The sequence below is a fragment of the Hyperoodon ampullatus genome (assembly GCF_949752795.1).
Source record: "Hyperoodon ampullatus genome assembly, chromosome: 2".
Lineage (NCBI taxonomy): Eukaryota > Metazoa > Chordata > Mammalia > Artiodactyla > Ziphiidae > Hyperoodon > Hyperoodon ampullatus.
This window is the reverse complement of record NC_136915.1, coordinates 141,880,684-141,941,631: the sequence shown is the minus strand read 5'-3', so window position 1 is coordinate 141,941,631 and position 60,948 is coordinate 141,880,684. Positions and strand designations below refer to the sequence as shown.

General features: G+C 49.4%; 2 protein-coding genes across 3 annotated transcripts; one reads left to right on the top strand and one right to left on the bottom strand.

The window, feature by feature from the left end:
* Window positions 1-612: 612 nt before the first annotated feature.
* PACC1 (proton activated chloride channel 1) lies at window positions 613-32,451 on the bottom strand (the record flags this gene model as incomplete). 2 transcript variants are annotated; one of them, XM_079698063.1, is made up of 8 exons in its annotated part: window positions 613-774; window positions 2,439-2,546; window positions 5,059-5,203; window positions 6,410-6,552; window positions 11,411-11,562; window positions 12,980-13,189; window positions 28,234-28,330; window positions 32,416-32,451. In XM_079698063.1, the coding sequence occupies 8 exons, from the start codon at window positions 32,449-32,451 to the stop codon at window positions 613-615; spliced, it is 1,053 nt and encodes a 350-aa protein (XP_079554189.1). The 2 variants fall into 2 exon arrangements, with proteins under 2 accessions (XP_079554189.1, XP_079554190.1); XM_079698064.1 differs by lacking the exon at window positions 12,980-13,189.
* Window positions 32,452-37,950: 5,499 nt separating this feature from the next.
* Window positions 37,951-48,610, top strand: NENF (neudesin neurotrophic factor). The gene is made up of 4 exons (XM_079725707.1): window positions 37,951-38,278; window positions 45,968-46,028; window positions 47,009-47,112; window positions 48,064-48,610. Exons 1-4 carry the CDS (start codon window positions 38,102-38,104, stop codon window positions 48,238-48,240), a joined length of 519 nt encoding a protein of 172 aa, XP_079581833.1. The 5' UTR covers window positions 37,951-38,101; the 3' UTR covers window positions 48,241-48,610.
* Window positions 48,611-60,948: the final 12,338 nt, after the last annotated feature.

Below are 60,948 nucleotides of genomic sequence, written 5' to 3'. Positions count from 1 at the left end.
GAGATCTAATTACTAGTTTTTCTAGTAGCTTTAAAAAAAAGTCTCATTTAATATTTAACAAACAAGAGAGCGTGTCAGGGGCTGGCAGATGGCGCCAGAGACATGAGGGGTTTTGCATTTCTCACACACGGTACACCGGTTCCACAGCATGACCTCCACACCCGAAGAGTCACTGGTGGGGGAGAAGAAAATCACACTCTCCTGTCCATTTTAAAAAATCTCAAGAAAAAAACCTAAGGTCAGAGCCTTAATCATCCTGTTAGACCTTAACTATACACCAAACCGAGAAGGAAGGCAGCTTCCAAAAACCTTCAGGAAACTGGATTATATCTAATTCCATCTTCCACAAACCCTATTCATGTCGTATGTCAAAAAATGTTCATTAATAATTTAAATACTTAAATAACGGTTAAGGTCATCCATTGGATCTGTTCCATTGGGCTCTAGACAGTCTCTCTGAGGACCAGTTAGAAGCTGCAGTGTGACAGGCAGGCCCCCAGCAAGGCCCGTTTCTTCAAGTGAGGACAGGATTGCTGGCAGCTAGGTTTACCAAAGCAGAAGTGATGAGAACTTCCATGAACTCGGGCAGTCCTACGAACAACGCAGGCGACTTCAGCTTATGTGGTTCGTTGCCTGACCTCTTTTTTTAAGGTATCTCTTCCTAATTTTGATCATCCACTTCACACTGAGTTTGGCAAATTCTGCAGCTTTAAATAATGCCAAGAAGGCCCCACAGAGAAGAGCGATCGTGTTCCAAGGATTGGCGGTGATTATCTGCAAAACAGAAACAAACAAGTTTCTCTGTTGGCTTCCATTTTTGATTTTCAGTGTTATTGTAAAAGAGCCCCTCCAGTTGCTGAGGCAACAAGAAAAACAACTGGTTTCTAAAACTGCCATAACTCCATACTTTGTCCATAGCTCAGTTTGAGGAGAAAAATACTAATCCCTCCCTACAATAAAGTGATCCTGAAAGAAAAAAAAATTTTTTCAAAAAGCTCTGCACAAATAAGGTACTCAGTCCTGAGCTTTAAATTTCTGGCCTAACCCACAATGTGACTGACCTTGCTTTGAGACAAATCTCCCCCCAACTATATACCCCATCTGTACGGTCAGTTCCTGTTTGCTTCCCATCTCACAGTGACTCTCACCTCCCCTCCCATCCAGTCCAGCGACTGCCTGTCCTCCACTCACCTCATGGACTCCTGCCTGCAGATGGGCCCCTCCAATTTGCCCTGCCTGGGACGCTTTCCTCCCACCTCGAGTTACTACTAATCCTTCCAGGCCCCTCACAGCTTCCTCTGACCACTGAGCCAAAACCCTCTCGACTTGAGCAGAGAGATTTATCCCACAAACCCCTCTGGCAGGTCCTTACTGTCTGGAATTACTTCCTTTACAGCCCAGATTGTTTTCTCACTGACTGTGCAACTCCTTCAGGCCGAGGTCATGGCTTGTCTGTCTGAGTTCCCCGCTTGGTAAACACACAGCAGTTCTAAGACCCAGTTCAGCAGGGTGACCTCAGGCTCACATATGAAAGTTACACCACCACCACCACCATTTAGGACAGTTGTGAAGCTGAGGGACGACGCAAGTCAGTCGGCCTCGAGCTCAAGGCTTTACTTGGCCCATAATAGGACTCCATACTGAACACAGTAGGTTAAAAAATGTTGGATCACACGTTTTACGTGTGGAGCTGAAGGCGCTCGTTCTTCCACGTGGAGTCTTGATTCAGGGAGTCTGCACATGCCTACGTGTACACGGCCCAGCCAGGCCACGACTAGCGGTGGTGGGATCATGGGGCACATCCACATCACAGAGACCCTCCCTGTTTGAGCCTCAGGTTTGAAATGTCTTCCCCCAACCCACGAGCATATCAGGACATTTTGTGATGATCTAAACAACAATCAGTATCAGATCTGGGACTGGCTCTGGTAAATGGCATCTCACGAATGTTCTTTTGGCAAAGCCGTCCCATCACCCCTCCCCTTCTGAGATGGTGAGTCTGGGATCTGGCATTAACTGATGCTCTCTTAATTTCTGATTAGTACCTTTCTGCTCTGATTTACGACAAATAAAAAATGACTCTCATGCTACAGAGAACCAATAAAGAAGAATGGCTTCCCACAGCAGTAATCTAGATTATTAGCTTAATGCTTTCTACTTAGTTCATTCACTATCACTACTCAGTGGCTACGCTGGACTAAGCACCGCGCTGGACACCAGATAAACGGTGAACAAAGACGAAGCCCTCACATTCACAGCTACGACAGTCCAGGGTTAAAGATGAGGTCAATTAAACACAAATGATATAGAAAATGAATGTCACAAATACGAAAGACACAGAAATCTGCGCTATGACAGAAGATGAGGACGGCCTGCAAGGATGCACCAAAATGCCTCGGGGTGGGAAGTTCCCTCTAAAGATCGGAGATAACACTCACGTCTTGGACTTTCTGGATGAAAGGATCTTTCCATTCAAAGACCACAAAAAACAACTGAGCACTTTTTTCGGCCGCTGGCCTCTGGTCAATGTAGTTAACCACGCTGGTCTAGGTAGAGAGGAGAGAAAACAGTGTTACACCGCTTCTGCGTCCCTTCCTGGCCCGGGCCACGGGGGAGGAGAGGGCAGTTAGTGGAGCTGAGACCGTGGCTCTCCTCACACCATCTTTTGGAGGGAGAGAGCCAAAAACCTCCTCTACACGATATCCCGAGACTGGTCCCAGAGCCAAGGCTTTACGTTGCTTTCCATCATTCTTTGAGGAAACGGACAGGATCTGGGGTGCACAACAGGTGTTTTGGATTGTCACTGAAATCTGTCGCTAGGTATCTGTACTCCTGATTAAACCATTTTCAAAGTACTGTGTAAGACTCACAACTAAAAGCCATAAAAATCCCAAATGTCAATATACTTGACCTGAAGAGCTGAGTATTTCAACCCTTCCAGTCTGCAGGGACCGAGTACAGCCTCGCAGTTCTGCCCATCTGAGCACTCCCTGTAAACACACGGTGAGCAGGCGGGCTTGGTGAGGCCTGCTTACAGCTTCTACAGGGGCTGCGAGGTGAAATGGAGAGCAGACGGGTTCCAGAAGTCTGGCTGGGCCATCATCTGGTCTGAGCCTCTGCTTTGCTCTCATAAAATGGGGGGACAAAATGCCATTTTGGGGGACATTTTTTGTCTACTGAGTTGTAGAGAGGCTCTCATGAAACAACACACAGGAAAAGCATTTTAAACTTTAAAACATGATATAAAAACATTAAAATTTTTTAAAATTTTTGTTCAAAAGAGTTCACATCCCCCACCAAAGACTTCCAATGCAGATGATGCTGAGAGGCACACAAACATTCTACAGTGCACAGGCTCACGGGGGTCTGGTCCACTGGTTTCAGATCACAGCTGGAGCTACCAGGAGAGCCGGGGTAGCCTGGGGAGACCTAACTGTAAGGTGAACACACTGAGTCTCATTTCTCTGCTGATTTGGGGGCCGGATGAGAAAGAACTTGGAGTTCTTGGAGAAAAGTGTGGCATAAATGTCCAGGAGATGACAGTTATCTTACAAAGTACGAATAAGGACCTATTGCCAGGTGGTCGTTGCCTAAGGCAGGAAAAAAGCCCTGTCCCTCTGAAGAAAACTGGCTTCAAGCCGTTCCCAAAAGCCTCCAATCTGGAATCGTCCTAGGAGCGCAGCGTGGGGAGGGGCAGACCCGGACGAGAGCCCGGCTTCCATCCACCCTGTCGGTTGGAGTGGGTCCTTCTCCAAGCCAGCCCCTTCCTAAAGCTGCCCCTCGGAGTCCAGCCCAAATGGAAAACCTCTAAGGAGGAGGAGGGGATGTGAGACCAGAGCTGTCTCCTCGCTGCCTCTGCAGGCACCCAGCCACTGACACGTGGGATGGCCAGGCCCTGGGCAGGGATGCTGGCAGGATGGCAGCACCCCTGCAGAGGTGGAAGCCCCACAGGCAGGGGTGCGGCCTTGCTTTGGGTGGTGACTGCCTACCAGCCCTGCTGAGGCAACCAAATTGTCCCGTCCCTCCATCCCTCCACCCCCGGTGCCACGCCTTTTCCCAACGTCCTCTCCAGCTGCCCCCAGGATCACAGCCTATCTCCTGGCCCCAGGTCAGGGGGCTGAAAGCTTTTTGATCACGCTTCCCATTAGTAAAGAATTCTGAACACGTGCCAACATATTTATAACTTTCTTAGAAGTGACATAACATTACTATTGTCGTTCTAATGTTACATGCATTTTAAAACATTCAAAAATAGAGAAAGGATGAGGTTTTAAAAATTAATACAAAAAGAGGGGCTTCCCTGGTGACACAGTGGTTAAGAATCCGCCTGCCAATGCAGGAGCACGGGTTCGAGCCCTGGTCCGGGAAGATCCCACATGATGCGGAGCAACTAAGCCCGCGCGCCACAACTACTGAGCCTGTGCTCTAGAGCCCGCGAGCCACAACTACCGAAGCCCGCACGCCTAGAGCCCGTGCTCCACAACAAGAGAAGCCACCGCAATGAGAAGCTCGCACACCGCAACGAAGAGTAGCCCCCGCTCACAGCAACTAGAGAAAGCCTGCACCCAGCCACGAAGACCCAATGCAGCCAAAAATAACTAATTAAAAAAAATTAATACAAAAATAAAGCTAGTATCTTCCTCCTGCGTCCCAATGGATCACCATGCACCCCACACTCCAGAGGCTACCATATCCAGTCTCTGCCCTGCAGATAGTCTACTTCCTTATGCAGCGGCCAGCCGCTCAGAGCGCGGCCGGGCAGGGGAGCAGAGCAGAACTAAAAGCAGGCATCAGAAGGAGCCGCGTGAGGCGCCACTCTGTAGAACGCTCCGCCGTGTGCGCTGTGAGGGCTGCAGCGACAAAGGGAAAGGGCCTGGGGTGTGCCCTGCCTGCAGAAGAACACGCAGACTCCCGGGCACCGGCTCCTCTCTCATCCTGGCGAAGGCCTCCTCACCCCAAAGACCCTGTGCACCGGTCACCCCCTCTGCGAAGCTTCCCTCCACCCTGCACTCAAGGGTGGAGTCAGCAGCTATGCGAAGCGAGCCCAGCACCACCTACCTCCTGCCGGAACTCCACCGCCTCCCGCCCGTCCTCCTCCTCGGTCTTCACCAGGGACATCTTGACCCAGGTGCGGAAGCCCCCTGAGAACTTCCAGCCGGAATAGGCGCTCTCGCAGGCCTGCATGAAGCCTACCCTGTCTGGGCTTGGAGGGCAGAGAAGAAAGGTCCATGTTAATCAGGCGGGATTCGAACGTGGCCAGACTCAAACTCCAGCCCCTATGTCAAGCCGGTTTCTCTGCTGGTAGCACCAGGATGCTCCCACTGCCCACTCCCCCCTTCCTCAAAGGCCTGCTTTTTGGCTTCCAGACGGAGGGGGAGCTGTCAGCTGCCTCAAGGCCCGAGCACGGTCGCTGAGGCTCCCGGCAGGAGAAGCCCGCCCCCCCAGCACCTGCTCCCGGGGAACCCAGCACTGCATTCTGCAGACGCGCTCCCAGCGCCTCGGAAAACTCTGGGTTTCAGCAGCCCTGGGGAGCCCTCACTGGCCCTCAGCCTCCCTGAAGGGCCAGAGAAGGGAAGAGGCTTCCCCAGGGAGCTCTCAGCCAGGGAGGACACCACAGCACCCACTCAGGACGGTGCAGACGTGGCAGGCAAGTGGCAACCGCATGGCGGTATTGAGGACCCACACAAGAGGAGCAGAAAGGGGCTGGGCAGGCAGGGGACACGGCCAGCTTCAATCAGGGAAGGGAGAGGGAACTCTAGGTGGCAGAAGGTGCCGAGGAGGAGGCCCCGGGCTCCAAGATGGGCAGGATTGGGGCGCTGGGGTGTGAACGGCGGTGGCAGCTCATGGCCTCGTCAGCTGGGGGAGCGGCCTCCTCTCTGCCCTAGCTGCCGCCCGGCTTCCTTGAAATGGAGCCCCAGGGCCACGCAGGACCTGGAGGGACTGAGTCACCCTCGCTCAGACCCGTGCCGAAAGCGCTCCCATGGCCCATGACACGAGCACTCTGGGCCCCAGAGGTGGCACCACACACGAACAGGAAATTTCATCCTCCTGCTAGAAACACGTGGCAAACAGGCCCTGAGCCCTCTAGCAGGGCTAGACCCAGTTCCCGGACACCGTGGGGAGCCAGGCCCAGGGGAGGGGCTGCCCTCCAGGGGCTCACAAAACCCCGTCCTTGGCAGCCCCAGCCAGCAGCGGTGGGCCCCACCAACCTCCCTCCAGGACTCAACCAGCGCTGCGTTTCGGAACCCCCTACACCAGGCTCGCCTGACCGTGTGGAGAGGCCCTCCTCCAGGCTAGTGGCTCATCCACAGCCCTGCTTCCCTGCACCCTCTGCCCCAGCCCAGGGATGGGCACGGCCGGAATGAGAGAATGAGTGTCGAGCAAGCCCGCCCTGAGCTCTAAAGGCCACCTTTGCAGGAACTCCTGGAAAGAAGAGAAGAGGAGGTAATCGATGGCGCTGAAGTCCTCGCTGCTCTGGTTCAGGCGGAACTGGAGGAAGACCAGCTCCCGCTTCTTCACCTCCCGGGGCCCCTGCACAATCAGGGCGGATTTCTGCGGAGACAAAGGCCAGAGTCTCAGCTGGGAGAGCCGCGTGGGTGCTCCTGAACTCACCTCGGGCACACAGGGCTCCTCACCCCACCCCACGCCCAGGAACAGCGTCTGGACCAGGCCTGACAGCAACCTGTCCTCCCGCCACGAGCCTCACTGGCTGGCAGTGCTGGGGAAGCTCTTTATTTAGAAAGGGTACTAACTTCCATCTGGTATAGGTACAAGTGTTTTTTTCCAGTCTGTCACTTTCCCATTAACTCTGTTCTAATGCCATTTGTTACATGAAGCTCTAAAGGTGATGCAGTGAAATTTGTCAGTCTTCTTCACAGCTTCTAGATTTTGCTTGCTAAGGGAAACCAAAATTCTATCAATATTCTCCTGTATTTCTTCATAGCACTTTTTAAAAAACTTTACATTTAGATACACAATATGCCTGCCTTTCAGTTTTGTCTATGGTATGAAATAGGGATCTCACTCTCACTACCCAAACAGTGGGCAGACGCAGGTTTGACCCCTGAATGTTTACTCATTCTGGTATCTGACTGGGCAGGTCCCCTCCACATCACTCCCCACCCCATCCCCAAACCTGGCAGGGTTATTCTGTATACATGCTCTTTTTTTTTTAAAATAAATTTATTTTTATTTTTGGCTGCGTTGGGTCTTTGTTGCTGCGCACGGGCTTTCTCTAGTTGCAGCGAGCAGGGGCTACCCTTCATTGTGGTGCGCAGACTTCTCACTGCAGTGGCTTCTCTTGTTGCAGAGCATGGGCTCCAGGTGTGCAGGCTTCAGTAGTTGTGGCTCACAGGCTCTAGAGCGCAGACTCAGTAGTTGTGGTGCACAGGCTTAGTTGCTCCGCATCATGTGGGATCTTCCTGGACCAGGGCTCGAACCCGTGCTCCTGCATTGGCAGGCGGATTCTTGACCACTGCGCCACCAGGGAAGTCCCCACATGCTCTTCTAAATGTACTTTAAAACCAGCTTGTTAAGTTCCATGAAAAAATTCAACTGGGACTTTTAACTGTGATGATACTGGATTTACAGATTGGGGAGAAACATCTTTACATCTACTTTTATAAATACTATACTGAGATTTGAAAAGAGTATTCTGACAGGTACAGTGTTACAACATGCACTTACTCTAAGTTTATTAATTGTGCCAATTCAATTCTCACTTCTTATCCTTACTACTTTCTGTCTGTTTGAACTGTGAATTTGAGAGAGGTGTTAGTAACACTCTAAGGTGACAGTATTTTTTATTTCTAACAGGTTTTGCCTGAGGAATACAAAGGGTATGCTGTTTTGCAAATAAAAATTTATGGCTGTTAAGTCTTAGTGGGGAGAAGTGGAGTTTGAACCTCTTGTCTACATAAAGAGCCCTCTTTTAACTCTTTGCATCTGGAATTCCATTTTAACTGACAGTAAAACTGCCACTCCACTTCTCTGGTTATGGCTGCATTTTCCCAAGAGATCTCTGTCCATCTGTTTATTTTCAACCTTTCCATGACAGGTTAAGGGGCAGCAGAGAATGCTAACTGTCCCCAGTTTCCATTATCCACTTCCTCCTGCAGAACCAGTGCTGCTTCCCCAGTTGCAGATTTTAGCAGGATATAGTCGCCCGCTGGAGGTGCATTTCTGGCCTCAGATGTGGCCATGGGACGAAGTTCCTGGAATGAGCACAAAAGTGACTCACACAATCCCACGCCAGGCCCTTAGCGGGGAACTGCCCGCCCTCTGCTGCTCACCTTCCCGAGATCGGGCAGTGCACACGTGCTGGTGGGTCAGCACTGACCCCGAGGACCGAGATGGCGCCCAGGGATGGCAGAGTGACAGACAGAAGCCTTCACTGGCCATCCTGTGAGGCAGCACTGCCCGCACACACAGACGTCCCCCAAGAAAGAAACAGCCCTCTCTTATCTCAGCCACTGTGTTTGTCTGGAGTGTTTGCTTTTGTACAGGAGCTTAGCCTGTACTCTGACCAACATAAGTTGTTTTCCAGAACTGGAGTGCTGAGGGAACAACCACCTGAAGATAAGGCATCAACTTCACATTTGGACACCGGGAATATGGCAGGCAGTGAGGAAACAGACATGGGTCCTACAGGCTGGAATGGCGGTGACCCTAATTGCACCAGAGCAAGGCATTTGGTAAAAACTAACGAGATTTAATTGAGGGTACAAGAGGTAGAGACTAGAAAATAAATGAGAATCTGAAGATTGATGAAGCAGGACCAGATGAGCCCCTTGGCTGGGATGCTTTCACGTGGACGCAACAGGATGTAAACAGCCAGAAGCTCACGTTTCTGCAGACATCTCACTGCAAATAAAGGGGCTGCGGGCAGCAGAAGGATAAGGACTGTTCAGCCCCCCAACCTATAGAGCCCAAAGCCGCGGGGCCCAGGGAGGGCCTGTTTTCTAGTGTCCACTCCAGAGGATGGGCCCAGCGGATCACAGCCAAGGCAGGCTCTCTCAGTGGACAAGGCCAGGGCAATCCAGGACACAGGAGTCTCTGCCAAGGTGCAGGCGCTGCCACCCGCCTCTGCCTTCCTCCCCGGGGGCCAAGGCAGGACACCTCACAGGTCCCACCCAAGGGGCTCCATCAGGCTTCGGGGGCGGCTATGCTTCCCGCTCTTCCCTTTCCCTCAGGAGCTCCACTGAGCCCCTCTGCTCCTCCTCCGTGGCTCTGCACTGTGTAGAGAGGGACCCGGTACCCAGGGAGTGGGTAAGCTCTCTCTAGTTTACAGCTGTGGATGGCAAGGAGCCCCAGTGGTGAAGACTGCCCATCACCCAGGGCTGGAGACAGGTAACTGCAGTCAAATTAAGTTTTCATGGAAATGACTCCCCTTTTTGCCCTTACTTCATGGGTTTCTATTATACTTAGTTAAACTATGTAACTATTATAAGAGATACGACTGGCATGAACAGGTTTGGGACACAGGGACTCCTAGTTAGCGTACTACTCAATGGGGAGCCGAGAGGAAAGACGGCTGGAGAGCCTATACCTGCAGTGCCATCTAAGCGCGCACGGGCATCCAGTCGGTACACAGGGAACGGAGAGAGCGGGGAATCCAGACAGACAGCGTTTGTATTACCTAGCTCTTCATTAAAATTTTTTAAATTTCTTTTCCTTTTAATTTAAATCAGCTTCCATTTCCCTGGAGTCCTGTTTTTTCCTCTCCATCCTTTTATGTGGTTGGTTTCGTGTAAAAGTCTAGTGGCCCTTAATTCTCCATTCTTCTTTCTGAGTGAAGGGTTAGGCTTACTAGTACAGGTCTGGGCTGTGGGTTTCTTCCTAACAGGCCCTCTCCCAGGCTCGCCCTTGCCTGGGGCTGACGGTAAGGACGCTCAGAGGCAGCGAGCAGAGAAGGCCAGCAGGCCAGGCACTATGCGTACTTCTCTTCTGGGAAGAGATTCCTTTCTGATGGCTCTCTCCTTCCATTGTGGATGTCCAATCTCAAGTTCTGCTCTGTTTCTCTCTGCTGGCCCAGTGCCCAAGCAGGGAACCTCCCCTTAGCTTAGGTAGAGAATGGGCCCAGAGCCTTTTCCCCAGAGCAAACACTGTCCCCAGCAGCTCTGCGTGCCCCGGGAGGGCTAAAAGCCTGGCAGGCGGTCCTGTAATTATTATCCTGACCTGCCCTACAGCAGCCCTGCTCTTTAATGTGCTGACACAGAGCCAGCAGTTGGAAGGAAAGTTTTCACCTCTACAGCAGTCCTCTCCGGCATCTGTTTTAGGGCATGGGTTTTCTCTGATTTTGCTCCATCAATCTGACCCAGTGTGCTATTTATATTTTACACCAGTTCCTCAAAATTTCTGGTCCTCAGATGATACCCGTCCTTGGGTATTATCGATATTTTATCTTATTCTATTTTTTGCAGGAGTGGGAATCATTTCAGCAGCATTTTAGGAGGAGGTCTAGAACAAATATTAACGAAAAAGTCTTAGTGGGATTCTTTCATCTCAAGGCCCACCTGTAGCTCCTTATCACCCAAAGGAGCAGGTCCTTCTCCACAGCAGACACACATGCTTTCCTCATCTGGCCGGTACTTCTGTCCACAACTTCACCGCCCACTGCCCTTCTGGGGGCACCTGGCCCTCCAGAAACACCCACCTGTGGAATTTTGCTCAGAGGCACAAACAAACATGCTGTTTCCTCCCTTTATGCCTTGGTGCAGAGTTCCTCTGCCTAGAAAACCTTTCCTTCCTCTCTTTGAGCTGGAAAACTTACTTAGCCCTGTTCAATCCTTTTGGAAACAAGGATATGGGATGAAAAGGAGAAGATGTAAATATATACGAAATTCCTTCCCTGCCTCCAGAACCCTGTGCAGACGCTGTTCCCCGCCGCCGTCCACTCCCCGGCTGAGCGGAGCCGTGGGTGACGGCAGGGCGGGGGTCCTTGTTCCCGGACCAGCGCTCCTTCTTACACTGGCATAGTCACTCCAAAATATGGATGCCTAGGCCCCGCCCCCAGGAACAGTGATTCAGGTGGGCCCACATGGAACCCAGAATCTTTGCTTTCAGAAGGGATCCTGGCAATTCTGTCGGGCAGTCAGCTATGGGACCCACTTGGCTGTGTCACACCGGCCCCACCCTGCAGCCCGCCACCTTTCCATCCAGGACAGGATCTTATCACTTTGTCGGGAATCCCGGAGGGTCACTCAGAGGAGGCCGAAGGCCCCACTGCCCTCCCTGAAAGCAGGTGAGCCAGCCGCGGCCAGACTCCACTTACGAGTGTTTGCCAGGGGCCGAGGGCCCACACCACGGTGGGGAGTGGGGAGGCCACCTGGCAGAAAGAAGACTACGGTTCTCGGGGTGTGAGGCCAATGGAGCATGCTGCCCAGACCCAGCTTGGGGAGACGAGAGTTACCAGGGTCTGATTGGAGAAGGGATCTGTGTAGTTGATCCTCTGGGTGGTGCAGTTCATGTCTCCTGGCTGGCCGGGGCTCTTCAGAGGTGGAATGACCTCGTAATGGTGCTTACAGCTGAGCAGCTGGGCCTGACCGGGGTACAGGGCAATGCCTGGGGGACAAACAGGGAAAACTGAACGGTCACAGTCCCTCACCACACCCCTAAAATCATGTCACATATATTTTTTCACACCCGCCAACCACCTAAGTTCAGGACTCCCTGGGTGACTGCAGATGAGGGAGAAGAAAAGTGTCACAGAGGATGGGGAACTACACACCCTGCCCTCAGAAAGCCCTGCCCTAATGGAGGAGACAACTGCCCCCTCAGTAAGCCCCTCCCGGCCAGGGATGCAGCCTCCCCAGTGCCTGCACCAAAACCCGCCCCGCTTCAGAACCCTCCACACCCTCCAAGGAGGCCTCTGAGACAAAGCCGGGCACTGCCAGGCCCCCCGCACCGCCGCCCACCCGCAGACTCACTGGGCAGCCCTCGGCTACGGGACTCCCCAGGTCTCATTCCGTCTCGCATCTCCTGCCCAGACTGGGAGCTCCAAGTGTGCAAGTCGCAGCCCCAAACCCCTCCCCCTCCCCCAGCCAAGGCACCTCGTTCAAAGCTCTAAGGACAGCAGCTGTTCTAACCTCAATGGCAGAAACACTGAGAGCAGCATGTGGCCCCAGACATAGGCAGAGTCAGACCAAGAGACCAGATAGAGAGAGTAAAACCCACAGATACAGAGACAAAAGCAGACGGAGTAGAGGAACAATCACAAAACAGGCAAAGACAGGCAAGAGCACTGGGACCAGCACACCTGTCAAGAAGCCCCAGGCAGAGGGGACCTGAGACTCGGGCTCTGCCCTGTGAACAGACCATCCGAGGGTCGCTCGGGGGCATCCTGGGGACAGAGCCTGAGCTCACAGAGCTCACACCTCCCGGTCCACTCCACGCTGCCAGAGCCCAGTGCCAGCCCCACCGCCCCGGAGCAGACAGCCCGCTCTACGGCAGAGACAGCCCCTCGCAGGGACAGGAGAGGTACGGATGATGTGGCCTGGGAGCCCCTCTCCAGGCAGGGCCCCGCCCACCTCTGGATGGCCTCGCCTCCCTGCCACCTGTAACTCCCACTTCTCCGCATCACTGGCCTCTGGCTCCAGCCAGGCTAGACTCATCCTCTCCATAGAAGCCCTCTGCCTCCCTATGCTCACTTTTGCTCCTGTGGACCCCCCTCCCAGAGAAACTCTCTTCCATTTACCAAAGCCCAGCTCATATCCTGCCACTGAGCATAAGCATTCCTTGCCCACCCCAGTCCTGCAGCGACCACTCCAGGCTCGGTCCACCTCCCTCCTCGGCATGTGACACTCTGCTGGGCACCAACAGCAGCTCTTGGGCTGCATAACCCACACCTAGACTGTGCTCGGACTCCTCTGCCCTGCCCGTGGTGCCCAGCAAGACGCCAGGAGTGCAATGGCAGCTCAGGGAGTATTTGCAAGTCAATGCCCCAGACCTGGGCCTGATGTCTGCCTGGGGCAGGCTCTACCTGGGGCGTCGTAGCGATCCACCTCCTTGTAAGACACCGACATGACAGGGTGCTTGAGTTTCTCACGAAAGTCCGTGATGGTCTGGTAGACCAGGAAGACGGCCACGGCCATGAGCAGCAGGTAGATGAAGATGAGCAGCACCGAGAAGACGTTCTTCAGGCAGGCCTTGCTAAAGCGGATGCTGCTGCAGGCGGACTCGCTGTCCAGGGCTGAAGGACAATGACACACACGTGATCCAGAGGAGGTGGGCAACCTCCAGGCCCACGACCTGCTTTACCAAGGAGGCAAGGTCGCCCACACATCCAACCTCCCCACCTCAGCCCTCACATCCGAATCACAACACACGGCCCCTGTCGACACCACACACCTGCTCTGCCAGGAGGGGGACCCTGAGCTGAAGGAGGTGCCCCTCTAGAGGGACAGACAGTTACAACTCAGCAAGGGAGCCGGCCCCAGCCTACCTCTCTGGCCCCATCCCCTGACCACTCCACTCCCACAGGACCAGCTGTAATAAACAACTGTTCCCAGTGTGCCTTCCTCAGCCCTGGAGCCCCTCACACCCCAAGCCTGGCCTGAGGCACTGCTACTGCTGACTCCTAACTCATCCTTCAGGGTTCAGTTTAGAAAGGCATTTCCTCAAGGAAGCCTTCCCTGACCCCATAACTTGATTTGGGCACCCCTTCCTCAGTGCTCCCAGGGCACCCTATGTCCACTGTCATCACTCTGCAATGTTACTGTCTACATGTCTTTTTATCCCCCTAGGCTGTGAGCTCCATGAGGGCAGAGACAGGGCCAGTCTTGTCCATACTGAACCCCTAGACCTTCACGCTGTGCCTGGAATAGAGCAGGCATTCTGCAATTAGATGGTAAATGACTGAACGTGTCCCGATGCCAGGCCCTCCCCAAAAGTCCTATGTTGAAGCTCTAACCCCCAATGTGACAATATTTGGAGACAGGGCAGTTAAGGAGATAATTGGGTTAAACAAGGTCATAAGGATGGGCCCTAATCCAATAGGACTAGTATCCTTATAAGAAGAGGGAGAGCCCAATGGCATTTTTCACAGAACTAGAACAAAAAATTTTTTAATTTGTGCAGAAACACGAAACACCCTGAAAGCCACAACAACCTTAAGAAAGAAGAATGGAGCTGGAGGAATCATGCTCCCTGACTTCAGACTATACTACAAAGCTACAGTAATCAAAACAGTATGGTGGGGGGGGCACAAAAACAGAAATACAGATCAATGGAACAGGATAGAAAGCTCAGAAATAAACCCACACACTCATGGTCACCTAATCTATGACAAAGGTGGTAAGAATACACAATGGAGAAAAGACAGTCTCTTCAATAAGTGGTGCTGGGGCTTCCCTGGTGGCGCAGTGGTTGAGAGTCCGCCTGCCGATGCAGGGAACACGGGTTCGTGCCCCGGTCTGGGAAGATCCCACATGCCGCGGAGCGGCTGGGCCCGTGAGCCATGGCCGCTGGGCCTGCGCGTCCGGAGCCTGTGCTCCGCAACGGGAGAGGCCACAACAGTGAGAGGCCCGCGTAACGCCAAAAAAATAAATAAATAAAAATAAGTGGTGCTGTGAAAACTGGACAGCTACACGTAAAAGAATGAAATTAGAACATTCTCTAACACCATACACAAAAATAAACTCAAAATGGATTAAAGACCCAAATGTAAGACTGGATACTATAAAACTCCTAGAGGAAAACATAGGCAGAACACTCCTGGACATAAATTACAGCAATATTTTTTCTGATCCAACTCCTAGAGTAATGGAAATTTTAAAAAAAAGGGGGGGGACCCAATTAAACTGAAAAGCTTTTGCACAACAAAGGAAACTATAAACAAAATGAAAAGACAACCTATGGTCTGGGAGAAACTATTTGCAAACTATGTGACTGACAAGGGATTAATTTCCAAAATATACAAACAGCCCATACAGCTTAATATCCAAAAAACAAACAACCCAATAAAAAATGGGCAGAAGATCTAAAGAGACATTTCTCCAAAGAAGACATACAGATGGCCAAAAGGCACATGAAAAGATGCTCAATACCGCTAATTATTAGAGAAATGCAAATCAAAACTCCAGTGAGGTTACCACTTCACACCAGTCAGAATGGCCATCATTAAAAAGTCTACAAATAACAAATGCTGCAGAGGGTGTAGAGAAAAGGGATCCCTCCTACACTATTGGTAGGAAGGTAAATTGGTGCAGCCACTATGGAGAACAGTATGGAGGTTCCTTAAAAAACTAAAAATAGAATTACCATATCATCCTGCAATTCCACTCCTGGGCATATATCTGGAGAAAACTCTAATTCGAAAAGATATATGCATCCCAATGTTCACAGCAGCACTATTTACAATAGCCAAGACATGGAAGTAACCTAAGTGTCCAATCAACAGATGAATGGATAAAGAAGATGTGGAATATATATATATATATATATATATATATATATATATATATATATATATACACACACACACACATACATACATATATATATACAATGGAATACTACTCAGCCATAAAGAAGAATGAAATAATGCCATCTGCAGCAACATGAATGAATCTAGAGTTTATCATATTAAATGAAGTAAATCAGAGAAAGACAAATATCATGGGATATCACTTATATGTGGAATCTAAAAAAATGATACAAATGAACTTATTTACAAAACAGAAATACAGACACAAACACAGAAAACAAACTTAGGTTACCAAAGGGGATACTGGAGGGGGTGTGGGATGAGATCAACTAGAATTTTGTGATTAACATATACACACTACTATATATAAAATAGGTAAACAACAAGGACCTACTGTGTAGCACAGGGAACTATACTCAATATCTTGTAATAATGGAAAAGAATCTGAAAAAGAGTAAATAAAAAAACATATATATATAAAACTGAATCACTCTGCTGTACACTCAAAACTAACACAACATTGTCAATTAACTATGTTCCAGCCCCCCAAAAAAAGAAGAAGAAGAGGGAGAGACACCAACAATGCATATACACAGAGAAAAAGTCACATGAGGGGGTGACAGTGGACAGAGTTCAAGGCTGGCAGAGCAGTCAGAGAAAGTTAGGGGGAAACCTGAAAGGGAGGGAGCCACATAGGGTAGTCAACTCCCAAATCTGCAAATGAAATATGCTCAACTTCTTGACTGGAGACACCAGGAGGGCCAGCAAAAAAGCAGCAGCTGGAAACCAAAAGATCTGAGTGGAGATTTCAGCTGCTGCTAATGCAGGGAACATAGATTAGAACTTGAGTCTTGTCATTTTAGCTACCTGCTAAGACAAAAATTCTTCAGAGAATCATAAGAGAATCCAGAACCTCTATAACACGTCATTAATAACGTCTAGTGTTCAATTAAAAAATCACCAGACATGTACAGAAACAAGAAAATGTGACCCATACTCAAGGAAAAAAGCAGTATAGTAGAAACCAATGCCACGATGACCCCAAATGTTGCAATTAGCAGACAGGAATTTTACAGCACTTTAAGGATTTAAAAGAAAATGTAAGGATAAGGAATGAACAGAGGGGAAATAGAGAATCTGAAACTGTAGAAAAGAACCAATGGGAATTCTAGAGCTGAAAAGAAAAATAAATAAAATGAAAAACTCACAGCATAGTCTTTAACAGCAAAAGATGACAAGAAAAAAAAGCCAGTGTAGTTGAAGTTAAATGAACAGAAATTATCCAATCTAAAAAAAAAAAAAAAAAGATTGAAGAAAAAAACTAACAGAGCCTAGACAACTGTGGGACAATATCTAGCAGTCTAACAACACGTAACTGGAGAGAAAATGGATCACAAAAAATATTTGAAAAAATAATGGCCCAAACTTCCCAAAACTGGAGAAAAAACATCAATTTATAGATCCAAGAAGCTCAATACATGCCAAGCAGGATAAATAAGAAAAACAACCCTATGCAAATCATAGTCAAACAGCCAATGCAAAGGTAAGAGAAAAATCTTGAAAGCAGCCAGGAAAAAAAAAGGTATATTACATACAGGAAATTATATCTAATGATAGGTTAACTTTTGATCAGAAATAATGAAGGTCAAAAGACAATGGAACATCTTTAAAGTACTAAAAGAAAAAAATTCTGTCAACTGAGAATTTTAAAATTCCAGCAAAACTAACCTTCAAAAATGAAGGGGATAAGGTTACTTTCAAACACAAAAGCTGAGAGAATTCATCACCAAGAGACTTGCACTACAATGCACGCTAAAGAAAGTTCTGAAATGACGCTAGATGGTAACACTCAGATGTATAGGAAGGAATAAAGATCCCTGGAAATGTTAAATAGGTAGGTAAATATAAAAAGCTGTTACATATTTTTAAAATTTTAGGCTATCTAAAGCAAAAATTATACAACAATATTGTAAGGTTTTGTAACTTTTGGGAAAGAAGGAACAGAGAAACACCATATAAGACAAATAGAAAACAGCAAAATGGTAGAACCAAATGCAACCATATCAATAATTACTGTAAATGTAAATGGACTAAACACTCCAATTAAAAGGCAGAGACTGTCAGCCTGGATTAAAAACTAGATCCAGCCAAATGATGTCTATAAGAGATGGACTTTAAATACAAAGACACAAGAGTATTTGCTCATAATTATTTCATTTTCTTTTATTTAAAAGCACAAAAGCAAGAGGAGCACAGAAGTTTTAAATGTCCTAGGTTGACAGAGAGAAGGAAATCATTCATTCTTTACTTCTACAAACACACATCAAGCATCAACTCTACACGCAACACTTTGTGCTAGGTGCTTCAGGGAGATACCAAGAAAGAAGGATTGATGGTTTGTGCTACCAGTGCTACAGGATTCAGAAGGATGTGAAGATGTAAAATGTGAGATTTCCTTTTCTTGGAGGGATGAATGGGGAGTGCAGGGCTAAGGGCAGAGATCAGCAAAGGCTTTGTGGAGGAGGTTGCATTAGCCCTGTCCCTAAAGCACCAGGAGGATTTTGAGGAAGAAATAATTTGGTGTTCATTATTCATTTGTTTTGTGAACTGAAAGACCAGATATCTAGGCCAGTGGTAGAGTAAGAGCTTGGTCTCCAGCCCCAGCTCTGCTACTAAATATAACTACTCTGTGACCCAGGACAGTTACTTAATGCTCCTAAGGCTAACTTTCTTCATGTGAAAAGGAAATAATCATTTCAAATGAGAGATTGTTGTAAAATGCACTATAGAGTGCCTGCTCAATGAATTACTGTTATTGGAGACAGAACGTACCCACTACCCCTCAAAAAATGAAGCCCTCAATGATGAAGATAACAAAGATGAAGAGCATAGAATGACAACCTCATAATAATTAACTAGAAAAAATATATGCTGAAGATAAAATGGAGGTGGGGCAGAATACAGTGTCTTTCATATAGTAGTCATGTAATGTTTCCATGTCTGTTAAATGAATGAATAACCCAAATAACAGATGAACTAAGTCTTACAATGCTTACTAGCTACCCTAATTGGTCAGAGAATACCAGTGTATTTCAGGTACATAAAACTATAAACCAACTGGTGTGCCTTATTATTTCTGGTAAAATAGTTTAGAAAATTCTTACTTTACAGGAATGCCAATTCCCAGAAATGTCTGTGTGGTTCCTTCAGGCTGTGAAGAACAGGTTAATGCTGACGATGGCTGTTTACTCTAAGAGGAACCAGGAAGCCCCAAGGAAATCCCTTGGGTAGCTGAGAGTGAAGCCAAGGTACAAAGCAGCTCTAGTTCTCCAAAAGGAATTAAAGCAATTCACTTTTTCAACTTCCTTTGTCTCTGATTCTACTTTGGCTGCTTATTGTTTAGTAGGTCCCTAGTGGGACTGTGTCAATTTCTGCACCCTCACAGCTCTGCCACCTGCCTTCCCGCTGTGTTCCTCTCATGACCCTGCTCCACTTTTCTCTTCAGGTCCCTCTCTCTGAGTTTTGCATGCAGAGCCCCTCCTGGAGAGTATCCTGTATAGGGTACCCCATTAGGCACATCACAAGACACTGCCCTTCTCCACACCCAGCCTGTAGATGGCTTCCCTTAGCTCTGGTGCTGATTCCTGATCAGTCACATGTAGCTTGGCTACAGGGCCACAGGACCCAAAGTACGGTGGTTTGTGCACAGGGACCTACCCATAGCTGTTTTGCTTGGAAGGCACTCCCAGCCCCCATGGTCCATGTGAGACCACAGGTTCACTTCAAAACATGGCAGGTAAAAGCATATTCACTGTCATGAGCTGCTCATAACTGCAGTGGCAACGGGTTTCAGGTTGCTACATTCTAAGGGGGCTTGAAAAGATCACAAGATAAAAGTGAAGGAACTTCAAATGACTGAATTGCTGTGTAACATCTGAATAGAATTTTTAAGAGTTGGTAGGGACCTGAAAGGCTATCTGGTCCAACCCCATTCCTTGTGCAGTGATCCTGGTCTCACAGTCAACAACTGGCACAGAATGAGGGTCCTAGAGTCCTGACTCCTAGCGCATGCTCTTCTGCCACATGACAGTAAACATCAGTCCTTAAGATTCAGTTACTACTGATGATAAAAGAAGATCTGATTGAAAAAACATAACTTCAAAACAAGCAGAACATTTTTAAGGTAAACTGCATATTACGTCTAGGCTGTACAACATGATGAAGATGAACAATGACAGGCATCTGTGGGCAGGTGTCTCCTCTATCACAGCCAGAACAACATGATTTGAAATGTTCTGCCTTCATGATGCCTTTGGTTAGGGAAAGAGGTGACTTTCTCCCTACTTATTCTCGAAACTTCAAAAAAAAAAAACTAATTTAAGGCAAAAAGGCAAAAACTTTAAGGCAAAAAACTAATTTAACAAAAAGGTCACATGACAACTGCACAACCTGCATTTGTTTGGCAGGGGTACCTGGACAAATTACTCTCGTGGGAACACGGGCCCAGAGTCTCTTCTGTTTCATTCACAGAAGCCAGGTTTAGCCTCTTCACAGGCCCTTCACTGATCCACAAATTGGCATGTAACGTAAATAAAACACTGTAGAATTGTTTATCATCCACATGTGCTATACGTGACACTCCAATTCTAAAAGTAGACACCGTTTCATTTTACCATTCTTTTAGAAAGGTGCTGGATATTTGAGAAAATGTCCCACGCACTCTGCAGTCAGAAAAACCAAACTCTGGCTTTTTTTGTGGCAAGCAGGATTAATTAAAATTTTAAAGTATACATCCTTTATATATATTTAAAGTTTGTGGCAAGCAGGATTAATTAAAATTTAAAAGTATACATCCTTTATATACATGCAAAGTCACAGTAGTAGAAGAGAAAAATAATGCACAAGATTTTCTTGGGAAAGGTAATTTATGAGTTTTGTAAAACCCATGACAGAATTGCTTCAAAAACCCAAACTTGCCCCAGGATGTAAGTCAGGCCATTAAGAGGATATGTAAAACATTGTGGGACCTTTATTTACAGGGAAGGAAACTGGCTGACTACCGCAACTGTGAAAAACTCTACCTTGCAGAGAGCACTGGGCTAAGATGCATTCAGATTGTGAAAAAGAAACGACTTCTTTATCTTTTTTTCTTTTTAGTGATGTGGTGGGTTTAATTTTGTTTTGGTTTTCCTGTGAGATATAATTTACATACCATAAAATTTACCTTTTTAAAGTGAATATATTTTGTAGTTTTTAAAATATTCACAAGGTGTATAACCATAACCACTATCTAATTACAGAACGTTGTCATTACCCAAAAAGAAACTCCACACCCATTAGCAGTCACTCCACCTTCCTCCTAGTCCCTGGTAACCAATCATCTATTGGGTTGGCCAAAAGTTTCATTCCGTTTTTTCCATAAGATGGCTCTGGTAGCACTTAGCTGTCCTTAACTTCGTTCAAAACAATTCTGTTAGATTGTATGTGAGAGCTGTCATAACAGCGTGCATTTAAAAAAAGATTTATCAAAATTTGTAAATTTCTGTGTAGCCATTTTAATATTGAAGATAGAAGAAAAAGAGCAACATTTTCAGCATATTATGCTTTATTATTTCAAGAAAGGTAAAAACACAACTGAAATGCAAAAAATGATTTGTGCAGTGTATGGAGAAGGTGCTGTGACTGATTGAACATGTCAAAAGTGCTTTGCAAAGTTTTGTGTTGGAGATTTCTTGCTGGAGGATGCTCCACAGTTGGGTAGACCAGTTGAAGTTGATAGCAATCAAATTGAGGCATTAGTTGAGAACAATCAATGTTATACCATGCTGAAGATAGCTGCTGACACACTCAAAACATCCAAATCAAGTGTTGAAAATCATTTACACCAGCTTGGTTATGTTAATCGCTTTGATGTTTGGGTTCCACATAAGTTGAGCCAAAAAAACCTTCTTGACCATATTTCCACACGCAATTCTCTAACATAATGAAAATGTTCTGCTTTTTTTTTTTAAGATTTATTACTTATTTATTTTTGGCTGCATCAGGTCTTAGTTGCAGCATGCGGGCTCTTCGTTGCAGTGCACGGGCTTCTCTCTAGTTGTGGCGTGCGGGTTTTCTCTTCTCTAGTTGTAGCATATAAGCTCCAGGGCACAAGGCCTCTGTAGTTGTGGCGCACGGGTTCCAGAGTGCACGGGCTCTGTAGTTTGCAGCACGCAGGCTCTAGTTGAGGCACACCAGCTCAGTAGTTGCGGCACACGGGTGTAGTTGCCCCGCAGCATGTGGGATCTTAGTTCCCTGACCAGGGATCGAAACTGCGTCCCCTGCATTGTAAGGTGGATTCTTTGCCACTGGACCATGAGGGAAGTCCCAAATGTTCCGTTTTTAAAACAAACTGTGATGGGCGATGAAAAGTGGATACTGTACAATAATGTGGAATGGAAGAGATCATGGGGCAAGCGAAATGAACCACCACCAACCATACCAAAGGCCGGTCTTCATCCAAATAAGGTGATGTTGTGTATACAGTGCAATTGGAAGGGAGTCCTCTACTATGAGCTTCTTCTGGAAAACCAAACGATTAATTCCAAAAACTACTGCTCCCAATTAGACCAACTGAAAGCAGAGCTCGTGGAAAAGCATCTGGAATTAGTCAACAGAAAACACATAATCTTCCAACAGGATAACGCAAGATGGCATGTTTCTTTGATGACCAAGGAAAAATTGTTACAGTTTGGCTGGGAAGTTCTGATTCATGTGCCGTATTCACCAGACATTGCATCTTCGAATTTCCATTTATTTCGGTCTTTACAAAATTCTCTTAATGGAAAAATTTTCAATTCCCTGGAAGACTGTAAAAGGCACCTAGAACAGTTCCTTGCTCAAAAAGATAAAAAGTTTTGGGAATGTGGAATTATGAAGTTGCCTGAAAAATGGCAGAAGGTAGTGGCACAAAAGGGTGAATACGTTGTTCAATAAAGTTCTTGGTGAAAATGAAAAATGTGTCTTTTATTTTTACTTAAAAACTGAAGGCATTTTCTGGCCAACCCAATACTTTCTCTGTCTATAGATTTACCTATTCTAGGCAAGTCACATAAATGGAATCATATAATATGTGACCTTTTGTGTCTGACTTCTTTCACTTTACTTGTTTTCAAGATTCGTCCATGTTGAAGCATGTATCAGCTCTTCATTCCTTTTTATTGCACAATAATATTCCATTCTGTGAACATACTATTTTATTTATCCATTCATCAGTTGATGGACATTTGTGTTGTTTCTACGTTTTGTCTATTATGAGTAATGCTGCTATGAACTTTCATTACAAGTTTTTGTGTGGACATAAGTTTTCATTTCTCTTGTGTATATACCTAGGAGTAGAACTGCTGGGTCATATGGTAACTCCTTTTGAGGAACTGCCAGACTATTTTTCACAGTAGCTGTACCATTTTACATTCCCACAAGCAACATATGGGGGTTCTAATTTCTCTATATCCTCACCAAAACTTGTTAATCATCTTCTTATTGATTGTAGCCATCCTTGTAGGTATGAAGTGGTATCTCACTGTGGTTTAGATTTGCCTTTCCCTGATGACTAATGATGTTGAGCATCTCTTCATGTGTTTATCGGTCATTTGGATATCTTCTTTGAAGAAACATTACTCAGATTCTTTGCCCATTTTTTAACTGGGTTGTCTTTTTATTATTGAGTGTAAGAGTTCTTTATATATTCAAAATACAAGTCCCTTATCATATATATATTTTGAAAATTTCTCCCATCCTGCGGGCTATCTTTTCACTTTGATAGTACCCTTTGATGCATAAAAGTTTTTCATTTCGATGAGGTCCAATTTACCTATTTTTCCTTTGGTTGCTTATCTTTGTCTATTCTATCAATATACAACTGTTTCCATGGAGAACTGATTGTAATGACTAATTAACTGTTTTCCTCAATGTGATTACATCTCTGATGTAATAAACTGCTTATTCAATTAGCATGTCTGGTCTCATCTCTCCCTTCGAAAAGAATAATAAGTGGTTGTGCTTCCCCTGATAGAGAGGCAACGAACAGACTGAGGCTTTTACCACATTATGGTATGGAATTCTTTATCTCAGAGAGTAACATTGGGAACATAATCCTGGGCGCTAGGTGCTTAACTCGAACCTCAGCTGCTAAATGCTCAGCAGCCTCATACTGTCTTCCTGTCCTGCTACTCTTAGTTCCAGGCCCTGCATTCAACTCCAGCTCCACCTCCTCTTCTGGCCTCCAAGTGTGGACATCCTCCGAGGCTCAGTCTCCATGGCCCTCTCCTGCTCATTCCACATTCTGTGTCTCTGGCTTTCTTCCAGGCCCCTAAACCACCCACTACGGGTCCTCTCTCCAGTCAATCCTATACCTCTCACTGCCTCTAGGTCATCTCTAACCAGACCCACCACATCAACTGAAGCGTGGTGTGTGCACCGCAGACGAGCATCTTCTCTTCCAGCCACCTGCCCCTCTGGACTCTGTCTCTGTATGGTATTATTCTCCCACTCACCTGGCTTCAAACCTCAGAGTCTTCTTTGGTTCTTTCTTCTCCCCCTCCCCTACATCAAAGCAGCCTATCACATCAGCCTTCAGCCTTTGACATGGCACAGTTGTCTCGCTTCACCTTAATCCAGGCCCACAACCTGCCACACTGATCTTCCTAACATGCCCACTTCACTCCTCTTACTGCTCTGCTCCAATCCCTTTAAATACTGCCTGCCCCCTAGAGAAAGTCCAAACCCCAACACTCAAAGCCACCCCCAGGCCGACCCAGCTGAGCTTTCCTACCTCACCTCCCTCTGCTACTCCCACCAACCCTCTGCTCCAACCACTGTACCACCCACCGATTCTGAAACACCCTATTGTCATTCCCATCTCTATGTGTTTGCACACACACCCCTCCCCCCCGGCCAGCCCTTCTTTTTCACCCATGTATCACCCTCCTTCAGATTAATCCCACTTCCTTCACCAACCAGCCCTCCTTCATTCACTCCTGAGGCACCTGTCTCTAGCATTTCTTTGGCCCTCATTCATTCATTCAAGTTGGCTTACATGAGATGCCTTCCTGCTCCAAATCCCCACCTCCCTCTCCCAGGGTACCAATACACACTGAGCACCTACAGAGGGCCAGGCACTCTACCAGGCACTGGAGTCACAACGGGGGTAGGGAGGGGACAAACCTTTGTGCCTCACAAAACTCAGGGTCAGGGCCTAGGGGCTGACACAATTAACGAAAGAATTATAGTCAATAGGGCTTCCCTGGTGGCGCAGTGGTTGCGAGTCTGCCTGCCGATGCAGGGGACACGGGTTCTTGCCCCGGTCCGGGAAGATCCCACATGCCGCGGAGCGGCTGGGCCCGTGAGCCATGGCCGCTGAGCCTGCGCGTCCGGAGCCTGTGCTCCGCAACGGGAGAGGCCACAACAGTGAGAGGCCCGCGTACCACAAAAAAAAAAAAAAAAAAAAAAGAATTATAGTCAATAAATGGACACTCTCAGCTGTGCTAAATGCTACAAAGGAAAAGTACTGAATACTAGAAAGCAGGTAACAGGGAGAAAAAGACCCCATTAGGTAGCTCAGGGCAGGCTGTGTAGAAGGAGGGCAAGTTCTTCTTTGGGTAACCTGCCTTCTCTCTCCACATGGCCTGAGTTCCCAGAAGTAGGCCATGCCTCACTCACCTTCTTCGTGGTTTTAGCATTGGGCATAAAGGTGAAGGAATCCATGAGTGACTCTGGTGGAGGAAGGGGAGGATTTTAGAACAAGAAAGCATCTCATCCAGGAACAACTGAGCCAGAGTCAGAATACGTTCAGAGACAGCCCTGGGTTCAATTTGAGCCCTGCTACTCTTTAACTCTGAGCACAGTACTTAACCTCTCTGTGCCCCCGGTTTCTGTCTATAAACTAGGACTAACCGCCTCCCTCAAGAGGGTGGCTGGGAAGATTACGGGATAAAGTATATAGAAAAAGCCCTACCCAGGCCTAGTAGAGGAAAGCACCTAATCATTGGTGGCTGCTGTCATTACCATTATTTGTATTATTCTTAGGGGACTCAGAGGCAGGAAATGAGCTCTGAAAGTTGTATACCAGGTCATCAAATTCGGGCCAAGTCACTACTGAGACCAGCCAAATGGGCTTCTGAGCACTGGATTGTCTACGGTCTAAACAGGAGATGCGCCCAGGAGAGTTTCCCCAAAAGCAGGGAAGGCTCTTTGCCAGCCAAAGGAACTACCCAAAATTTGCTCTGCCTGAGGTCTGGCTGCCTGCTCTGACTGATTTCAGGCTTTGAGGCCCCAGGAATCTGAGGCAAAAGAGAGGCTGCCAAGGTCGAAGGTCATCATGGCCACTTCCTAATTTGCCTGGCATTTATCTATAAAAGGAAACACAACAGGAAACTTCATCTTTCCAAGTCTGGCCTCCCTCCTCTTCCTGCTGTCACCATCTATTCTCTTCTGACTGGGGGTAAGAGGGCGGTGCAGGGTGCAGTAGGCAGAATAATGGTCCACAAGAGATGTCCACGTCCTACATCTTGGAGCCTATAAATATGTCAAGTTACACGGCAAAGATGGGATCAAAGTTGCTAATCATCTGACCTTAAAACAGGGAAATTATTCTGGATTATCTGGATGGGTCCAATGTAATCACAAGAGCTCTTTAAACATGGAAGAGGGAGGCAGAATGAGGAGATGTGAGAAAGACCTGAAGATAGAAGAAGAGACATGAGCCAAGGAAGGCAGGCAGCCTCGAGAAGCTGGAAAAGGCACTAAAATGGATTTTTTCATGGAGACTCCAGATAGGAATTCGCCTGCCGACACCTTCATTTTAGCCCAGTGAGACCCATTTTGGACTTCTGATCTCCAGGACTCTCAGATAATAAATCTGAGCTGTTTAAGTCACTAGGTTTGTGGTAACTTGTTACACACCCAATAGAAACTAACATACAGGGCTTTCGAACAGTTCTCCCTGGGACCTTAGGGCTTCAGAGGCAATGCCTAGAGTCAGAGTGAGGGTAGTCAGGCTACAACCTTTTACACATTGGGCTTTAATAGAAGGATGCTTAAGATATTTTTTAAAAATCACGGGTGCAGTAGAAAGAGTCTGGGGTCAGACAGAGCTTGATCCAGTCTGTCTGCTGACCAGCTACGTGATCTTCCCACACTTCACTTAGCCTCTCTGAGCCTCGGGGCCTCATCTGGAATCATGAGGATGATCACCTCCCAGGGTTCTTATGAGAATTAAATGGCCAATGGGGATGACAGAGCCTGGCAGTCAGTAAACATTAGCCGCCCTTCCTGCCTCCTTCCTTCTACAAAGTCCTCTCTAAGGTTTAGGCACAATCACAGAATTTCCTATCCCATTCCCCTCCCCTACAAATATGGGAATCCAGAGGAGCAGAAGCCCACCTCCCTCAATCCACCCAAGAAGCTGGAGTCAGGTTGGGACTCCATTCATTCACTCATTCATTCACTCAATGAATCCTTATTGCATGGCCAGGGCTGAATGGGGAGCAAAAGGGACTGTCTCCACCCTGGTGGAGTTTACGGTCTAGTAGAACAGACAGACATTAATCAAATAGTCAGGCAAACACATATACCATCCCATCAGCGACAGCTGCAAGGGAGAGATGTGTAGGCTACGAGTGACGGGGGAGGTGATCTAGCCAGGAGGTCAGAGAAGGCTTCGCAGGGAAAAACTGAGCGAGCTGAGAGCTGAAGGATGATTACGCATTAACAAGGTGACAGACGGAAGAGAATTCCAGGCAGAGGAATAAAACCGCCAAAAGGCCCAGTGGTGGGAGGGAGGCCCAAAGTAAAAGAAGGCCAGTATGGCTGAGGGGCAGTGAAAAAGGGGAAGTAGGGAAGGAAGGAAAAACAAATGACTTTCGGGTTCAACTGGGTGGTGATGGTACCATTCCTGGAAACAGGAGACACTGGTAGAGGGCGAAGCTGGCAGTGGGGAGACCATGAGGTCAATTCTGGACATGTGGAGTTCAGGGGACCTTTGGGACATCCTGGCAGAGCCACCATCTGGGAATCTGGATACACAGGATATGCGAACAGGTAACCTCTGGGCCAGAGATATAACCACGGCAGTCACGTGTGAGCAAACAGTGACTAAAGCAGGGGAGGGGGCCTGAGTGAGGTCACCTGCCAGAGACTGAGAGAAGGGGGCCTCTGAGAAACATTTAACACCCAAGAGCTGGAGGGGGACTGCAAAGGAGGCTGGAAGGAGTGACCTGAGAAGTAAAGTGTCACATCATGGAAGCTAAGGGAGCAGAGCGTATCCGGGATGAAGAAGTGGTTGACGGTATCAAACATTCCTGCAAGGCTCTACAAGATGCCACCTTACTGATGGGACCACCCAGTTGGGCGACAAAACTGGAGAGGCCTGATATCCGGGGATGAGCCCTACCGGATAATTGCCCAGAGTGCCCTGGGAAGCAACCCAGGTATTAGAGGCTCAACTGCTGACAGCGTCCCTGGGAAAAAGGAACACAAAAACAGAGACCCAAAGTTCTTGTCATTGTGTCCAATGGCCTGGCCTCAGGATCTGGCTCAAACTAGAGGACAGAAAAGAGCAGATGCCGGCTTGGACACATCCTCTGTCCCAAGGCTGGTTAAATATGTATAGCTCTAAAACAAGGGCAATACTTGAGATCCGACACCAGGCAGGGGCTGCGCCTCCGACACAGGTCCCCAGCTGGCGAGGAGCCTGGACTAGGGCCTCCAGCTGCAGCAGTGGCTCAGCACCGTTTGCCGGCACTTCCACCCCCAGCGCTGAAACCACTTACCTGGTAAGATCCCTGGACCCTGGACTTTGACCGCCTCCTTTTCCCGCTCGTCCGCCTGCTCTGAGTTCTCAACCACCTGATCCAACTCCTCACTCAGCTAAAGGGAGAAACAAAGAGGGCAAGGAAGTCAGCTACATCAGCTTTGCTTTTCTGGAGTAGAATAAGAAAGCAGAAGGTGTTTCTCACTTAACTGTCATCAAAAAAAAAAAAAAAAGAAATCACATGATATAGGGTATGTTATACCAATTCTACAGATTAGCACACTGAAGCTCAGAAAATTCAAATAACTTCTATGTGTTAGTTTCCCAGGCTGCGGTAACAAAGCACCACAAACTGGGTGGCTTAAAATAACAGGAATTTATTCCCTCACAGTTAGGGAGACTAGAAAACTGAAATCAAGGTGATGGCAAGGTTGGTTCCTTCCAAGGGCTGTGAGGGAGAACGTTTTCCATGCCTCTCTTCCAGTTCCAGATAATGGCCAGCAACCCTGGGTGTTCCTTGCTTGTAGATGCATCCCATCTCCGATCTCTGCCTCCATCTTCACACGGAGTCTCTGTGTCTCCACATGGTCAATCTTCTTATAAGGACATCATTCATACTGGGTTAGGGCCCATTCTACTTCAGCATGACTGCGTCTTAACTAAATACATCTGCAATGACCCTATTTCCAAATAAGGTCACTTTCTGAGGTGCTGGGGGTTAGGACTTTAACATACCTTTTTGGGGAAGACAATTCAACCCACAATACTCTCCATGGCCACAGAGTGAAGAGCAAAATCCAAGTTAGTCTAGTTCCAAAACCCATGGTCTTAATCACTTCCCAAAGAAGGAGGAAATGCAAGCTCAGATCTGCTGAGGGAGCAGAGGGAACAGAAGTTGATGTCAGAGCTAAAGTCCACCAACTCAGGCTGCAAATGGCAGAACAAAGTGGGGAGGGCAGACCAGCCAGAGACAGGTGCTAATTAGCAGCCTAATAGCAGGCAACCTCCACCTCACTTCATCAGAGTTCTCACCTGTCAAATGGGGACAACGATACAATGATAACCAACAAGGTTCCACAGCATTAAGGAGAAAAGCAAGAAGCACCAAGACCAGAGTTTAGAGGAGGACCTGTCACTGGATTGGGAGGTGAGGGAGGGGATAGACTTCTCAAGTATTTTCTTAGGCTCACAGGGTCAACACTTAAGGTCGCAGGACATCATTAAAAATTCATCTCTAAGAAACTTGAGTTAAAACAAAGCTCTTACATATCTAATATTCTTCCATCTCCTTCTCCATGCCTCTGCTCCTGCCCTTTATTTATTTATTTTTAACATCTTTATTGGCGTATAATTGCTTTACATTGTTGTGTTAGTTTCTGCTTTATAACAAAGTGAATCATCTATACATATACATATACCCCCATATCCCCTCCCTCTTGCGTCTCCCTCCCACCCTCCCTATCCCACCCCTCTAGGTGGTCACAAAGCACCGAGATGATCTCCCTGTGCTATGCAGCTGCTTCCCACTAGCTATCTATTTTACATTTGGTAGTGTGTAAGTCCATGCCACTCTCTCACTTCACCCCAATTTACCCTTCCCCCTCCCCGTGTCCTCAAATCCATTCTCTACGTCTGTGTCTTTATTGCTCCTCCCCTTTAGAATCAGGTAAAGTCTCTAGTTTAAAGCCCTGAAGCCCAAAAGAAAAGAAAACCAACACGTGAAAGATGACACCATGAAACACAGGCCCACAGTGGGAAGGAACACAGATCAAGAGGTCCCCAGGGCTCTTTCCCTTTTGCTGGCCAAAGAGCAAGGAGGATGTTCGTCCTGGGAAGGCACAGCGTTCTCTGATCCAAGCCTCGCACAGGTTCAGCCTAACCCTAACACACTCCTAACCCAGTTCCCCTGCTGACTACCTCCAGCCATAATAAACCCACCTCCTTGCCTGACCCTGGCCAAATTCTCAAATGCCCCATCCTGCAAAACCAAAATCTCCCCCCAGCAAAGAAACCTAACTCGGAGCTAGGTCCACTCTCAGAATGACCCATACAAGAAAGATTCAGGAGGCCTCCTTCTTCTGAAGAAGGTGAGAGACAGGGACTTCAGAACGGTCCACTAAAGAAAGTAAGGGGAGGGGTCCTTCCAGTGTCTTCCACCAACGGAAACTGAATCCACCCTTGGCCTTACCCCTGCAAGCAGGATAACTGCCTATATTTTAATAAACATTTTAGGAGCCCTGCTAGGTAAGGAGATAATGCAGGTTGCGTGTGAATGGTGAGGGACATGGTCCTGTAAACCAGGACCCCAAAGCTCCCCAGAAGCAGGAGATGCCCACACCCTGTTAATAAGAACTAGCATTCACTGAGGGGTCACGACTGCCAGGCACTGAGCTGAGCACTTTCACAGACCAACTCATCTAATCCTCAGAGCCCTGTGAGATAGGGACTGTCATTACCTTCATTTTGCAGATGAAGAAACTTGAGGCTCAGAGAAGTTAAGTAACTTGACAAAAGTCACACAAATGGCAAGAGGCGAGGCAGGATAGGAATGCGGGCTTTTTGACTTAAAAGTCCTAGTATCTACCCACTATGCTCTATTCCCTACAAACCTGAAAACTTTCAGAGTCAAGGAAAGACACAACTCATTTCCCAGGATTCCCCCACTGCCTCAGGTACAGAATCTAGGGGCCACAGAATCCACAGCACTGGTTAAAATCCATCAGGCTCCTTTTGGACAAAGGAAATGGTAGAAGAAATACAGAAATTTGTCCCAAGTCAGATTCTAGCCCAGATCCCACACTACAAAATGGCAAGCCTCAGGCAAATCTCATCTGCCTTCAACTTGGCTTCCCCTTCTACTACGGGGCTAAGGCATCTGCTTTATATACTCCACACAGTATCATTTACAAAGGGAGAAATGTACATCAATATTGATCAGTATTGATCAAGACAGCAGCAGTTCACATGAGAAGGACTGGCAGAATGATAGACTCATCTGGGAAGTGAGACCCCTACGGAGCATGTGAGATTTGAGATCCCTCTTGCACAATGGGGGGAATTTTAACCAAAGCGAGTTTGAGAAGGGGTTAAAGAAGAAGAAATGGTGTGAGCATAGGCATAGCAGGAGCACGTTTTTAATCGGTGAATTTCCAGTGTGGCCAGAACCTAGGTGGGTGAGGAGATGACGAAGGTTAACAGAAGATACGGCTGCAGGGCTGTGAAAGCTTGTAAGAAGTTTGGACTGTTCTGGGTAGACCAACGGCAGCATCAGGTATATGTAAAAAGGAATGCTCGTGGATCAAGGCAGGGCCCCCGAAAGAATCTGCCCAGCATGGGAGACACCAAAGGGAGAGTTGGTTAGAGCAGACTTGGGGACACAAACCTGAGGATTGAGGATATGGAACTGCCTGAACTTGCCAAGGGAGGGGAGAACGGTGAGGGACACAAGGGAGGGAAGAGAACTAGAAATGACCAAGGTTTGGGACCTTAGAGGAGGAGAAGGAGAGAAGTTCACCAGTGTCAGTAAGTCAGCAGGAGGAGCTGGTCTGAGGGAAGAGCTGGAACGGCACCCTGCAGCGCAGGACAGACAAGAATGAGACAAAGAACTGGAAAGTAAGAGTTACAGTCGTGGGAGGAGGTGAAAGTGGAGAGAGAAACGGAACGGGGCGAGAAGCAGCTCTGTCGGTGAAAGCACATTTTCAAAGTTGGTTGGCCATCAAAACGAGCTGTAATGATCGCTATCGTTAGCAGCTGCAGGGGCCACGAGGCCTTGGGCGTGGAGGGGGCTGATGCCCACCGCGCCTCTGCCCAGCTGGGAGGAAGGCGCGGGTGCTTCCACTTGTTGCAAAGAACCTCGGCGTGGAGGGCGGCGGGGTGGGGGGGAGTCCGCCCGGCGGACCGCGCTGCTGCCTGGGTCGGACGAGGCTTTAATCATTCACCTGATGGTTAAGGGTCGAGACTCCGGGGCCCCAGCTCCATCCTTCTGCCAAGCGAAGGCAGCATCCGGAGGAGGCTAGGCGTCCCGCTTCCTTCCTGCTCCGCCGCAGCTCAGCACGCGGGGACCCCTCCTCCGAAGCACTCACCGCTACTTGGAGGCGGGCTCTGCCCGCCCGGACGCCCCCCACAGCCCAGCCGCCCGGACCCCCGGGACCCGCTCTGCCTCACAGGAAAATTTGCTTTCGCCCCCGCCCCTGCCTTGTACCTCTTGGTAGGATGTGGAGAGCTCCTGGCGGATCATGGCACTGACCGGACCTAAGGCAAACCTGAGCCCGCTGCGATCCCCGGGAAGCAGCTAGGCGAGCACCGCGGCTGCAGCGCCGAGATCTGCCGGCTCTCCGAGGCGAAACCGGTTCGCAGGAGCGGCTTCGAGACAAGGCGGGGCGCACTCGGCGCATGCGCCTCGCCCCCGCCGCCGCTGGGGCCGCGAATGGGTTGCTGGGAAATGTAGTTCTGGGCGTGAGGGCCCCACTCCGCATTCCCGGGGTAGCGAAGCCTTTGAGTTACTGAGAGCCAGGCTTAACCCGCACGTTAGACGCACGTGCTTTCCTCTTCTCGTACTTCCTCTCTTTATTGGAGGGGGAAGGACCGAGAAAATGAGTGGAAAGTGGAACAAGGGGGCCAAGTCAGACAGGTAGGAGATCCTAATCTATAACTGAAAGAGGAAGCTTGGCCTTGTAGTTTATAACCATAGTAGATATCTGGAGAGCACTTTATATGTTACAAAGCACGTTCATGCCCATTATGCCTTTCATCCTGCGAGGAACCCTGTAAAGAGGGCATTTTTCTCTGTTTTACAGGTGAGGAAACTGAGGTACCTTGTTTCAGAAGGGATGGGGAGAAAGCCATGAACAAGTGAAGATTATTTAATCTAGGAACAGACGACAAAATCCAAGTTCTTTCCATTATTCCTGGGGCAGACACTTGGAGTCAGGACCTCTAGATTCTTGTTCTGGCTCTGCCCTTCTCCCACAGGTCTTGTAATACTCTGAGCCATCCTCTGTTCACCTTAGAATGCAGCTGCTAAACCCTGCCCTGCTTCACAGGTCCTTATTTGAGCCAGAACAGGTCATGCAGCAAAACCCAAAGGTGCTGTTCACAGTAGCAAAAGCCTCCTGCCCTGAATGTGGTGGAAAATTGGGTGTTTGCCCTGTGGCAGGGTGGACCCACATCATCCCCTCTTCCCGCTGCCTGAACAGCTGTTCTGTGTGGCTGCCCTGGGCTGCTTAGTAGTGAAGCAGATAGAGGTTGCCTGTGCCTTGGTGAATGCTGCTCTGTGTTCCGGGCAGCTGCAACTCTGTAAACCCCTGCACTCAGGGCCTCTTCCCTCCTCAGTGGCAACCATAGTAGCACCAACCACATCAGAGCAGCCTGGACCTTCAGAGTGTTAGTACTGGGAGGCCTCCACCACCTCTTCTGACCACCCTACCCCAGCCCAGACCCTCTGCTCTCACATCTATTAAATGGGACAATATATATAGCACCTAACACATAGTAGGCATTCAGCAAATGCTTGTTAAATTTATGAATGGAACACTTATTCCAACCATTTCAGTTAACAGTTGCTTACCAAAACAAATAAACAACAACAAACTCATTAAATTACTTACTGCTTTACTACAAGGGAGGTTGATAGAACAAGTCACACAATCATAGAAATTTAGAACTAGAAGGAACCAGTGAAATCTAGTCCAGCCCTATCATTTCTCTCTACTCTTTGTTGGTATGACCAAACTGGAAAATTATGGGCTCCCACATTTGAAGGAGATACTGAGAAATACAATATCTGACATGGTTTAACAAATACAATGTGCCAGGCACTGGGATATAGACAAGAATAGGGTACTCCAAGGTCCTTGCTCTTGTGACTCTTCCATGCTAGAGTCGAGAAACAGACCTTGAACATGTTAATAGAATTTTCTGTACTTGCTCTCCCCAAGTCCTCTCCTCCCATTTCCACATGAGCACACAACAATCAGGCTTTTATGTTCTCCACTCCACTGAAACGGTGCGTTGTCAAATCAGATGGCCATTTCCCCATCCTCCTCTCGATCTATCAGGAGCACTGGACTCAGGTCATCCTCCCTCTTCCTTGTACACTTTCCTCCCCTGGCTTCAGGACACCACACGCTCCCACTTCGCTTCCCATGTCACTTGCTGCTCCTTCTCCAGTCTCCTTTGCCGGTTTCTCCTCATCTCCTCAACTCTACAGGGTCGTTTTCCTCAAGCTAGGTCTTTGATCTTTCTACTCACTCCCTAGGGACTAATAAAGTGGTCTCCTCTAGTCTCATGGCTTGAATTACCATCTATATCCTAAGGATTCCCGTTATGGGTTGAATTGTGTTCCCCAAAAAGATATGTTGAAGTCCCAACCCCTGGTACCTCAGGATGTGATCTTCCTTGGACATAGAATTGTGGCAGATGCCATAGTTAAGATGAGGTCACACTAAGCAAGGTGATCCCTTCGTCTATTATAACCTGTGAAGTTACAGGAAGATGGAAGACGATAGGAACGTAGACACACAGGGTGAATGCCCTGTGATGACGGAAGCAGAGATTGCAGTGATGCAGCTGTAGGCCACTCACTTCCTCACCATCTTCAGGTCTTTCTCGCAACATCACCTTATCAGCAATGCCTCCTCTGAAGCACCCTGTTAAAACTGCAAACTCCATTGCCAGCTCGTGCCCCCACACTGCTTTATATTTCTCCCTAGCGTGTACCACCTTCTGACTTTCATTTTCAGTCTCCCTGCACTAGAATATAAGGTCCGTGAAGGCAGGATGCTTATGTGTCTTGTTCATTGCTATATCCCAGTGCCTCCAACGGTGCCTGGCAGTTACTGGTACTCAACGAGTAGTTTAGTAAATAAACGAACAAAATAATTTCACATAGTGACAAGAGCTCTAAAGAAAGGAAAAGAGACCACGTGATAGCACATGATAGGGCAGCTGTGGAGGGAGGTGCTGATTGTGGGGAGTCAAGAGAGGCCTCAAGATAGTAGTTACTTGTGAGTTGAGACCTGAGTGACAAGAGGGTCATGACGACCTGCACCCCAGGCCCATGATGACCTGCACCCCAGAAAGAGGGCACCGGTACAGTACAGGGGCCCAGGCTGGGACCCAAGCAGAAGGCAATGTGGCTGGAGGGGACCGATGGAGGGGCACTTAGGAGAAAGAGTCAGAGGGGCAGGCAGAGACCAGATCCTGGAGACTGGGTTGTGCTGATCCTGGGCTTGTTTGCTCTCAGATCCCATCCTCGCCTCTCCTGCTCAGCTCTCGGTTACCGGGACTGGCCCTGAAGGCTGGGTTTCCACTGGGTTCAGTCGAAGCACTGCTCGGAGACTGGAGGGGATCTGGGCAAGGCGGAAGCCAGGGTTTTTTCTTCCCTTGCTCTCTGCCCCGGCAGCTTCCCTTCCATAGCTCTAGCCCCTGATGCAAAGGTTTTTTGGTGGTTGTAGCTTCAGTCAGGTGATCCAGGCTCCTAAACTCTAAATTAAACACCAGGAAGTTGCCAATCTTCCTGCTTTACTAATCTCTGGGCTCCCTCGGGGTTGCTTCTCAGCCTCTTGCATCACCTATGTAACCAACTCCCTGCATTACAGCCATTCTGTTTTACTTAGATTAGTTTCTGTTTTCCTTGCAGGTAACTTACTGATTCATTTGGAAAAATGAATCTGGGTTCAAGTAGGGAAGGGCAATCGGGGGATGCCTGGAGAAATCCAAGGGCATATGAGCACGCGATTAAATTATAGACTCACACTCAGTGTCTCAGGGACGAGGAAGCTAGATCTGATCAGTAGAAATTATAGGGAGTTTCTTTTGGCTCAGAGCAGTTCCTAACAAATCCAGCTGCAGGGAGAGAAAGGGCTCAAGCAGAGAAGCAGCACCCTGTATGCCAAGGAACAGGATGCATCAGGAAGAGGGTGATATTCTAAGGGTTTAGAAGAGCCTCTTCTAATCTGGAGACCCTGTGACATGGTGTAATGTGGATACTGCACAGCTTACACAGCTTTTCACATCCATACCATTTTTACTTTTGATACAGTCCTATCCAGGAGGCAGGCTGGTACATTACCGATGTGGAAATTAAGATTCAGACGATTTGTGGACAGACCCTGTTTAGGCTGCTCTGCACTAGAAGCCCATTCTGTTGAACAAGTACATGGATGAGAACTTGGCGCAGTCACTGAGGGGAGGTGTAGCCTGGCGGTCAGGGGCAGACTCTGGGACACAGGGCCTGTGCTCGAGTCTTGGCTCTGCCACCTACTGTGTGACCTTGAGCAAGGCACTTAAGGTCTGTGCACTTCAGCTTCATCATCTGTAAAATGGGTGATAATATTTCTTACTTCATAGAGTTACAGTGAGGATTAAATGAGTTAATACACGTAAAAGTGCTTGGCACACAGCAAGCCTATCTTTGGTGGCCGGTTCTCCCAACCACAAAATGTTGGCAAACCCCAAGAACTCAGTCTTTGGTCCTCCCTCCTTCTGACCCACGTGCCGTTCCTTGACAATCTCATCCATTCTGTGGCTTTAAATGCAACCTATATGCCAAGGATTCCAAAATTTATATCTCTAGCCTGGAACTCTTCCTCCAATTCCAGACTCATATAGCCAACTGTCTACTTGATACTTCCACTTGGCTATCTAAGTGTTCTCAAACTGAACAGGCCTGATCTTGATCTTCCCCAAGACCTGCTCCTACCGTCTCTCCTTATCTCAGTAAGTGGCAACCCCATCCTTCCAGCTGCCCAGGCCAAAACCCTCAGGGTCATCCTTGGGTCCTCTCTGTCTCTCAGACCCCATGTCTTTCTTATCTGTCAGCAAATCCTGCCAGCTACACCTTCAGAACAAATCCGTGATCCACCCACTTCTCACCACCTCCCTGGCTACCACCTGGGGCCAAACCATCATCAACCAAATCATCTCTCGCCTGGATTATAACAGTAGCTCTCTGCTTCAGTCCTTGACCTCCCTGCTTCAGTCCTTGACCTCCCCTCCTACCCCTCTTCCCTCCCCGCTGTTCCTCCAACAAGCCGGGTACTATCCTTCCTCAGCATTTAAGCAGTTTTCCCTTTGCAGGGATTGTCCTCCCCCAGGTTACCTCCCTCACCTCCTGTAGATGTTCATACAAATACTGCCTTCTCATTGGGGCCTTCCCTGGTCAGCCTATTTAAAATTGCATCTCCCAATGCTCCCTATCCCTTTGCCCACTTTATTTTTCTCCCTAGCATTCATCACCATCTAACATACTACTTATGTATCGTGTTTGTCTATTTCGCCCATAGAATCCACGCTCCATGGGGTGTGGATCTGTCTTGTTCAGCGATGTGCCTCCAGTGACCTGGTATATGGAGGCCCTCAAAAAGTATTTGCTGAATAAATCAGTGAAGAAATCCTTGCACAAATGTTAGCTATAATTATTTCAGTGCATGTCTTGTGCCCTACCCTCTGCAAAAATCCTTTGGGGACTCGAAATTTAAACACAACTGGGAAGAAAAAAAATCAGCCAAAAGTAAAAGTGAATTAATAAAGTTGGGGTCCTAGGTTATAAATCTCTCTTCCTAGGTGCTGGAATGTTGGCTGTGTCAACTCTGTACCTAATCAAGGAACTGCTGTAACAGACGCCACTGTTTGGCGCAACTTTCAGTGCGCAGTTTGGAGGCGGGAGCCCCCAGAATCCTAGCTCCAAGTTTCCGGCTTCGGCGTCTCAGTGGCCCAGGGCACCCCGCAGCGCGTGGAAGGCGCGGAGTCGGGCTCCTGACTCCCGGCCCCGGGGCCTCCGGGCGCCGGGCGGGCGCGCGGGGGTGGGGTTCCGGGGCCGCGGGGCGCGCGCGCGCGGGCCCCGCCGCCCAGGCCGCCCCGGGCCCGATTCGGTGCGCTGGTTCACCATGGCGGGCCCCGCGCCCGGGCGGCGGCTGCGGTGGCTGGCCGCGCTGGCTCTGGTCCTGGCGCTGGCCGCGGGGCTTCTCGCAGCCGGGGCCGGGCAGGCGCCGCGCCCTGCTGAGCGGGGTCCCCCGGTGCGGCTCTTCACGGAGGAGGAGCTGGCCCGCTACGGCGGGGAGGAGGTGAGCGGGGAAGCGCGGGCCCAGGGACCGGGCCGAGTCGGGCCTCGCGGAGAGGGAGGCGGGGACCCCGGGAGGCCGCGGCGCCGAGGGGAGGCCTCGGGGAGAGGCGCGGGCCTCGGCGGGCGCCCCCTCCCGGAGCCCCGGCTCCGAGCTGGGCGCGAAGCCGGCAGGGCTCCTCTCTCCAGGCCTGGATCGCCGCCTGGGGACAAGGGGGGAGTCCCCAGCACTCGGGGCTCCCTGCTTCCCCCTTCCCCAGCCAGAGCACTCCACCCAGCGCTTCTCCCTCTCTTCCCGCGAGCTGTTTCCTAGAGACGCATTTTGGCTGGCGGTCTGTACACGAACCTCAAAACTTTTTTGTTGTCAGTGTAAGCATCAGCTGCGGGCACACACTTATGCCTGCTCCGGGGGGAGTCGGGCGAGAGGGAGAGAGGGAAGCAAGGCCTGCTCCCCGGGTTAGGCGGGAATGGGGGCAGGTCCAGGGTTGATCCAAACTTTCCCTGCACTTTGCCTTCCTCATTTACCGGGCCCCTCTGCAGCCGACTCCTCACACTGGCTCTTAATGGCTGTGCTCTTGAGGCTGAGCCAGAGCTGGGGGAGAGGGCGGGGCGGGGGGAGATCGGAGGTTAGAGACAAAGACGACCCCCACCCCCAGACGCACCCACTTCGGTCCACATCGGTCAGCAGTCTGGACGTGTCTAGGATATTCCTCACAGCCATCTGACCATTCGGGTTGTTGGGGCCCACTGTGATGGCCCTGGAGTGTGGGAACAGGATGCTGCACATGGGAAGGGCCATGGAGCTGATACTGGATCAGGAGGTGGGGGGAACAGTTTGGTGGGGAAATCAGGGGATTACATTTCAGAGTTCAGAGTAGCATTTCAGAGTTGATAGGAATCAACCTCCTGCTTTTACAGGTGAGGAAACTGAGGCATGCCACCAGTTAGTGGTAGAACAAGGAAGGAACCTAATATTCTCTTGTTAAAACCCTCTGGTGTGGGCTCCCTAACCCCCAAGTTAAGTAGCCTTAGCTGGACTAGTTTCTCCAGGGGGATCTAGAAACCTGGCCCTTAGGCAGTGGTGCTAGTTTGGGAATCACTGTAAAGAGAGGTTGGTTAGAAGCCTGAGTCATTGAGAACACAGAAGGAGGGAGACTGGATGTTAAGGGACACCATCTTTTGGAGCAGCTGGGAACCAGATGGTACTGGGTTAGGGAACCTGTGCAGAAAAGAGTTAACATAACAGGCCCACAGTCCTTAGAAAGGCCTTGGCTGATGTCTGGATTTCCAGGGTGTTCTGCATTTCCCTAACAGATAAAGGTGGCTAACTCTGGGCTCTTCGTACAAACTGTGCATTCACGTTGAACACTGCTAGGCAGAGAGGGCCTGCATGGCCGGTCCCCAGTAAAAACGTTGGGCTCTGAGTCTCTCATGGGCTTCCCTGGGCAAAAACATTGCACACGTGTTGCTGGATTTTGTTGCCGGGGAAAGAATGTGCTCTGTGTGGCCCCTCATGGGAGGAGACAGTGTAAGGAAGTCCACAGTAGATAGATTCCTCTAGACTCTACCTGTGTCCTTTCCCCTATGACTCTTACTACATCACTGTAATAAATCATAGCTCTGAGTACAATTATATGCTAAGTTCTAGGAGTCCTCGTGAATCTCCAAATGGGGGGTAATCTTGGCGACCCCCAGCACAGAGTCCAAGGGAAGAGAGAATTCCTAGTGGAGACTGCATGCAGCAACCATGCCCAGGGTTCAGGATGAGGACTGAGAAAAGACCCTTGGCTTTTTTATGCTGATATTATTGATTGATACTCAACTGCCAGAAGGGGAGAGGGAGGCTTGAGATGGAAGCGGGTTAAGGAAAGAATTGTTTGGGATGTGGTGCCCAGAGGATGTCTGCAGACAGAGAGAGTAAGAGAGGAGAGAGGCAGTTGAGCGCAGCTGGTTAGAGCTGCCCTGTGCCGAGGTTTGTCCTAGATGGTTCTAGTTTATGCCATTGTCCTGGGATAATTTTTTTTTTTTTTTTTTTTTTTTTTGGCGGTACGCGGGCCTCTCACTGTTGTGGCCTCTCCCGTTGCGGAGCACACGCTCCGGACGCGCAGGCTCAGCGGCCATGGCTCACGGGCCCAGCCGCTTCGCGGCATGGGGGATCTTCCCGGACCGGGGCACGAACCCGTGTCCCCTGCATCGGCAGGCGGACTCTCAACCACTGCGCCACCAGGGAAGCCCTGGGATAATTATTAATAGCACCACCTTTCACTCTCAGAAGTGTTACCGTTTGTATAATACATTATACAAATAGTATAATTAGAGCATTATACCTTTGAATCATATCTGGGTTTGAGTCCCTTTGGGCAAATAGCTAAACCTCTTGGAGTCTCAATTTTCTTTTATCATCCGTGGTACTTGTTATCAGTCAGGGTCCACCAGAAACAGAACCAGTGGAAAAAATAATATATATATATAGGTATGTTTTTAATTGGAAGAATTGGTTCATGTGATCATGCAGGCAGGCTAGGTAAGTCTGAAATGCATAGGGCAGGCTGTCAGGAAGGGCAGGCCAGAAACCCTTGGCAGGAGCAATGCTGCAGCCCACAGGTGGAATTTCTTCTTCCTCGGGGAAACCTGAATTCTGTTCTTAAGGCCTTTCAACTGATGGCTCACCTAGAGTATCCAGGATAATCTCCTTTACACAAAGTCAACTGATTGTGGATGTTAATCACATCTACAAAATACCTCCACAGCAATACCTAGATAAGTGCTGAATAACTGCATACTGTCGCCTATCCAAATTGACACATAAAACTGACCGTGATAATGGCTACAGGATGAGAGTTCCTACTCTACATGGGGGTTTTGTGAGGATTAAATAAGATGGCGATATGCAAAATGCATAGCGTAGTAGGCCTAGTGTAGTCTTAGCATAGTAAGCCTTAATCAATCTTAGCTGCTATTATTTTTATTAGCTTATTATTAAAGATACAAACAAGAGGCACTATAACAGGCCCATAATCCTCTTATGCAATTCAGAAATCAGATAAGCTCTGAAAAGCAGAAGGTTTTTTGTTTTTGGCTGCACCGCTGTGCATCAGGCTGGTTCTTAGGTCCCCAACAAGGGATCGAACCCGTGCCCCCTGCATTGGGAGCGCAGAGTCTTAACCACTGGACCGCCAGGGAAGTCCCAGAAGGTTTTTTTTTTTTACGTCACTTGACAGCAAAACCCTGCCTGATCTGAACTCCTTTGGTGATGGAACCTTGTTGGAGCTACGTGAGTCTATTTATAGTCTTTATCCTACTTAGTGTGAATATTCATGTTTATGCTTTACTGTGGAAATATTGATATAGATGACGATGGGGTGCTGCCTCAGACCCCGGTAGGTGTTCTGACATGTGCCCCTTAACACCTTTCTAAAATCTGACAAATTCTAAATTCCAAAACACATCTGACCCCCAAGGGTTTCTGCTATGGGATTGTGGACCTTGTATAACAAGTCATTCTGAAACAACTAGCTATGAATTCTCATTTCTGTTATAATCCTTTTGGACGAGAGCCAAGGCAGACCCACCTGTTCCACATTCTGCTGCCTGGTTTGTGGTGAGAGCTCGGGCACCACGACAGGAAGCTGCCTAGTATCTTCAGTGGATGCTTCAGATTGGAAATCACGAAAGACAGGGGTCCCGGCTGCTGGTGTCTTTCACCGAACCTACTGTGTTCTGGATCTACTGCACGAGGCCCTGTGCTACTTTATCCCTTTGGGGCAGTTTAGGTTGTCAGAGTGATCCACAGTGTGGCTCCCTGAATCATTCCCACGTGGGAGTGTGAAGATAGCTACACGTGTGCTTCTGGCATGAATTAGTCCTCTTGGAATACCTGCTGAAATCCGGCCTCCCCGGTGCCTCTTCAAAGCCCATTCTCCCAGTAATCCTAGTAAGGCTTGCAAAGAGGAGGTCATCTTAGGGACCTTTCCTGTAGATAACACATAGATCACAGAGTAAGCATGTTGAACAAAAATGAACGTAGGTTGAGAAAGGTCACATGTGTCCAGAGGGCCTTCCTGTGGACCCTGATTTCTTCAGCTGCCCTTATAACTAGAGATATTGATCACACGCTTTCATTGGCAGCTTTCGCCATGTCACATCAGCTGTTCTTTTAGCAGGGCTTCACTGTTTACAAATTATAGGTCAAAGATTGGCGTTCAAGTTTTCGACAAGGACGAATGTCGCGGGAAGGGCTTTAGAATCAAACAGGTGTGAGTCTGAATTCTGGCTATTTATTTACCAGCAGAGGAACTGTTGGCAAGTTATTTAAACTCTAAGCCTCAGCTTCTCCATCTACAAAACAGGTATAGTAATACCTTTTTCAGAAGGTCATTGTAAAAATTGACCTAAGTGACATACGTTAGTATAAGTAAACATGTATAACATATGGAGAGAACCTAGCACAGTAGAATCTCAGTAAATATGAATTTCTCTGCCCTACCTTTGATCACACCTGAAATATATTAACTGTCCTGAATTATAGGCCTCTAGTAACCAGCATGAGTGGCTGAGGGCCCAGCCCAGGCAACATGATCAAAATAATATTCTTGTATGACTTACCCTCACATCGAGCTTTTAGAATAGAAAAACAGCATAAATCACAAGCCATTCATGAGTTTGGTCATCGTTCTTCCTCGGGCAATAAATGTGTGGCAGGACTGGTGGGAGAGAGGTGTATATATCCCTTCTTTGCTGCTGGCGTTCTAACCTGTATGTCAGACGCTGGAATCTGCAGAATTTTCCCCAACGGAGACGAGTCAATGGCACGTGAATGTTATTTCCCCTGCCTTAACGATGGAGGAAAAAGGCGGGGGAGGATTAGTTTATTAAGGAAAGCAGATGTCATGAAGCAGTTAGCTTTGGGGCAGGGCGGCTGGGGTGACTTCGAGGGTTCTCTTTGGTCCGGAGCGAATGTCATCCTCCACCCTCCAAGGGCAAAACTGACTTTTGCTATCCTCAGAAAATATGTTTTCTGCCTTACTTGCACCGTAGGATACCAAATACAGGGAGGGGAGGGCCGCCTGCCCCCATACTCCCAGCATGACTTCTGGGCCTGGGACCAGATGTCTGTATTTAACAAACACTTAATATAGAGCCAACTCTGCCAAGCACCGTCCTAACCACTTTAAAGCATTAAATCATTTAATGATGACCCGTGAGGAAGGAGTTATTATCATCATCTCATTTTTCAGGTGAGGAAGGAGCCATAGGGTGGTTGAGTAACTTGCCCAAGGTTACACAGCTAGTGAGTAAAAGAGGTGGACCAGGCTGTGCTTTCTCCAGTTTGTACAAACGAAATGAACCACCAAGAGCCTCCCTTTCCATCACTCCAGGCAGTGACCTGTTCGGGGGTATATTGGTTCAGCTAAGAAGAAGGTATCAGAGGGCAAGCATGACCAGAAATGTTGTTTACCTTCTGAGTTTACTTAGGGCAACCCTGGACCCTGAGCTTGCCAAAGGCCCCTCTAGGCTTTAGGGTTATTCTTTGTAAATGGAATTTGTCTGTGCTCACTCACCAGCTCTCCCTGGAATCTGTACTAAGGGGGGATGGGGTGACATTTGTTTTCTGCTTTTCTAAAACTTAATAGTGAAGAGTAGGACTTGTACTTCTTCTGAAAGAATCATTCTGGACAGACAATAAAGAATATACAGACAGTGAAGGCTGTTGGATAGAGGCAGGTGAGTAAAGAGGTGAAACCACCCTTTCTAATTATATAATAAAATGACGGCTTGCAGACGTTTTGGCTGTGTTAAGGAATGTATTTTGCATCCTACCCTGGTGTACACACACACACAACTGAAACAAAAGTGCCATGAAACTATGCTTATTCTTACTATGTGTGAAGCACTCTGATGTTTTCTAGTTTCTGCTCTATTTTGAACTTTGTTTTTCCTGTTTCATTTTTTTAAGCCTGTTGATAAATCACTAAATTGATTCCATGACCCACTAATATGTTACCAATGCCAATTGCAGTTAGAAAAACATGGCCTTAGACCATTGGAGGGCCCAGGTATTTCTGCAGAAGAAAACATCTGTAGTAGTTTCTCTCTTTTTCAAGAAGAGTCACCGGTGAGGAACTTCTGCTCTGTCCCCAGCCTCTGTTGCAGGGTCTGAGGGTGCTGGAGGCCCAGGAGTTCCCGCCTTCCTGCCTGCACCCAGGCTCCAGGGCTCTCCCAGGTGTGGAAGAGGCCCTCCTTCCTCTGCTGCACTGCTCTGGTATCCCTTTGTCATGGTAGCTCCCGTGGCACTCTCTCCTGGCCCTGCTTGGCCACAGGTAGGGAGGAAGGCCAGATGGCCAAGCAAGCCCAAGACCCAGAGGAAAGATAAAGGCCCTGCCTCACTGATGCAGGTGACTCCCCTGGTTCCCTAACATTTGGGTACCTCCAACCTACTCACTCCCTGTGTCTGTCTTCGTGGCCCTGGGTCTTTTGAATGAATTTCCCAGGACACCCACCCTCTCCTGGTCCCAGGCAAGTGCACTGTCCTCGTGCTGTGTGCCTTCTGGTGGGGCAGGCCAGAGAGGGGACTGAGCCTTGGATTCCTGGGCTCCAGATTCCAGAAACTGCTTTCCCTCTGATTTGCTCTGTGACTCTGGGTAGGTCTCATAATCTCCCCAGGCCTGGATGATGAAGGTGCATTTGTAAAACGAAGGTGTTAGATAGATTATCTTCAAGGCCCCTTCTGATTTTAACTTAAAATTCCTCCAGAGTCCTTATCTGTCGCTTGGGAATTACATTTTTTTCTATCTTTCCTTTTGTATACCCAGGAATGTAGCAAAAAATAAAGTGTAAAAGCCAAGGAACTGCAAGGAAACAGTATTGCTTGTATATTTCTAGCACCATAAATGGCTTTTTGAAAGGACAAACTGATAAAATATAAAAAGTGATTATGTTGTTCATCTACTTATATTCAATATATTGAAATAGGCCTCAAGGAGATAACTCAACAAATTAGAAAGTAACTTGTAGAAAGATATTCGTAATGCTGCCATTTATAGTTCTCAGGAATTGGAAATGATCCAAAATAGAATAGCTATACAAACAGGTACACAGTATCACTAAAATAAGATAGAACTGTTTAAGTGACAGCTGTTTTGGTTATTTCAATACATGAAAATGTTTGTATGAACTAATATTACCTGTAGGAAGCAAAATATTGATATAAAATAGATCATTTACACTGATTACCTCCATGTATGTACATTGATGAAGATGAAATTTGGATTGATTTAATTTTTTTTTTTTTCCTGGCCATGCCATGAGGCATGTGGGATCTTAGTTCCCAGACAGGGATCGAACCCATGCCCGCTGCATTGGGAGCATGGAGTCTTAATCACTGGACCGCCGGGGAAGTCCCATGGACTGATTTAAGTAATTCATTTAATATTCTTTTGAGTTTTTATCTGTACGGAGTTGCTTCAGTTCCTGGGAAAGGTGTTGCCATAGGCTTGTCATGATGCTTCATGACTTTTCCAGATTTTTGTGAGTGGGCATGACATTGCACAGGTGGGGCGAGCTCCCTGAGGACCGGCTTGTAACTTCACCTGCCACCCTCTGCACCGGCTGTGATGGGAAGAGATTTTACTCACTTGAACTGGCGGAGCCGGGCTCTTTGTCTCCTCCTCACAGCTTCTCTCCTGCTTCCCAGGAAGATCAGCCCATCTACATGGCAGTCAAAGGGGTGGTGTTCGATGTCACTTCTGGAAAGGGTAAGTGGCTTGGCTTTATGAATCCTTACCTCTGGGGAGCGTGGCAGCCTGAGTGGGTGCTGGAGGTGTGAGGGAAGGGAGGGAATGCTAGGCAGGTCCTTTCCCCCCCAGAATGAGTTCACAATCTTTGTCAGTGAGGTACTTCAACAGTGTTTTTCTAATGATGTCATGCTTCTGCTCAAAAGCCTTCCATGGCTGCCTGTTGCCTATAGAATTAAAGTCAAACTGGATGATTTAACCTAGATAAAGCAGCGAGAGGAAAAGTATTACTTAGCAAAGAGTCGTGATCATAGAACATTTTAGTGCCATCTCACGTTTTCCCTAGTGGAAACTACAACTGATACCGTGGAAGTAGTCTTGTAATGGTTCATTGTTTATTTGATACCAAACAAAAGATGTATGGAAGTAGACTTGGCTTCCATGAACATTTAGGAAGACAGAACATTTTTCTTGTTTACATTTAAAAAATATATTTATTTATTTATTTGGTTGCACTGGGTCTTCGTTGTGGCAGGCGGGCTCCTTAGCTGTAGCTCACGGGCTCCTTAGTTGTGGCTCGCCTGCAGCATGTGAACTCTTAGTTGCAACATGCATGTGGGATCTAGTTCTCTGACCAGGGATGGAACCTGGGCCCCCTGCATTGGGAGCGTGGAGTCTTACCTACTGCACCACCAGTAGGGAGTCCCTCTTGTTTACATTTTAAATATTTTTAAGGGATTATTTTCATTCTGTATTAAAAAAAAAATCACCTCTCAGCTCAGCATGTGTGACTTATTCCATATTCTGAATTAGCGGAATCCAGTGGGAAGGCTGGGGGTGGCTTATTGGACTTCCCATCCTCACTGATGTCCCTCTCCTCAGCCGAGCCTTTGCAGGATTGGGTGGGGTGGGGTCTCAGAAGCCCCGCGCCCTGCCGTGTATAGGCACCTGGCTGCTCTGTGCACATGTACTCACATCTTCTTCCTTCCTCCCCACTACAGAGTTTTACGGACGAGGAGCCCCCTACAACGCCTTGACCGGGAAGGACTCCACCAGAGGGGTGGCCAAGATGTCCTTGGATCCTGCAGACCTCACCCACGACACTGTGAGCCAGATAATGAGCCTCTATCAAAGTGTCCCACCTCCTTGGCCACGGCCTTTTTTCTTCCCCACGCCCCACCTCTGGGCAGTAGCAAAGCTTCCTAACTAGTCTGTTTACTGTTCCAGAGGTAGCCAGTTGTTTTCTTAAAGTAGATATCTGCCTGTGCCCCTCCTGCTCAAAAACCTTCCACGGCTCCCCACTGCCTACAGAGTCAAGTGTGAACTCGTGAACTTGAGATCAAACTCAGTTGATCTTCAGAGTTTGGCTCCAGCCTGCCCTGGCTGCCCCATCCCCCTGACAGTCTGCACCTGCCACCCCCCAGCCTCTGATAGCTTTGCTGTTAGTCTCTGAGACCCGCTTTCCAGGCCACTCCCGGTAGCTCAGGGGAGGAACAGGGTAGGAGAGCAGAGTCTCCGCCGCGCTCGTATGTCTGTGAAGGAGCAAATAGCATTAACAAAAACCATTTCGGGGTCTAAGTAATCCCAACAGAAAGGCTGGCATTCACCCCCCATTGTGCTCAGGTGAGTCACACTCTTAAGCTGCAACATTACAGAAACAAATCAAAAAACTACAGAGCGGGGGAAGGGTGTGTAAATCTGTAAGGGGAGGAGTGTAGAGGGCAGGGGGCTTTATCGCGCAGGAGGAGGTGGTTGCAGACCGTAGAGCGCCCCCCAACGCCGACCAGGCTGGGGGTTCTCTGGAGTCTAACTCCTACATCAGTCAGACCACAAACACGGTGCAGCCATTGCTCCCCCCGCGTGTAACTTCCGCAACACACATGCACACACAGGGCTGTCTCGAAAAAATTGTCCACGATTTGATTTCTGATACACTTTTTCCCTCGCGTTAGGGGGTGTGGGGCGAGTAAAGTCGGGGTAGGGGCTGGCGAGAAGCTGGGGGCAAGCACAAGTCACTCACTCCTACCCCTGTATTTCTTGGGCTTTTCTCCCCAAGACGGGCCTCACAGCCAAGGAGCTGGAATCCCTGGATGATGTCTTCACCAAAGTGTACAAAGCCAAATATCCCATCGTTGGCTACACAGCCCGAAGAATCCTCAACGAGGATGGCAGCCCCAACCTGGACTTCAAGCCTGAAGACCAGCCCCATTTCGATATAAAGGACGAGTTCTGATCTGCAGGAGACCGTTCTTGGGAGGGTGAGGCAGGGAGACACTCAGATGCAAACTCTCCTGCAAAAGAGGCTGCTGGGGCCTCTGGTCACCGGATCTGAGTAAGCAGACGTTTAACCTGGAACACTGAATGCCCTTTATTGCCCTTGGTCAAGTGTTCTACCCACCTAGGTATCCTTCCTGCACACCAGCCAGGGAGGTAATAGTCGCTGACGGGGGACACCTCCTAGGTGTCAACGTGGGCTGTGGGGGCAGAGGAATTACGAGTGACCTTTATTGCTTCTTTATATTGCTCTGTACTTGCCAAGTTTTCTACCATGACCATGTGTACTTTAGAAAAAGCACCAAAATAAACTTCCTATTTTCACAAAAGGAGAATTCTTCCACACGTGCCCTCTCCTTGGAGCCTCATCAGCACCCCTTGTCTCTGCTGGCCTGCTTTCTGTCTCCCCGGCCTGTGAGGGGGCCGGGCAGCAGGGGCATCCGAGAGATGTGGCAGAAATGGGGTACATTAGGTGGAGGGGTGGAGAATGAGAAAGAAAGCTATTAAAGGGCCTGGCGTTACACCACAACCAGGAGAGTGACGGTATGAACTGGCTTCAGCCCCTTCTGCAGCTGGAAGGTAGTGAGGAGGGCCGGGGTCCGGTGTGGGCAGAGCCTGCCCTGGAGGTCATTCCAAAGATGGTGAAGCACATGCAACACGCTGGACTCAGGTCAGATTTCATAAGGAAATCCCTTTTGAGGGTAGGATTCTTCCCTAAGGGACATTTGGCAATGTCTGGAGCTATTATTTTTAAAATTTTGATTGTTAAAACTGTAGGATGCTACTGTTCCTAGTGTCCGGTGATGTTGTTTTTGTTTTGTTTTAAAGACTTTTAAAAAAATATATTTATTTATTTTGGCTGCACCAGATCTTAGTTGTGGCATGCAGGATCTTTCTTTTAGTTGTGGCATGTGGGATCTAGTTCCCCAACCAGGGATCGAACCCGGGCCCGCTGCATTGGGAGCGTGGAGTCTTAGCCACTGGACCACCAGGGAAGTCCCCCGGGGATGTTGTTAAACATCCTGCAATGCGCAGGACAGTCCCCATAGCAGAGAATTGCCTGGTCCAAAATGTCAATTGTGCCAAGGTTGAGAAATCCTGGAAATTTTACGGTAGAGATAAATTTGACATACAACTTTGTCTTTTATTTAAACAGCAACTACCCCTTCTTCTTCTTTTACATAGAAGAATTTTAAGCAGAAGAATTTCCTAGGATGACTGTTCAAAATGCTGATTCCTATGTCCTACCCCTAGGGCTTATGATTTAGTATTTCTAGAACATGGCCTGGGAACTGCATTTGTAATGAGCTCCCCAGGAGATTGTGATACACTTGGGCCCAGATGTACTTTGAGAAACACCACTTACACCTTACCAGTCACCGCAGGGAGGACTCCTCCAGATCCTTTTGGAGGACCACGTTTGACCTTTGCTTTACTCTTTGGTGTGTCCAGACTAATGGTGCACTCCTGGGTCCCACTCCAGAAGCATGGAGCTTGCTGGCCATCCAAGAGGAATGGGGCTAGAATTTATCAGAAGGACTCTTTGGCCTAGAATTCCGGAAGTTGCTCATGTGGCCAAGGTAGTCTGTACTGGGACATTTTGCCCCCAAACAGATGATGTATGAATGAATACAAATGGTTATAAGTCCTTGGGAACCCCCAAGAGATGACTCTTACTTAGTGCCACCCACTTCCCGCATCACCAAGCCATGGATGGGCTAGGATTCCATTCCTTGGAGCCCCGTCGCTGCAAGGTGGCCAAGGCCTCCAAACTCACGTCCCTGGGGACTCCCAGGACCACTCTTTCCCCCGCCCCCCTCTCCTCCCCTTGCCCCCATCACAGCACATTTTCCCCTCAGGGTCTTAGGATCCCCACTCCTGGGGCAATTCTGCCCAGTTCCCTGCCCTGCACTTCAAAGACCACCTCCTACACCCCAGCAAGGGTCTTCTCTGAATAAGAATGTCTCTCATTTCGAGATTCCAAGCAGCCTTTGCCAGGACAGAGCACACACAAATCTGGGCACCCCAAACAGGCTCCACTCAGGGTAGGTACAGCTCAGGGGAGGGGGATGCAGGCTAGCGGGGGGATTTCCATCATTGGTGTCTATGGGACCTAAAGAAAAACACAGAGATCCCTGGAGCCCAAAGCCTGCTGCCCCATTTACCCCTTCTCCCACATTTGTTCGTCATGTCTTCTTTGCTTTAAAGGTTTATATCCTTGCAAGACTCAGCTTGGATGTACCTCTGCCAGGAAGCCTTCCTCTGAGGTCCCCTATAGCTTAGCACTCACCCGCTTTGCTGTAATTGCCTATTGATGAGATTGTCTCCCCCAAACACGAAAGCACAGACACTCACCTAGGGTGGCCAACCTTTCCCGACTTGCTGGGTTTTACACTGAAAGTCCTGCATCCCAGGAAACCCTTCAGCAGACCTGAGGGACAGAGCTGCACCAGCCTCACCAGCTGCTGAGGCAAGGCCTCCTCCCAGCGGGGGACCCCAGGCATAGTGGGGAGGTCATGCATCACCTTGGAATGAAGAAGGAAGAAAGGAGCTCTGACCTTTACCCAGGAGAAGCGAAGGTGAGGGGAAGGCGATGGGAGAGTGGATGGGGGCTGGGTGTTTTGTTTGTTTGTTTTTTTTGCGGTACGCGGGCCTCTCACTGTTGTGGCCTCTCCCGTTGCTGAGCACAGGCTCCGGACGCGCAGGCTCAGCGGCCATGGCTCACGGGCTTAGCCGCTCAGAGGCATGTGGGATCTTCCCGGACCTGGGCACGAACCCGTGTCCCCTGCATCGGCAGGTGGACTCTCAACCACTGCGCCACCAGGGAAGCCCTGGGGGCTGGGTTCTTAACCACACAGGTTCAAGTTCAACCTCTCAGAAGGGACACTCAATTTCTGGCCTAAGGTAGGTGCCCAGCACATTGGAGTGTTGTTGATATTGGTGTAATTCATGAAGTCCTTCCCCAAATCTAAGTTCCTCTTGCAAGGTGCATCTCCTCCACCGTCTCCCAGGCGCTGCCCAGCCAGCTCCTTCTGCCTCGTGTTTCCTGCAACTGGGGTACTCACCCCTCCCTCTGTGTGCTCCTGGCGGGCAGCTGCCCAGGCCTCCCCAACAGGTGGAATGGAGCTGGCTCCCTGCCCATAACAGGGATGAAGAGGCTTAAAGGTTTAAAGGCAGGAGAAAAGGCCTGGGAGCAGGGAGCCTCGTTCTCCATTTGGAAGATCACACCACTAAGTATTGAGCGTCCCAGAGGGGAGAGCGATGGAGCTGACTGGTCAGCAGGAGAGGAGGCAGAGGGACCTGACCAGCAAGCCAGCTCCTAGAGGTACGGTCGTGCAGAGGGCATCCTGCCCGGTCCCAGCCTGGTCAGATGACCTCCAGACTCAGACACCTCATGTCCTTCAGGCATCTGCTCCAGGGGGGTCTGCTCACCACCGCCTTAGCTTCCAGGAGAAAAACTAAGGGTCTGAATAAAGCAGCCTTACCCTCTACACTGGCTTCCTTCAAAAGGCCGCTTCTCAAAGCCCCAGACTCCAACAAGCATGGCCTGCTGGGGCTCTGTCAGCTCCTGGAGGCTTCCAGGCCATGAAGGCCTTGCTCAAGCAGGCCTGGAGGTGCCCAGGCTTCTCTGGAGAGGCAGGCCGGGCAGGCTGCCCCACGACCGGTGGGGAAATTATCCAGGCAGAGGCTGGCCCTGCAGGCCTCCTTCCAGGACATCAGATGTAATCATTGCCTTGATACCACGATGTGTCGCTCATTTTTTATGCTCCATTTCACGGTCAGCCCAGCACGTGTGGTGTCATCCCTCAGTGACAGACTCAGCTCTCTTCCCTCGACTCCTCTGCCATGCAAGCTGCTCTGAGCCATTCTGAGGCATTCCCAATGGCAAGTGCAAGGCCTTAACCCCCCGGACCAACGCTACACCAACAGGGCTGGAGCCAGTACACCAATCCCACACCCTGAGGCCCATTCTACAGGGGTCCCAGGAGATGCTGAGCCCCAGCTGGGCACAGCAGGAATCAGCTCCATACACACCCTTGAACTGGCAGATCCCATGGCTCACTTCCAAAATGTGAGCCCCTGCTCAGTCTCTGCTTTGGGGGAGAACCCCGGTTAAGACAAAGTTTACTTCCTAAGACACTAACACAATCCCGTTATGCCAAACTCAGTTTTACTAATAACACCTGACACTTGTATAACACTTTACGGTTCACAAAGCTCTCGTTCCAGTGACCATGGCTTACAAATCACCCCCAGAACCTAGTGGCGTGAAACAGCTATTCTTCGTGCTCAGAGACTGTGTGTGTCGGGAACTCTGAGAGGGAGCAGTGGGACCCACAGGTCCCATGGTGACTCTGGCTGCCGGCCCGAGCTCCAGCTCTCTCCACGTGTCACTTCTCACAGCGTGAGGTCCGGGCTGTGCCTCCTTTTATGACCCGGCCTCGGCACCAGGCAGCATCACTTCTACTCGCCAAGGCAGCCACGGAGTTCCGCCCAGAGTCAAGGGGCAATGGACCATTCTGGGAAAATACAATCTGCGGTCATTCCTCCCACATGATCTCATTAGATTCTCAGAGAAGAGATGCTATCTCATCTTTTGGTTTGCAGTACTTAGCTCGGTGCCTGGCACATAGCAGTAAATCACATTTGTCTTGTAGAGAGAGACAGGGTTTAGCATCAGACGGACCTGGTTTGAATCCTGGTTGCATGACTTTCTACCTATATGATCCTGGAGAAGTTATTTAGCTTCTCTGAGCCTCAGTTTCCTAACCTTTAAAAGGAGGGGTTCAAAATACCCATTTCACAAGGCTGGCGCTAGGATTAGGCTCAGTTGTGTATGTAATGTGCATGTAACACACATGGAGTATGCATGTATGTGAGAGCAGCCTCCTGATACCGGGCAGTGTCACCTTCTTGTTTCCCCACCTTGCACTCCATTCCACCCTCACCTCAAGGACTGGTGGCTTCTTGGACTTCCCATCAGGGTCACGGACCCAGGTGAGAAGAAACATTTAGTTGTTTGTCTGGGGCCTTGGCAAAAGGCTGGGGTTGAAGAAGTCAGGGTGACCAGCTACAGTTCGTGTTCTCTCTCTCTCTCTCTCTCTCTCTCTCTCTCTCTCTCTCTCTCTCTCTCTCTCTCTTCCCTCTCCCTGGACTCTAGCCGCTCAGCCCAGAACTATGAGCAGTAACCCAACTGCCCTGATGGAACCTGCCTCTAATAGCTCAGACTCTCTGGTTCCCCAGAAGCCCTGGAGATTCTCCCAGAGTCCCAAGGGCAATGGGGAATCGTGCCCCTCTACCCCCAGGGCATTGCCCGGACTGCAGTCCTGCTGCCAGAGGCCTACAGTCAGGTGTGCCCGGGGGTACCCACTGTGGTGCAGCCTGTCCCACCCCTGCCCGTACCTGATGGTTTGGGTCCCTGCCCAGCTTCCACCCTACCCCACACTCCAGAAGTTAAGTGACTTCGGTCCTAGGAGGTGCCTCCCTCACACTCTCCCCCGGCCCCTCTCCCATCCTGTTCCCTCTGCCTAGAATGCTCTCACCCCTTGCCCACATCACCTTCAAAATCTTATCGTGGCTTACATATCACCTCATCAAGGAAGTTTTCCTGGATCCCTCTCTGCCAAGATGGTACCCAGCATACTCCTGTGGAGGCAATTGTGTTTTAGTTTTTTGTACCAGGTTGTGAGGCACTTGCCCTGTTCTCAGCTCTCTCCACCACCTAGCACACCACCCAGCACCTTCTGTGTTTGATGAAATGAATAAATGAGTGAATGGATTGGTGCTCCCACACCCAGGGCACCCCTCTTCTTGGCAGCCCCCTGCCTCACCCTACACTCAGGGATGTAGGTCTGAATCCTGGGGCCTCACGACCACTCCTGCCCTCCGGCCAAGGTCCCCAGAGCCCACTGGGCATCGCTGCTTCCGGGATCTCTCCTGGACCAAACACGCCTGAGCCTTTGCACAGCCTTGTCATGTGGGAACGTATACAAATAATAAGTGGTTCCCCTGGCAACCATCTCAGCACATGGTAACCAGCACAGACGTCCTGGGAAGCCTTCAGGCTGGAGGAAAGAAGCCCTGCCCCAACTGTTGCTGTCCTGTCTGGGCCGGGCAGGGCCCATCTGAGCTGCCTCTTCTCTCAGAGCTTTCTGGGGACCACCTGCTCTGAAGCCTAAAGGGAAAAAATGGCCAAAGGAGCTGCCCATCTGCTCAGACTATCCACCCCTGCCAGTCCCTGCACTGCTGGCCTGTCCCCACCCTGTGGGGTCACTGGAGTCCTCCACTGGCTGCCCCGCCCTGCCCAGTGCCTCACTTCGGAGGCTGCCAGCTGGAGACTCAGTCCTGCTGCCAGAGGCCTAATGTTACAGGTGCCCATCGTGCTGAGCTTGTCCCAGGCCTCACCTGCAGGGTCTCTGCCCAGGTCTTCAGTGCCCACCCTGCAGCCAGGCCCACGGCCTTGATCTTGCCAAGCCTCCGCCCAGCTCAGCCTAGGCCCTGTGGTAACCCCGCTCTCAGCACTACCCCAGCTCCCCTCCAGGGTGACTAGAGGACTTGGGGCTCCTGCAGGCTGAGGTTCTAGAGGCCTGTGGGTTATGGGAGTCAGAGACATGAGCTGCAGAGGGTGCTGGAAGAGATCTAAAAAAGCACTGGTAGGGACTTCCCTGGTGGAGCAATGGTTAAGAATCCGCCTGCCAACGTAGGAGACACGGGTTCGAGCCCTGGTCTGGGAAGATCCCACATGCCATGGAGCAACTAGGCCCATGCACCACAACAACTGAGCCTGCGTGCCACAACTACTGAAGCCCACGCACCCAGAGACCGCGCTCCGCAACAAAGAGAAGCCACGGCAATGGAAAGCCCGTGCACCACAACGAAGAGTAGCCCCCCCTCACTGCAACTAGAGAAAGTCCACGTGCAACAATGAAAACCCAACGCAACCAAAAATCAAATAAAAATATTTTTAAAAATAAATTAATTAATTACATTAAATTAAATTAAAAAGCACCGGCAAAGGGTGAAGCCGCGTGAGCTGCAGACCACCTGAGGGAAGCCGGGCTCCGGTAGAACCGAGAGAGGGGAGAAGCGGCAGCTGAGAGGGGAGGGTTAGAGGCAGAGTCTGGGGTGTGGCCTTGAGGTGTCTGGGAAGTGGACACCCCAGGCCTGCAGTGGGTGGCTGGTGGGTGTGACCTGTCAATCATGCTGCTGCCGGCTTCTCCCCATTCCTGAGCGAGACTCCTGCTCTCCTCTCACTCCCCTTCCTCCTGGGGTACTGAGTTTACTGCATCTTCGGGGCTGCAGTCACCGCCACCCAGGCAAGCCCACCCTGTTGCACGCCCCTCCCAGCTGGACCTGGCTTCCTGTCCGTCTATACACTCATGCCGTTAGTCAGCATTGCTGTGGGCTCTGTGGACCTCTTGTCTAAGTTCACTGCTGTGTCAGGGACGATTACAGGCATGAGCCCTGTGCCCTAGGTATTTGCTCCTTCAAACTGGTGTCAGGGAAAACACACCTCTGACACCTAACATGTCTAGAGCTGGGATTCCAACACAAGTTTTATTCCCTTCCTATGTTCTTTCCACTCTGCCTCATTATACTGCACCTGAAAATCAAGTCTTCTAGGCGAGGCTAACCTCTGGGCAGGTGGAATTAGGATGCAATATGCTAGGCTCGTGGCAGAGACTCTAAAATCCTTGAGGGTCTCTTGAGGGAGACTTTTGGACTAAGGACGTGTGATACAGGTTCAGGGTGCTGAGCCCTGGGGCCTCACCCAGAAGGAGGCAGTGGGATCCAAGCCCACCCATGGGAGCCCGCCTGATGGTGGCAGCTGCAAACCACCCCAAAGACAGGAGAGACTACAATGGCCTTGGGGGCCAGCAATGCCCACCTGGAGGTCAGCTGAGCAGTGCTGGGCTGCTCGGGCTCATCACCCCCATAGTGTCCTGGTACTGCCACCCAGGACCCTGAGGTAAGGATTCGACCTGGACGTGGAGCAGTTTCTCATTACCCAGATCTCTGAAATACATCTGTTGCCTCCCTGTTGGAGTCCCCTCACCCTGCTTTCCCATTTAGCCATGACCCTCCCCTTGACCATCAGCCTTAACCCTCTTTCTGATCCATATTACTCCACACTCTCACCATTCCCCCAAAGCGCAGGCAGCCTCCTTTCCACAACGTCTTAATTACATCGGACTTCACATAGCCATCTACCAACCAGCACATGCCTGCTATGTATCCAGTGCTGTGCTAGTCCTGGGGGTGGGGTGGAGGGAAGAAGCCAGGAAAATAGATGCAAGAACTGTCCTGGCCCTTAAGGGTCCCCGAGGAGGAGAGCAGTGGGCTGAGCTGCGAAGAGGTATCTCTAGGACCAGGAACTGGTGATCTGTGGGGACCCGAGCCACAGGATCCTGAGCGGGACAGGCTCGGGCATGAAGTTGTGGAAGGGTGTTGGGATTTTCAGGGAAACTTCTGACCAGTTCCGGCTCACCAGCAACCACTTGAATGGGACAGTAGTGCCCCCCGCTGGTTGGTTCATGGAACTCTCCAGCAGCTGTTTTGTAAAGCCCAGAGGATTAAGGTCCCCTTAAGAACATCTATTTTTGGTTCCCAATATTTCCATAATGAAATGCTAACAGGAGCAGCCAAAGGGCTTCCCAAAGGACCCAAAACCTGCCTGCTGAACTCCCATGTTCTCCAGCTGCCTGTTCCCCAGGGGTTAGAGCTGCCCTTCATTCTCATGTACAGTTCTCTCTTCCATTCAGTTTGACTAAAGGGTCCCAGGGCAGCACCCATATGTCCTCTTTGCCGAGTATGTGCCCGGCCTCAGAGGGAAGGCTGTGTGCACATTCAGAGTGACGTGTTGGAAAGAACACTAGATCCAGGATCAAGAGGCTTGGATGCTCGCCCCACGTCAGCCGCTAACTAGTGGTGAGATAATCATTACAATAATAGCTACATTTATTCAGTATTTACTGAGTCAGGCATTGCACCAAGAGCTTTAGGTACATTGTTGACTTTGATCCTTACAATAATTCTCTGAGGTTCGGATTGTTCTTATTTCCATTTTACAGGTGAAGACATCAAGGCACAGAGAGGTTAAGTAACTTTCCCAAGCTCACACAGTATGTGGCACAGTCAGGACTTAAGCTCCTAGCAGGGTCCACAGATTGGTGTTTTTAAATGTATCCCAGTGACTGTGACGTGGAGGCATCTTTGAGATCTATGGGGTCCCACCAGCTCTAACACTTAATGAGCCCAGTGCCTTCGGAGGGTCAGGAGTGAAAGTTGTGCTGAGGAAGAAGCCTGGGTTAGGCCCTAATCCCCATGGGTGTACAGGACCATAATCCCAGCAGAAACGCTGCAGAGGGCAGAACAACTCTCCTGCCTGCCGTCCTCTCAATCTGGAAATGGTTTGTGGGAGAGGAGAGTAATTGCCCTCCACAGCATTCTTCTCAGAGTTGGTTATGCCACACACGCCGCTAATTCATAGCTCCATCATCCATCAATTTATCACAACTCACCTAGAACCATTTTATATTGTTAAGTTGATTCATCTGACAAACCCTTACAGAGATCTACGATGAGGCGGGCACTGGGCCAGATCCTGAGTCTGCAGTGGTGAAGGAGGCCGGCATGGCCCTGCCCTGTGGGTCTGCTGTCTAGAGGAGACCGGCAATAAACCAGCTGCAAAAGAATAGAATTGCCCACGATGACAGGTACTCTTAAGGAAATGGCAACACACAGGGATGGAGAACAGGGGGGTGGCAGAGGGACCTAATCAGAGCGGGCTGGGACGATCTCTCCGAGAAAGTGACATTTAAAAGGAGCCCAGAAGAACGTTTTTAGCCCATACCTTCTATTGGTAAAGGAGTTTCATCATGTTTCCTGCGTGATGAGCAATTTAGTGCAGAGTTGGCTTTATCTCAGCTCCTGGGACTCTCCTCCAGGACAGGGGTGGGCACCTCCGATGCTGCCTACCCCCCAGGCCCAGATGATCCTCCAGAGATGGAGAATTTTGAGCTTCCTTTTGATACAGGATCTCAAACCATGGGGCTGTTTGGGGGTGTGGCAGTAATGGGCCCAGGGGCTGGCAGTTCAGAATCAGAGAAGTTCCCCCAAGTCAAGGCCATGAGGTTTGCTGACTTAGCTCTGCACTCAAGGGGCAGGACCCACAATCCAGCCTGCAGGGAGGGAGCTTGTGGTTTTGGTGTGCGTGTATATCTTTGTGTGTGTATCTATGTGTGTGTGTGTGTATTTGTGTATCTGTGTGTCTGTGTATACCTGTGTGTGTGGTGTGTATCTGTGTGTCTGTGTATACCTGTGTATGTGGTGTGTATCTGTGTGTCTGTCTGTGTGTACCTGTCTGTATCTGTGTGTATGTCTGTATGTGTGTATCTGTGTGTGTATATCTGTGTGTGTGGTGTGTGTGTCTATCGGTGTATCTGTGTGTGTCTATCTGTATGTATCTCTGTGTCTATCTGTGTGTGTGTCTATGTGTATGTATCAGTGTGTATATCTGTGTGTGTGTCTCTGTGTGTATATCTGTGTGTGTGTCGGTGTCTGTGTGTGTGTCTGTGTGTATGTACCGGTGTGTACATCTGTGTGTGTGTCTGTGTGTATGTATCAGTTTGTATATCTGTGTGTCTGTGTGTATGTATCACCGGTGTGTATATCTGTGTGTGTGTGTGTGTATCTCTGTGTGTGTGTCTCTGTGTGTGTCTGTGTATTATCAGTGTGTATATCTTTGTGTGTGGTATTATTGGTGTGTATATCTGTGTATCTGTGTGTGTGTATATCTGTGTGTGTGTCTGTGTGTATATCTGTGTGTGTCTGTGTGTATGTATCAGTGTGTATATCTGTGTGTGTGTCTGTGTATTATTGGTGTGTATATCTGTGTGTGTTTATCTGTATGTGTGTCTGTGTGTATATCTGTGTGTCTCCGTGTGTGTGTGTCTATTATCGGTGTGTATATCTGTGTGTGTGTCTCTGTGTATGTGTCTGTGTGTCTATCTGTGTGTGTGTCTCCGTGTGTGTCTGTGTGTATGTATCGGTGTGTATATCTCTGTGTGTGTCTGTATTATCGGTGTGTATATCTGTGTGCATCTGTGTGTGTCTGTGTGTATATCTCTGTGTGTTTCTCTGTGTGTGTGTATCTGTGTATTATCGGTGTGTACATCTGTGTGTGTGTCTCTGTGTGTGTGTGCACGTGCACACATGTGCAGAACAGGCCCCAGCTCGCGTTCCAGGAGCGCTGGTCTTTCTCCGGTCCGTGTCCGAGGCGCGGGGACCCGGCAGACAGCTTTTGGTTTTGGCAGCTGCTTGCGGTTCAACTCTGCCAGTAGGAGGCGCGAGCAGAGGCGTGGCGGGCTGGAGGGAGACAGGCTCTGTCCTGCTCACCTCCCGCCCCGGGAGCAGCGCCACAGCCCTGGCTTCCTCTGCCCAGCAGCAGGGCTCCTCCCCACAGCAGCAGCTAAATCCAGTTTGCCATTTTCCAGCACTTGCAGAACCAACATCGTTGCCCCCCTTCCACCCCAGAGAAGTCACACCGGCTGACGGGGGCCGCCAGCCCAGACGCCTGGGTCCCCGCCCTGTGGGGCGTGCCCCCGTTTCTAAGTTTTGATAGTCCTCCACGCTCCCCTCCCTGGCCTCGCCCTCGGGGTGGTGATGCTTCCTGCGGTGCCACCTCCATGATACATGTTTAGGTTTTCCGATACCAGTGCCAGGTGGCCCAAGCCATGTCCTGGCCTCTGGGGGCCTTTTGGGCCACAGGGGGCTGAGGAAAGATCAAAAGCAGATTTTCTACCCCTGCAGGTGGTTAGTAATTGCCGCCCCCTGAGAAAGAGGGGCCGGCTTGTTCTGGAGAGGTCAGTGGTCTGTTCTCAGCTCCTCCCTGTGTGGGCCTCTACGTGTCAGGAGAAGGGACGGTGAGGGGAAAGGGGACACGTGCCACCTCAGCTCCGGTGTCTCAGCACCCCCCCAACGGGTGGCATCCCCCCTCTGGCCTGTTCTGCCCACAGAGCTTTTCGGGAGGCCGGGCCCTGGGCTGCTCCAGAAGCTTCCCTCGTCACTCTGTGCATGTGTTCGGGCCGCAGAGGGCTCGGGAAGATCTGCCGCAGGACAGAGGCACAGGGTGGTGGCCAGTCCCACACGGTCACCCACCCCTGCAGCTGACCCACAGGGCTGGCCAGCCAGCAACCGTGCCCCAGAAAGGTGGACCCATTCGTTCCTGCCTTGGAAAACGCCAGTGGAGGGTCGTAGAAACTGAGCTAGCTGAGAGGAGCACTCCTGAGATACACAGCCAAGAGTGAGCAGCACTGAGGTGGAAGCTGGGCAGGGGGAGGAGAGGGGACAGGAGACTCGGTGCCTCTGGGGGAGGGACAGAGACTGGCTGCTGGGATCCTGGGGGTTTCTGTTTCCTTTCCCAGGAACATCTTTCTTTCCCATAAAACCTCTTTTCCTGAAGTTACTTGACTGAGTCTGAATCTTGCTGCCAGAAAAGCCCAGGAGGTGAAACCTAAGGGGTGGTCCCCCAAGCTGTCCCTCCCCAGATGGCCGAGGCCATCTCCTTTCCTCTGGGAACAAGTTCTCTCTCAAAAGACACCAGTGGACTCCTGGCGTCCTAGCCCACAAACATGCTGGAATGTCAGAGCAAAACCCCACCACGCAC

Bases quoted from the DNA above. Each gene is read 5' to 3' on its own strand.
- NENF (XM_079725707.1), top strand. From the start codon at position 38,102: ATGGCGGGCCCCGCGCCCGGGCGGCGGCTGCGGTGGCTGGCCGCGCTG. The intron at 38,279-45,967 runs GTGAGCGGGGAA...CCTGCTTCCCAG, and splicing joins CCCGCTACGGCGGGGAGGAG to GAAGATCAGCCCATCTACAT. The intron at 47,113-48,063 runs GTGAGCCAGATA...TTTCTCCCCAAG, and splicing joins CAGACCTCACCCACGACACT to ACGGGCCTCACAGCCAAGGA.